Source organism: Juglans regia, chromosome 7 (assembly GCF_001411555.2).
Source record: "Juglans regia cultivar Chandler chromosome 7, Walnut 2.0, whole genome shotgun sequence".
In the NCBI taxonomy this organism is placed as follows: Eukaryota; Viridiplantae; Streptophyta; class Magnoliopsida; order Fagales; family Juglandaceae; genus Juglans; species Juglans regia.
The window spans coordinates 42,675,096-42,731,042 of NC_049907.1; the positions used below are offsets into that span (position 1 = coordinate 42,675,096).

General features: G+C 37.6%; 5 protein-coding genes and 1 pseudogene across 5 annotated transcripts; all 6 read left to right on the forward strand.

Annotated features, from left to right (window-relative positions):
* Positions 1-2,458: 2,458 nt before the first annotated feature.
* Positions 2,459-4,888, forward strand: LOC109019746 (GDSL esterase/lipase 2-like). The gene is made up of 5 exons (XM_019002108.2): positions 2,459-2,949; positions 3,053-3,174; positions 3,771-4,001; positions 4,123-4,369; positions 4,488-4,888. The coding sequence occupies exons 1-5, from the start codon at positions 2,565-2,567 to the stop codon at positions 4,733-4,735; spliced, it is 1,233 nt and encodes a 410-aa protein (XP_018857653.1). The 5' UTR covers positions 2,459-2,564; the 3' UTR covers positions 4,736-4,888.
* Positions 4,889-11,399: 6,511 nt separating this feature from the next.
* Positions 11,400-13,370, forward strand: LOC109019748 (GDSL esterase/lipase 1-like). The gene is made up of 5 exons (XM_019002110.2): positions 11,400-11,719; positions 11,841-11,962; positions 12,246-12,476; positions 12,598-12,844; positions 12,963-13,370. Exons 1-5 carry the CDS (start codon positions 11,440-11,442, stop codon positions 13,208-13,210), a joined length of 1,128 nt encoding a protein of 375 aa, XP_018857655.2. The 5' UTR covers positions 11,400-11,439; the 3' UTR covers positions 13,211-13,370.
* Positions 13,371-15,325: 1,955 nt separating this feature from the next.
* On the forward strand, positions 15,326-17,575 carry LOC109019750 (GDSL esterase/lipase 1-like). Its single transcript, XM_019002111.2, has 5 exons — positions 15,326-15,691; positions 15,813-15,934; positions 16,497-16,727; positions 16,866-17,112; positions 17,231-17,575. The coding sequence occupies exons 1-5, from the start codon at positions 15,409-15,411 to the stop codon at positions 17,470-17,472; spliced, it is 1,125 nt and encodes a 374-aa protein (XP_018857656.2). The 5' UTR covers positions 15,326-15,408; the 3' UTR covers positions 17,473-17,575.
* Positions 17,576-20,287: 2,712 nt separating this feature from the next.
* Positions 20,288-23,021, forward strand: LOC108989069 (annotated as a pseudogene).
* Positions 23,022-27,828: 4,807 nt separating this feature from the next.
* On the forward strand, positions 27,829-30,306 carry LOC108983449 (GDSL esterase/lipase 1-like). The gene is made up of 5 exons (XM_035692091.1): positions 27,829-28,183; positions 28,287-28,408; positions 29,197-29,427; positions 29,548-29,794; positions 29,913-30,306. The coding sequence occupies exons 1-5, from the start codon at positions 27,901-27,903 to the stop codon at positions 30,158-30,160; spliced, it is 1,131 nt and encodes a 376-aa protein (XP_035547984.1). The 5' UTR covers positions 27,829-27,900; the 3' UTR covers positions 30,161-30,306.
* A 16,265-nt stretch (positions 30,307-46,571) lies between these two features.
* LOC108988277 (GDSL esterase/lipase 1-like) lies at positions 46,572-49,192 on the forward strand. The gene is made up of 6 exons (XM_018961497.2): positions 46,572-47,013; positions 47,117-47,238; positions 48,019-48,249; positions 48,370-48,616; positions 48,698-48,932; positions 49,065-49,192. The coding sequence occupies exons 1-6, from the start codon at positions 46,731-46,733 to the stop codon at positions 49,171-49,173; spliced, it is 1,227 nt and encodes a 408-aa protein (XP_018817042.1). The 5' UTR covers positions 46,572-46,730; the 3' UTR covers positions 49,174-49,192.
* Positions 49,193-55,947: the final 6,755 nt, after the last annotated feature.

A 55,947-nucleotide genomic window follows, 5' to 3' on the forward strand; every position in this document is an offset into this window, starting at 1 on the left:
ATTTTTTAAAAATATTTATAATGACTAAAAAAATACATGAAAAAAAGGAAAAATAAAAATAAAAAAATGAAATATTCTATTCGGTAGACTCATTGGAGCTTCTTTTTCGATAGTTGTAGCAGCTCTCTTCCTACTCATAATAAGGATAAATTAAGGTCTCGTTTGAATACATAAATAATTTTATCTCATTATTATTTTTTAAATTCTCACATAAAATATAATAAATAATTTAATTTTTTAAAATTTTTAAATAATAATAATATTAAAACAGCCTATAAATGAAGAACACAACAAATAATAATGACAACTTGACTGAAAGTGAACAAGGTTAATCGTGATGGCAAAACATTTTCTATATTCAAGTTTGTTTAATAAAATTATCACAATTCATCTCATATAATCATTATAATTTTTTAAAATTTATAAATAAAGTACAATCAAAAAAACTCATCCGGCTGGCGAAACGCCTTAACCGGATGCAAAAAATTTTTTTTTTTTCTACCTCTCTCTTCGTTTCGTTCTCTCTCTCTCAATTTTTTCTTACCGTCTTCTTCCTCAAGATTTTAATTGGTATATTGACCAGATTTTGCTCAACTGTGCTGTTTATACATATAACCATTTGAACTTTGCAGCTGGTACGTAGTAGCTGATGATCCAAAAGTGAAATATTCAAGAATGATAACATTTCCTAGACTTCGTTATTCCTAGTTCCCCCATATGTTGCGTGTTTGAACTTCCTGCAAAATCTTGTTCTACTCCTGTGTGTTTTGTTGCTGTACATGACATGCGACTCATTTGAATTGGGCTGGCTTTTGGATTGTCAAGCCTTTTTATAGACTCATTTGAAGCCAAGGGCGCTGGCTTGCCCCCTGAGCAGAAGCCGAGACACTGCGATGACACTTGTGAGAAAGAGCTTGAAAATGTATGGTGAGATTACATGGCTTACCTGCAAGAATATCTTTTCAGCATTTCAAATTTATGGGTTTTGTGTTTGCCAAACCCAGTGCCCTTGCCGAGTTTGCAAAGGCTGGTCTGGTAAACCAGGAGCAGTGGGGAGGACGGAGAGCGAGAAGGAGAAGACGAAGATGAGGCAGAGGTTGAGGCAGAGGAGGGCCATTACCGTTTCTGATCTTGGCTTTAATTTTTTTTTTAATATATCGATTACCCGGCAGTTTTCCACCGCCGGTTGATAACTTAAACAATAAATAATTTAATTTTTTTAAATATTAAAATTAAAATAGAGTAATACTATATACTACACTCTTATCCTATTTTGATCATACTAAGTAGTATGTAGTACATTCATCACCATTAGATGATAAAAAAACATGTAATAAATGATCATTTAATGGTGATAAATGTGCCACATCTTATTTAGTGAGATGAAAGTGGGATGGTAGTATAATATATATAATTTTTTAAATATGTCATATCTTACATAGTGAGATAAAAATAGAACGTGAGTATAGAGTATAATATTACTTGTGCAAACACTTGTGTTCCCTAATATTAGTCCTTTCATCATTGGTAAACAACCCAATGGCCCCAAGATTAGAAACCCAATTATCCTATCTCCTTTCTTATTTATTTCCTGACACATCAACGTGTAATTCAAACCAACTCAATGGAGTAATGCTATACTCCATCTGCACTAGTACTTATAAGCATTCGAGTACTAGTAAGGATTAATTGAGAAGCCTGCTTTATATTCCATTTGCACTGGATCTGTGGAAATGCTTCAAGTTTTTCATTTTTGGTCGATGCAAGCAGTAATGATAAATTCATCACGTTTTTCAATTTGATTTGGAGTCCATGATTGCATGGATGGGCATATGGATCCCATGGATGATGCATGGTGAAATTAAGGCCCATAGGAAAAGGAGTCATGAAGTGTGAATTCATGATATGTTTGTTGCCCATAAAAAAGACCTTTGGGGGGATAAGCATGGAGTACTATTCGTAAGTCCAAAGTCATGTGGACATGGGCCTGGAGGGAAATAGAAAAATTATATTTGTAATTATAAAATGTTTTAGTGTTAAATATTTTTTTAAAAAAATTAAATAAATATAAGATTCATATAAAAAAATTAATTTTTAATAATAAATATTATTATTTTTTAAATAAATGTATGCGCTTATACAATATATATATATATATATATATATATATATGACTGTATTTAATATTAATAGTCGACGCCATGCGAGAAGTCTACATCGAATGGGGATAAGATAGTTGAGAAGTCCAGCTTTGTTGGTGAGCCTATTGATAGGATACTATCTAGCTAGCTTGGTTCGGACAGCACTTGCTGAGTAATTGATATATGGATGAACATTAGTACATGATGACCTCGAAAAAATAATTAGAAGCATCTTATCAGCACCCAGGAATATTCAAAATAAGATAATATCATTTATCCAATATTAAATGTCGAAATAACATCTTGCTGCCCAAGGGTCAGCATTCAGCCATGAAAAGCCTTAATTTGGTCGAATAGTGTTTGAATAGTCGTCGGTCCATGATCTGAAAAAAATGTAAAAACGGACACCTACGTCTAGAAGAAATGCAGACCATATACATTTCCTTCACCCAAAGCACAAAGCAGCCTATAAATAAATCAAAACTGCGACTCATTAAAGAAGTTACCAAACAGAAACTGAACAGCATATTAATGAACATGATGATGAGTTCAAGAATTCATATCTGTTTCTTGGTTTTCATGTTTGCGAGCCTTGGTATTATACCAACCCCAAGCCTTGGTCACAGTCACATATGCCTGCCGGATGACCATGTTGCCCTATTCATCTTCGGAGATTCTCTTTTTGATGCAGGAAACAATAACTACTTCAACACTACGATCCGGTCAAATTTTTATCCGTATGGGGAAACCTTCTTTAACTACCCAACTGGGAGATATTCCGATGGCCGTATAATTCCAGATTTCATCGGTAAGATATGAACGCACACTCATCATGTCATTGTTTTCTTTTCTTTAGAACCTGAATACTGTTTCTGTCGGCTAAGTTTTGAAAGCATGTACTCATGTTGCAGCTGAGTTTGCAAACTTGCCATTGATTCCGGCGTATCTACATCCTGGTTATAAGCGATATGCAGATGGGGCTAACTTTGCATCTGCCGGAGCTGGTGCTCTTGTCGGAACTTATCCAGGATACGTAAGCTTCTACCTGATCATTGGATTTCAATATTAGGCTTCTCGGCATGCAATTGAAATGAAACTAACTGTTGCATTATCTTTCAACTTTGATGCATTACAATTTGTTCTTGGATATGTAACTGAAGAAATTTCTTATCATCCAATCTGATTTCTCGAAAAGATTTGAAATTTATCTTTGATGAAGTTGTAACAAACCAGAGAAATGGAATCCTGGGCAGTAAAAACAGAGAAGCAAATGTCGACGAAGAAGAAGAACCAATCACCAAAATTGTGTACTGTTTATTAAAGAAGAGGTTGAAATATATACAGCTAAGTAATATAACTGCCTAACAACTTGCTCTAATAAACTTACGACATGTGTAAAATGTAAATACAAAGGAAATGCAAATGAAATGTAATTAAATACATGTAGTTGTGTCTAAACTGCAAGTCGTTTGTTCAAATACATGTAGCATGCTTACCGTCATTAATTGTGAAATAGATTGTAAAAGAATCGTAAATGTATCATTACTCTTTTACAAACAGTCATATATGCTGACATGGTTAAGATTTTGCGTTTTGTGCTTTCTTTTCCCCCTCCCTTCTAATTAATAGGTGATAGACCTGCAAACACAACTCAGTAATTTCAAGAGAACGAAGATGCTATTGAAGAAAGAAATCGGTGAAGCAGAAGCCAAGACATTGGTGTCGAGAGCTGTTTACATAACCGCCATTGGAAGCAACGATTACGTATCTGCTTATTTTGCAAACTTTAGCGTCTTTCAATCCTACTCTCCAGAAGAGTATGTGGATATGGTTATTGGCAACTTGACAACTGTGATCAAAGTAACAACACTTACATTCGTACCCAATATTTGAAACAAAAATTGTTTTATATTACTCTCTCTCTCTCTCTTTTTCGATTGTTAACTCGGCCACAAAAATACTTTGATGATTTCTTATATAGGGAATACACAAGGAAGGAGGAAGAAAATTTGCGTTCCTAAACTTAGCGCCATTGGGTTGCATACCATTGTTTAAGGCAATAAACGCAGGTGAATGCGAGGAGGAAATTACAGCACTGGTAAAACTGCACAACAAAGCACTTTCACATGTCCTCCAGGAGCTAGAGAGCCAGCTGAAAGGATTCAAACATTCAATTACAGATTTATACAGTTTAGTCAATGAAGCAGTAAATAATCCTTTAAAATATGGTATGTCATGATGGCTATTCAATTTCATTGTATTGCAGGGTGCAATTATATTTGTTCTAATCGTAGGCTAAACTCACATATATTGCATTTTTACCAATTCTGATTTTATTTTGTGAAGGTTTCAAGGAAGGGGAGACGGCATGCTGTGGATCTGGTCCTTACAGAGGAATAAGCACTTGTGGAGTCACTGGAGTGAATGGATCTGTCCAAGGGTATGAATTATGTGAAAATCCTAGTGACTATGTGACCTTTGACTCTAGCCATCCCACTGAAAGGGCCAACTTGCTATACGCCAAGGCGATGTGGAATGGAAACCAAAGTGTCACACGGCCTTACAATGTAAAAGCACTTGTTGAGCAGAAGTGAAATGAAGATTTTCTCTAGTCATTTGTTCAATTTTCCAAACTCACATCATTCACCAAATGAATGAGTTTGCTATTTCTTCTTTCTAGATGTTAGTGTTTGGAATAATCTACATATGCTAAGAAGTAATAAGGTTGAATTGTTCTTGCTCTGTTTCATTTTCTTACTTATTATCTGCATTTTGGGGAAATGCTTCAAGTTTTGTTGATGCAAGAAGTAGTACTGATATCTAGTTAAGCTTTCAGTTTCTAAAAAATTTAAAGCAAGGATTTCTAATGGATTTGATAGAGAGATCAGATAAGGCACACTAAATTGAGAGGGACCAACAGCCTGTGCAACTCCGGACTGCTAAGCTTGGTTTGGATCCTGTTGAGATAGAGAATGGGGGGCTCGAGGCACCATGGTACCTCCGATGCCTAAGTCAGTCGTAGAGAAATGGTGACAAAGCGAGTGTAAGAGAAAAATGTTCAATCCGAGAAAGAGAGAGAGAGCCTTTAGAGGGCATGTGTGGGTATTTATATACCTTGCCAGTGTGATTTTCTAATGAAGGGATTCGTTTAGGTGTTGTACGTACCTATCCACTTGATCGCCCCCGTCGCGTCGTCTCCCCGCGTTCCGTATTAGCCTTTCGTCAGGTGGTAGTGTCCCACGCTTGACCGTGGCGATCACTGACACCTCGATCAAGGTCGTGCTGTGCTTGGCGTCGTCTCTCATTTAATGCGGCGAGGCCAGAGTCAGGCAAGCTTGCCATTGGTACTTTAGTGCAGGGGTTGTTCCTAACACCTTGCTCCTGAGTTGTCGGCACCTCCATCTACGCTGCTTTTAGTGCTTGGGTGTGTCAGGGTCATTCCTGACACCTTGATTTTGGTGCCTTGATTGTGGGTGGTCAGGAGCAACCCAACTTCTGATCGGGCCCCACGCAAGGCTTGTCTACTATGTTTTCCCACTATGGGCCTTCTTGATTGGCCTGGCCCTCTTCGGCCTAGTCTTGGCCCATGTTAAATGAGTTGCTTGGACCAGACTTGTTCGGTTCAACCTAGGTCAAGGGGATTACTCCCCTCAAATTACTCCATGAATTTTTAGCATATTTGTAGGATAGGAATTGAAAAAAAGAAAGAAAGGTTAAATGAGGAGCTGCTTTATGGACCTTCTCTGCCTGCCGTAGTGCCTGTTCGTCCTTGACTTCTTCATCTAGCTCTGTCAGGTTAGGCAATGGGGGCGGGTCGGTAGCCTCTCGCACTCCTTCGAGGGCTCAGACCTCTTTGGCCTCCTGCTTCAGTTCCTGCGCATAGCACTGCTATGCAAGAACCTGCTCGCCCCAGATCTCGCCCACTCCCGTGGGAGTTGAGAATTTCATCTTTAGGTGGAATGTGGAGGTCACTGCCCTCGGGTTGTTCGGGATTGATCGCCCCAAGATTGTGGTTTAGGACGAGGGAACTTTCACCATGAGGAAATCCACCATGGTAGTTGTGGTTCTTAGGGCCTTCCCTGTTAGGATGGACAAGGTGAGGGGCGTTGGGGTAGGGCGCAACCGGTTAGGCGTGATTTCCATTTAGATGAAGGCTTCCCAGAAAAGGATATTAGCAGAACTGCCGTTGTCGATCAAGACCCTTCTTGTCGTGTAGTTGCCAATCTGTATGGTCACTACCAAAGTGTCGTCGTGAGGGTGGAGGATGCCCTCCTAATCGTTCTCACTGAAGGTTATGATTGTCCACCCCGAGTGGCTCATAGAGCTCGGGATTGCCCTTCCGGTGGTGAATACTTCTTTATACTGGGCCCTTCTAGTGTGGGCCCTTCGTGCTGAGGAGATGGTCCCTCCATCAACGTATCCTCCTGCGATCGTGCATATTTCACCCATAGGGTCATTTCCTCTTGTCGGGTTTCTTCGGCGCAGACTTACTCTGGGTCATCCTCCCGCGCTTCGCCTTGCTGGGCTCTCATTTCTGTGCTAGGGTTAAGAATCGCATGATTCCTCCCTTCTTGTGCCGAACTTCAACTTGGACTGTCTCGCTCCTCTCCATTCTCAGACTCTCTCGCTCCTCTCTCAGCCTCTCAATCAATCCCAGCCGCCGATGAACCCCCACACCACATGGTTGTAGTGTCATGGCCAATGCCTCTATCCTCTCTCAAACTCTCAGTTTCGGCATCTTATGACTGAGCAACGATTGCGAGCACTCTCATCTCTTTCCCTTTCCCCCGTCTCTTCATCTGGTAACCTATTTTCTTTCTAGGTTGATTCTTAATTTTATCATTTAAGCATCTTTGTTGCTTTTTTTTATCCTTGTGACTATTGGTGGATATGATCAAATTGTTGTGCTTTCTCTCTGTTTGAGATTTATACAAAATATGGGAAGATTTGAGACTAATTTAAAATTATTTATTTGTGTATGACTATGTACAGAGTGACAGATATTAAATTTTTAAGCGAATTATTAGACTGTGAAGTGTGAACAGTAATCTGAGAGTTATTCTTAAATCTCCAGTGTGAGTGTTCTTAATATGTTTGATCTAATATTTATTTTGCATGAAAAAATTATTATTGTTAATTTATGATATTCTGATTGTGTTATAAAAATAGTTTGATATAAATTGAGGAAAGATAAGTGAAATAAACCTAGATTAGAGTCTTAGACTTGTGATGTTTGTCATGTTGCAAACTAGCTATTCTGTAATTATAATTTGCGTTATGCACTATGTATAACACACATGTAAGTTGTAACATTTATGTTTTATTTTATAAATTAGATGGATTATTCGTCGACTCCGATTGTTGTTGATTCAAATGAACCAATCAATAACTTGGGAGATGATTTGAGGGAGATCTAAACATCAAAACCCCCTAGTACCCCTACTAGTAGTACTTGTCCATTACCTAAGAAACGGGAAAGGAAAGGATTCTGAGACCATTTTACGAAGGTGAAGGGTTGTCCAGTAGATGATTCGAATGCTAAATATAATTATTGTGGTAAGACGTATGCTTGACACTAAAAGAAGAACGAAGCTTCAACAATGCAAAACTATTTGCCTTCATATCCTAAAAATCCTCATAAATGTGAGCCTTTGGATAGGCACCACAAAACATTAACAGGTGAGACAACACCTATGGGTGGGGTGGGGGAGGGGGGTTAGAGAGACTAATGGTAGTTTATGAAGGATTCTTGTAACCCACAAATATAGTAAATGGGCATGTGAGGTTGGCGATTGTAGAGATGATAATTATTGATGAGATACCATTTATAGTTGTTGATGGACAATGATTTAGGAAAATGTGTTGGTCTCTTGAATCTCGGTTTAAAGTATCATGTCGTGTCACGATTGCAAGAGATTGTATAAAATTGTATGAATTAGAAAAGGAAAAACTTAAAAAAGTGTTTAAAGATGGTGGCATGAGGATTTTGTTGATGACTAATACATAGACATCGGTACAAAATTTGAATTATATGTGTCTAACTACACACTTCATTGATAAGGAGTGGAAATTGCAAAAAAAAAAAAAAATATTAATTTTTGTTTAATCCTTAATCATCGAGGGATACTATTGGAAGATATGTTGAGTCGTGTTTGCTTAATTGAGGCATTGATAGAATATTTATTGTAATTATTGATAATGCAAATCCAAATGATACTACAATTTCATATTTGATATAGTTTTTGGCTGTGAATGTGTTGAGGGTAAGTATATGCATGTGAGATGTGCTCATATATTGAATCTTATTATGAATGAAGGTTTGAAGGAGTCCAATGATGCCATTACAATGGTTAGAAATGCAGTTAGATATGTACGTTCATTCCTTGCAAGATTAGACAAGTTTAAGAGATGTGCAGAAAATGAAAAAATTGATTGTAAGAAAATATTGTATCTTGATATACAGACACAATGGAACTCAACCTATATGATATAGGAGGCGGTTGAGAAGTTTGAGAAGGCTTTTAGGCTGATGAAGAGTGAAGATTCTAATTTTCTCTCTTACTTTGATGATGACCCTGAGTCTGGGTAGATGGGGCCTCTTAAAGCTAGGGAGTGGGAGACAGTGCGAGTGTTTGTTAACTTTTTAAAAATATTTTATGATGTTACTAATACATTTTCTGGGTCTTTATATATGACAGCCAACACTAATTTTCTGGATATTTGTGATCTTCAAAATGAGTTGATTATGTTGAGTGAGAGTACTAATAGTTGTTTGAGAAGTATGATTATAAACATGAGAACAAAATATGATAAATATTGAGGGTCATTAGACATGATGAACTTGTTCATATTAATTGCAGTTGTTCTTGATCCACGAAGCAAGTTAGGGCTTATTACTTTCCACCTAAAGAAAGTTCGTGATGAGTTTTGTGCTGATGAGTTGGTGTCGAGTGTGAGACATGTATTAGCAGATTTGTAAGCGGACTATAATGTTACATTCAATTCCACCACGAGTACCAAAAAACATGAACCTCATTCGACATCTAGAACCATGAATGATAGTGATTGCAAACGTGAGACCAAATAGTTTTACGAGTGGTATAAAACATCTTCTGCCATGGGATCTACTATTGTCAAAACAAAAGTGCTTCGATATTTATTAGATGGTTGTGAGGCACTCAGCCCATCGTTTGACTTATTGACTTGGTAAAAAATTAATGAGCCTAACTATCTTATACTCGTGAGGATTGCACGAGACTTATTCGTCATACATGTTTCCACGATTGCATCCGAGTCAGCATGTAGTACGAGATGTTGTGTACTTGATATTTTTCAGAGTTCGTTGACTTCGAGAACCGTTGAGGCACTTATTTATACTTAAAATTGATTAAGGCATCTGTCAACAACCATTGATATCCGAGAGACTATAATTAATGTGGAGAGCTTCATAGTAGAATCGAGTAAAGTTTTCTTTGTTTTTATTGTAATTTAATTTAAGTATTTTTCATAATCCAAATTCACTAATATTTGATATTTTATTTTTATTATTAATATTTGTGTATAGAGTTGGGCGCACAATCAAACATGACAACTATTGAAGATTGACGGTTGAAGCGACAAATATGAAGACCACTCTCAATTTGTTGTCATTCATCTATGTTATATATATATATATATATATATATATATATATTATATATTACATTGTTTCTATGTTTAAGAAAATTTGTTTTCATTTATTTATGTTATATTTTTTACTTATATTTTGCCATGCTTAAGACTATTTGTCTTTTTCTGTAATATGAATTATGTAATACTAAACATCTAGTATTTTCGCTCAGACTAAAAATGTTGAGAATCTTCGAATTATAAGCATTCAAGTACTAGTAAGGATTAATTGAGAAGCCTGCTTTATATTCCATCTGCACTAGATCTGTGGAAATGCTTCAAGTTTTTCATTTTTGGTTGATGCAAGTAATTGATTAATTCATCACGTTTTTCAATTTGATTTGGAGTCCATGATTGCATGGATGGGCATATGGATTCCATGGATGACTCATGGTGAAATTAAGGCACATAGAAAAAGGAGAGAAGTGTGAATTCTGATATGTTTGTTGCCCGTACGTAACAAAGACCTTTGGGGGGATAAGCATGGAGTACTATTCGTAAGTCCAAAGTCATGTGGGCATGGGGCTGGAGGGGATAGTATTGAAGTAGAGAAATGATATTTATAATTATAAAATATTTAAGTGTTATATATTTAAAAAAAAAAAAAGTAGATACGGGTTTTATATAAAAAATTAATTTTTAATAACAGATGTCACATTTTTTAAAAATAAATATACGATACTTATATAAAATATATAACTATATTTAACATTCCATGCTAAAATACGACGCCAGGCAAGAAGTCTCATCGAACGGGGATAAGAGCATTAGCATTGGGTTCATCATTTTTATCTTTAAAATTTGATGAAAAGTACATATTTTTCATAAATTTAAAACTTCTCTATCTATAACCCCACATTGGATTAGCTATTGGATTCATCAAAATAATAATATAATATTATTTTGTTAATAATAATATTTTAGTTTATTTTTTTTATATTTTACAATTACACTAACTATATGTTAATTAATAATTTAATTTGATATTTAAATTATTGTTTCTCAACTTAAATATATTGTGGCTCAAAATTGAGAAACACTAATTTAAATAAATAAAATAATGATTATAGAGTGTGAATAGTGAGTCTTTAAATTTGAAAATGAAGAGAAATCTACTGTAGTTCAAAACTTGACATTTGAGCATATGATGAATCCAATGCCAGGAGTTTAAAGTTAAAATTATCAAATTTTAAAGATTAAACTCATTTGATGAGTCTAATACCAATGCTCTAAGATACTTGAAAAGTCCAGCTTGGTGAGCCAGGAATATTCAACTGGAGACTATCTAGCTTGATACGGAGAGCTCTTGCTGAGTAATTGATATATCGACCTCGAAATAATAATAAGAAGCATCTTTTAAGACTATCATTTATCCAACATTAAAGGTCGAAATGACATCTTGCTGCCCCAGTGTCAGGATACGGCCAAAAATATCCTTAATTTGGTCGAACAGTGTTTGAATAGTCGTCGGTCCATGATCTGAAAAAAATGTAAAAACCGACACCTACGTCTAGAAGAAATGCAGACCATATACGTTTCCTTCACCCGAAGCACAAAGCAGCCTATAAATAATAAATCAAAACTGTGACTAATTAATGAAGTTAACAAACTGAAAGTGAATAATATATTAATGAACATGATGATGAGTTCAAGGATTTATATCTGTTTCTTGGTTTTGTGTGCGAGCCTTGGTATCATACCAACCCCAAGCCTTGGTCACAGTCACATATGCCTGCCGGATGACCACGTTGCTCTATTCATCTTCGGAGATTCTCTTTTTGATGCAGGAAACAATAACTACATCAACACCACGTACGAGTTCCGGGCAAATTTTTATCCCTTCGGGGAAACCTTCTTTAACTACCCAACTGGGAGATTTTCTGATGGCCGTATAATTCCAGATTTCATTGGTAAGATATGCACGCACACACTCATCATACCATTGTTTTCTTATCTTTAGAACCCGAATACTGTTTTAGCTAAGTTTCGTTTCTGTCGGCTAAGTTTTGAAAGCATGTACTCATGTTGCAGCTGAGTTTGCAAAGTTGCCATTGATTCCGGCGTATCTACATCCCGGTCATAAGCGATATGCAGATGGGGCTAACTTTGCATCTTCCGGAGCTGGTGCTCTTGTGGAAACTTATCCAGAATACGTAAGCTTCTACCTGTTCATTGGACTTCAATATTAGGCATCTCGGCATGCAATTGAAATGCAACTAACTATAACTGTTGCATGATCTGATTTCTCGAAAAGAATTGAAATTTATCTTTGATGAAGTAGCATGCTCACCGTCATTAATTGTGAAATAGATTGTAAAAGAATAGTAAATGTATCATTACTCTTTTACAAACAGTCATATATGCTGACATGGTTAAGATTTTGCGTTTTGTGCTTTCTTTTCCCTTTTTCTTTTCCCCCTCCCTTCTAATTAATAGGTGATAGACCTGCAAACACAATTCAGTAATTTCAAGAGAACGAAGATGCTATTGAAGAAAGAAATAGGTGAAGCAGAAGCCAAGACATTGGTGTCGAGAGCTGTTTACATAACCTACATTGGAAGCAGCGATTACACATCCGCTTATTTTGCAAACTTTAGCGTCTTTCAATCCTACTCTCCAGAAGAGTATGTGGATATGGTTATTGGCAACTTGACAACTGTGATCAAAGTAACAGCACTTACATTCGTACCCAATATTTGAAACAAAAATTGTTTTATATTATTCTCTCTCTCTCTCTTTTTCGATTGTTAACTCGGCCACAAACATACTTTGATGATTTCTTATATAGGGAATACACAAGGAAGGAGGAAGAAAATTTGCGTTCCTAAACATGGCGCCATTGGGTTGCGTACCATTGTTTACGGCAATAAACGCAGGTGAATGCGTGGAGGAAATTACAGCACTGGTAAAACTGCACAACAAAGCACTTTCACATGTCCTCCAAGAGCTAGAGAGCCAGCTGAAAGGATTCAAACATTCAATTACAGATTTATACAGTTTAGTCAATGAAGCAGTTAATAATCCTTTAAAATATGGTATGTCATGATGACTATTCAATTTCATAGTACTGCAGGGTGCAATTATATTTGTTCTAATCGTAGGCTAAACTCACATATATTGCATTTTTATCAATTCTGATTTTATTTTGTGAAGGTTTCAAGGAAGGGGAGACGGCATGCTGTGGATCTGGTCCTTACAGAGGATATCCCACTTGTGGAGTCACTGGAGTGAATGGATCTGTCCAAGGGTATGAATTATGTGAAAATCCCAATGACTATGTGGTCTTTGACGCTAGCCATCCCACTGAAAGGGCCAACTTGCTATACGCCAAGGCGATGTGGAATGGAAACCAAAGTGTCACAGGGCCTTACAATGTAAAAGCACTTGTTGAGCAGAACTGAAATGAAGATTTCCCCAAGCCATTTGTTAAATTTGCCAAACTCACATCGTTCACCAAATAAATGAGTTTGCTATTTCTTCTTTCTAGATGTTAGTGTTTGGAATAATCTACATATGCTCAGAAGTTTCGAAGTTGAATTGAAGTAATAAGGTTGAATCGTTCTTGCTCTGTTTCATTTTCTTACAATTATCTGCATTCTGGAGAAATGCTTCAAGTTTTGTTGATGCAAGAAGCAGTACTGATATCTATTTAAGTTTTCACTTTCTGAAAAATTTAAAGCAAGGGTTTTAAACTGTTTATAAGTAAAACTAATAATATCTCAAAATTTAATACAACAGAAATAGTTACAAGTATATATAATTCAATTATTTCAATCATCTGCAGAGCAGATCAGGGCTGATATATCTCCATTCATCCCTTTCAGAGACATGATGTAGGCCCATTATAATTAATTCCAGAAGGAGATCAGAGAGACTTTTATTGATTGTTTGACAGTACGTTTCTCAACAAGTGGATCTGATAATAGGAAGACCTAGTCTTTCTATACGCAAAGTGTTAAGCAGTAGTTTGGCTAATTGATTCACTATATTATTCATTGAAAATGATTTACAAAATATATAGCTATGTATGGTGATGCTTTACATGGAAAGAAATCAAATAATACCGTTACAAGAAAATCAAATGCTATACAAGGAAATCAAATATTAGGTATCAAAATTGGTGGGATATGCGAGAATCATGGAGATTTTGATGTGTTGTAATACAAAGAACCCTTAAGACGAGACGGAATATCCATAGAAGACCACCATAGGCCGTTACTTTCTTTTTGCTCCCATCCTTGCAAATCTGCAGAAGCATTCCTTCTCTAAAATTATGAAATATTCGGACTGGGACCCCTTGATAATATCGATGGCTTCATTCTAATAGTCCTCTAGATACTAGTTTTCACATCTCTATTCCTTTACCCACTTGACCACCAACCAATATATATAGTCATATAAGGTCTAACGTACAGACTCTTCTTTTAAAGCACTTGATGGCTATAGAGTCTTTTAATTAAAGCTTTACTTAGAAAATAAAAAGACACAGAGATGAGAAACAAAAAAGGCAACAGTCAGAAATTAAAAGGCCACTCATAGAAACCAAAATGCCTTATTAATTGATCTCGAGAAACCCAATAGTCTTCGAACGTTGGATTTGGTTAAAACTCCCAACAAAAACAGCCTATAAATGAAGAACGCAGCAAATAATGACAAGTTAACTGAAAGTGAACAAGGTTGATCGTGATGGCCAAACATTTACAAGTAAGTTAAAGGCAATGATCAAGAGATGTTGTATCCGGTATTTAAAACGTGAAAAATGGTTTATCCATGTAGAGATTTTATAAAATTAAAACTATAAACTAACATAACTTGATGTGGTATGTTAAATCTATTTTATAATAAAAATATTTTTATAATCTATCGTAACACATGATCAAACTATATCAGTTCGTAAGTTCTCTTTGTGGCTGTTGCACTTCTCTTAAAACATTCATGTTTTTCATTTTTTGAGTTGGTTAGAATTACACGTTAATGTGTCAGGAAATACACAAGAAATTAAGGAGGTAGGAAATTTGGGTTTCTAAGCTTGGAGCCATTGTGTTATTTAACGATGATGAAAGCACTATATACCAGGGGAACACGGGCATGGAGGGGATAGTGTTGGAATATCGTGCTGTGCAGGAAGTCGATCTACATCGTCGAATGGGAATCAGGTACTTGAGTACTTGATATATAGATGAACATTAGTACACCTCAAAAAAATAACAAGCATTTTCTCAGCAGCCAGGAATACTCAAAAAAAACAATTGTACTTTTCAAGATTATGATTTATCAAATTTAAAAGGTCAAAATGAAGAAAGAAAAAAAGAAACGTTGTCTACCTTAACCCTGAACAAATTGTTTTAGGTGAAGAAGGATTGAATATGTTGCCATAAAAATCCTTAATTTGGTCCAACAGTTTGAATAATTGTCGGTCCGTGATCTGAAAAAGATTTTAAAAATTGAAAGGTCTTGAAGATTCATGAACAGATAGGGAAATCATGTAAACATATTTCCTTCTTAATTCCTCACCTAAAGCGCAAAGCAGCCGATAAATAAATCAAAACTGAGACTAATTAAAGAAGTTTACAAACAGATCAAAGTGAACAAGATATTAATGAACATGATGATGAGCTCAAGGATTCATATCTGTTTCTTGGCCGTTTTCATGTGTGCGAGCCTTACTATTATTATACCAACCGCAAGCCTTGGTCACAGTCACATATGCCTTTCCAATGACCATGTTGCCCTATTCATCTTCGGAGATTCTCTATTTGATGCAGGAAACAATAACTACTTCAACACCACGATCCGGGCAAATTTTTATCCCTATGGGGAAACCTTCTTTAACTACCCAACTGGGAGATTTTCTGATGGCCGTATAATTCCAGATTTCATTGGTAAGATATGCACGCACGTACTCATCATACCATTGTTTTCTTTTCTTTAGAACCTGAATACTGTTTCAGCTAAGTTTCGTTTCTGTCGGCTATGTTTTGAAAGCATGTACTCATGTTGCAGCTGAGTTTGCAAAGTTGCCATTGATTCCGGCGTATCTACATCTTGGTTATAAGCGATATGTAGATGGGGCTAACTTTGCATCTGCCGGAGCTGGTGCTCTTGTCGGAACTCGTCAAGGATGGGTATGCTTCTTCCAGATCATTGAATTTCAATACCAGGCTTCTCGGCATGCAATTGAAATGCAACTAACTATAGCTAGCATAGATGGTACGTAGTCTAGTACGTACTGAAACACTAGAAAATTCTGTCTCATTAATATCTTTCATGTTTTCCTTCTCTTTCAAATTTGTTGCATTACAATATACAAACTCTCTCAGAAAGACCGTTATACTCCTCGTCTGCTATTGTTTTGTTTATTCTTGGACATGTAGCTTAAGAAATATAAACCGTCACTTCTTATCTTTCAGTCCTATTTTTCGAAGGAAAATTATCAACTTGTTACTCTCTTACGGCTCTTTTGTAACTAAAAAAAATGTAGTTTTTTAAAATGAAATTTATTTTTGAATCTTTGATGAAGTAGCTAGCATGCTTGTAGTCGTTAATTGTGAGCGTAAGTGTATCATTAGTACTCTTTCCTGAAATAGATTGTGTTCCTATGACATAAACATAGCCTTATATGATGACATGGTTGAGATTTTTTTCCGTTTTGTTCTTCTTCTTCTTTTCCTATCCTCTAATTAATAGGTGATAGACCTGCACACACAACTCAGTAATTTCAAGACAATGAAGACGCTATTGAAGAAAGAAATAGGTGAAGCAGAAGCCAAGACATTGGTGTCGAGAGCTGTTTACATGACCAGCATCGGAGGCAACGATTACGCAGCCCCTTATACTGCAAACTCAAGCTTGTTTCAATCCTACTCTCCAGAAGAGTATGTAGATATGGTTATTGGCAACTTGACAACTGTGATCGAAGTAACAACACTTGCATTCGTACCCAATATTTGAAACAAAAATTGTTTTAAATTATTCTCTCTCTCTCTCTCTCTCTCTCTCTCTCTCTTCTCGATTTTTAACTGGGCCACAAACATACTTTGATGATGTCTTATATAGGGAATACACAAGGAAGGAGGAAGAAAATTTGCATTTTTATACTTGGGGCCATTGGGTTGCAGACCAGCGGCTAGAGCAATAAACGCAGGTGAATGCGAGGAGGAAATTACAGCACTGGTAAAACTGCACAACAAAGCACTTTCCCACGTCCTCCAGAAGCTAGAGAGCCAGCTGAAAGGATTCAAATATTCAATTACAGATATATACAGTATAGGCAGTGAAATAACGAATAACCCTTTAAAATATGGTATGTCATGATGGCTATTCAATTTCGTAGTACTGCAGGGAGCAAGTATATTTGTTCTAATCGTTGGCTAAACCCCACATGTATTGCAATTTACCTATTGTGATTTTATTTTGTGAAGGTTTCAAGGAAGGGGAGGCGGCATGCTGTGGATCTGGTCCTTACAGAGGAATCAGCACTTGTGGATCAGTGAATGGATCCGTCCAAGGGTATGAATTATGTGAAAATCCCAGTGACTATGTGACCTTTGACACTAGCCATCCTACTGAAAGGACCAACTTGCTATACGCCAAGGCGATGTGGAATGGAAACCAAAGTGTCACATGGCCTTACAATATAAAAGCACTTGTTGAGCAGAGTTGAAATGAAGATTTTCTCAAGCCATTTGTTCAATTTGCCAAACTCACATCGTTCACCAAATAAATGAGTTTGCTATTTCTTCTTTCTAGATGTTAGTGTTTGGAATAATCTATATATGTTCCGAAGTTTCGAAGTTGAATTGAAGTAATGAGGTTGAATTGTTCTTCATGCTCTGTTTCATTTTCTTACTATTATCTGCAATCTGGGGAAATGCTTCGAGTTTTGTTGATGCAAGAAGCAGTACTGATATAGTTAAGTTTTCACTTTCTGGAAAATTTAACGCAAGGGTTTCGATCATCCGCAGACATGCAAGTCCAGTAGCATGAAAATGACTCGTTATAATTAATTCCAGAAGGGCATCAGTCAAACTTATTGATTGTTTGACACGTTTCTTTCCCAGTGTATACATATTAATATCCCTTCAATCTTACACGTATGTGATTAGCTCACTCTCACAGCCATTTTTCTTTCTAGAAATGATAAACTAATTGACCTGTTTTGAAAGTTCAACCGAATTATGCAATATAACAAGTAAAACGATAAATATACAATTATTTAAAAATTAAGACATTCATGTTTTTCATTGTTTGAGTTGGTTTGAATTACACATTGTCGATGTGTCTTCAGGAAATACAAAAAAAAGACCGGAGGTAGGAAATTTGGGTTTCTAAACTGCATGTTTTCTCATGTCCTTCACATCCTAGCGAGCCAGCTGAAAGGCTTCAAATATTCAAATACCAATTTATGTAGCTTTGTCACGAAAAGAAAAGAAGGAACAACCCTCTAAAATGTGGATTTCCTTCTGAATAAGTGGGAATTCACGTTCTCGCCCTTCTCAAAATATGATAAGTATTAGGGTCATTAGACATGATGAGCTTGTTTATATTAATTGCAGTTGTGCTTGATCCACGAAGTAAGTTAGGACTTCTTACTTATTTTCTCCCTAAAGAAAGTTCATGATGAGTTCTCTGCTGAGGTGTTGGTGTCAAGTGTGAGACAAGTATTAATAGATTTGTAAGCGGAGTATAAAGCTACATTCGATTCCATCACGAGTACTCAAGAATATGAACCCCCTCTGATATCTAGAGCCATGAATGATGGTGATGGCAAACGTGAGACCAAATGCTTCTATGAGTGGTATAAGCCCTGAGATCTACTATTACCAAAACAGAAGTGGATCGATATTTATCAGATGGTTGTGATGCACTCAGCCCATCGTTTGACTTGTTGACTTGATGAAAAATTAATGAACCTAACTATCCTATACTCGCGAAGATTGCACGAGACTTATTGGTCATACATGTTTCTAGGGTTGCGTCCGAGTCAGCATTTAGTACGGGAGGTTATGTGCTTGATCCTTTTCGGAGTTCGTTGACTCCAAGAACCGTCGAGACACTTATTTATACTCAAAATTGGTTAAGGCATCTGTCAACAACCATTGATATCCGAGAGGCTATGGATAATGTGGAGAGTTTCATAGTAGCATCGGGTAGTGTTTTCTTTGTTTTTATTATAATTTAATTTTAGTATTTTTCATAAACTAAATTCACTAATATTTGATGTTTTATTTTTATTATTAATATTTGTATATAGAGTTGGGCGCACAATCAAACATGACAACTATTGAAGATTGAAGGTTAAAACAGCAAACATGAAGATTACTCTCAATTTGTTGTCATGTATCTATGTTATATATATTTTTTACATTGTTTCTATGTTTAAGGCAATTTGTTTTCATTTATTTATGTTATGTTTTTTACTTGCGTTTTGCCATGCTTAAGACAATTTGTATTTTTTTGTAATATATATTATGTAATACTAAACATCAAGTGTTTTCACTCCACTAAAAATGTTGAGAATCTTCGAATAAACATTCAAGTACTAGTAAGGACTAATTGAGAAGCAGTAATGATAAATTCATCTGCACTAGATCTGTGGAAATGCTTAAGACAATTTGTATTTTTTTGTAATATATATTATATTCCATCTGCACTAGATCTGTGGAAATGCTTCAAGTTTTTCATTTTTGGTCGATGCAAGCAGTAATGATAAATTCATCACGTTTTTCAATTTGATTTGGAGTCCATGATTGCAAGGATGGGCATATGGATCCCATGGATGATGCATGGTGAAATTAAGGCCCATAGGAAAAGGAGTCATGAAGTGTGAATTCATGATATGTTGGTTGCCCGTAACAAAGACGTTTGGGGGCATAAGCATGGAGTACTATTCGTAAGTCCAAAGTTATGTGGACATGGGCCTGGAGGGCATAGTGTTGGAATAGAAAAATTATATTTGAAATCATAAAATGTTTAAGTGTTACGTATTATTTTGAAAAAAAAAAATATATATATAAAATTCATATAAAAAAATTATTTTTAATAATAAATCTTATTCTTCTTAAAATAAGTGTGCGCGCTTACACAATATATATATATATATATAAGTGTATTTAATATTACTAGTTGAATATATATATATATATATATAAGTGTATTTAATATTACTAGTTGAAATACGACGCTATCACTATGCAAGAAGTCTACATCGAATGGGGATAAGATAGTTGAAAAGTCCAGCTTTGTTGGTGAGCCTATTGATAGGATACTATCTAGCTAGCTTGGTTCGGACAGCACTTGCTGAGTAATTGATATATAGATGAACATTAGTACATGATGACCTCGTAAAAATAATTAGAAGCATCTTCTCAGCACCCAGGAATATTCAAAATATATAAGATAATATCATTTATCCAATATTAAAGGTCCAAATAACATCTTGCTGCCCAAGGGTCAGGACTCAGCCATAAAAATCCTTAATTTGGTCCAAAAGTTTGAAGAACTGCAGACCATGCATTTCCTTCACCCAAAGCACAAAGCAGCCAATAAATAAATCAAAACTGCGACTCATTAAAGAAGTTAACAAACAGAAAGTGAACAATATATTAATGAACATGATGATGAGTTCAAGAATTCATATCTGTTTCTTGGTTTTCATGTTTGCGAGCCTTAGTATTATACCAACCCCAAGCCTTGGTCACAGTCACATTTGCCTGCCGGATGACCATGTTGCCCTATTCATCTTCGGAGATTCTTTTTTTGATGCAGGAAACAATAACTACTTCAACACTACGATCCGGGCAAATTTTTATCCCTATGGGGAAACCTTCTTTAACTACCCAACTGGGAGATATTCCGATGGCCGTATAATTCCAGATTTCATAGGTAAGATATGCACGCACACTCATCATGTCATTGTTTTCTTTTTCTTTAGAACCTGAATACTGTTTCTGTCGGCTAAGTTTTGAAAGCATGTTCTCATGTTGCAGCTGAGTTTGCAAAGTTGCCATTGATTCCGGCGTATCTACATCCTGGTTATAAGCGATATGTAGATGGGGCTAACTTTGCATCTTCCGGAGCTGGTGCTCTTGTCGGAACTCGTCAAGGATACGTAAGCTTCTACCTTATCATTTGGATTTCAATATTAGGCTTCTCGGCATGCAATTGAAATGAAACTAACTATAGCTAGCATAGATGTCACTCAGTCTAGTACGTACCGAAACACTAGAAAATTCTGTCTCATTAATATCTTTCATGTTTTCCTTCTCTTTCAAATTTGTTGCATTACAATTTACAAACTCTCTCAGAAAGACCGTTATACTCCTCGTCTGCTATTGTTTTGTTTATTCTTGGACATGTAGCTTAAGAAATATAAACCGTCACTTCTTATCTTTCAGTCCTATTTTTCGAAGGAAAATTATCAACTTGTTACTCTCTTACGGCTCTTTTGTAACTAAAAAAAATGTAGTTTTTTAAAATGAAATTTATTTTTGAATCTTTGATGAAGTAGCTAGCATGCTTGTAGTCGTTAATTGTGAGCGTAAGTGTATCATTAGTACTCTTTCCTGAAATAGATTGTGTTCCTATGACATAAACATAGCCTTATATGATGACATGGTTGAGATTTTTTTGCGTTTTGTTCTTCTTCTTCTTTTCCTATCTTCTAATTAATAGGTGATAGACCTGCACACACAACTCAGTAATTTCAAGAGAATGAAGACGCTATTGAAGAAAGAAATAGGTGAAGCAGAAGCCAAGACATTGGTGTCGAGAGCTGTTTACATGACCAGCATCGGAGGCAACGATTACGCAGCCCCTTATACTGCAAACTCAAGCTTGTTTCAATCCTACTCTCCAGAAGAGTATGTAGATATGGTTATTGGCAACTTGACAACTGTGATCAAAGTAACAACACTTACATTCGTACCCAATATTTGAAACAAAAATTGTTTTATATTACTCTCTCTTTCTCTTTCTATTGTTAACTCGGCCACAAACATACTTTGATGATTTCTTATATAGGGAATACACAAGGAAGGAGGAAGAAAATTTGCGTTCCTAAACATGGCGCCATTGGGTTGCATACCATTGTTTACGGCAATAAACGCAGGTGATGCGTGGAGGAAATTACAGCACTGGTAAAACTGCACAACAAAGCACTTTCGCATGTCCTCCAGAAGCTAGAGAGCCAGCTGAAAGGATTCAAATATTCAATTACAGATATATACAGTATAGGCAGTGAAATAACGAATAACCCTTTAAAATATGGTATGTCATGATGGCTATTCAATTTCGTAGTGCTGCAGGGAGCAAGTATATTTGTTCTAATCGTAGGCTAAACTCACATATACTGCATTTTTACCAATTCTGATTTTATTTTGTGAAGGTTTCAAGGAAGGGGAGACGGCATGCTGTGGATCTGGTCCTTACAGAGGAATAAGAACTTGTGGAGTCACTGGAGTGAATGGATCTGTCCAAGGGTATGAATTATGTGAAAATCCCAGTGACTATGTGACCTTTGACTCTAGGGTTAGGGTTACTGTAGCGTTGCACTGTAGCCGCGCACTGTTCATACAGGGGCACTTTTGGAAGATGGGAGTTTATTTTGGCTAGGGTTTCATTAGATTTTGCTTATGAAATTTGATGAATTTGTTCATTGTGAGTTGAGTTTATCTCCTCTTGTTCTTAATTGAAATTTTGAACTTATCAAAGGTAAATCACAACCTTTATGGCGTTCTTCCTTTGTAATCTGGGTTCTTGAGACGGGTTCTTCAACGGGTCTAGATTTTAATATAATCTAGATTCTTGAAACGAGTTCTCATCGGATCAAGATTCTCCATCATTTGACTTGATTTTGACTTTCTTGAAAAAATTTCAAATTGATTGTGGGTTTAAGGGATTCCTTTCCTGCGGGTTCATATCAATAATGTTGAATTGTTCTTGCACTGTTTCCTTTTCTTACTATTCCTTGATAGAGAGATCAGGGAAGGCACATCAAATACAGAAGGACCATCAATTCCTAAATCTCTACCATTAGAATGAGCCTTGAGAATTTTCCTATTTCTTTTGAAGTTGCTTCACCCATTTCTAATTCCTAATTCTCTGCCAGCCTCATTCTACGTTGACAGAGCAAGTTTGAGAAAATCGCAGGATTTAGGTTCTGCTAGTATCATTATTTTGCAAGCACCACCGAAACATCAGTCTATGGAATAGAGCAGTTTTAAGTGACTACAAGATATGGTTAGTCGAAATGAATAAATCTATTTGTAAGTCTCTTTATCAATATACTAAATACATCGGGGATGCCGCAGGCTTAAACATCAGCTTAGACATAAGAATAATTAGTACTTTAATTTTTTTATATTAATATAGTGTCCCATTATACACAACTTGTAAATAATATAATGCAATTGAAAATGTCAGTCAAAAGAAGGAAACTATTAAACAACCTCTGAAATAGTCAAATCCGGGCTCATTCCAAACAGCTTGTAGAGACGTAAAGAATCAAAGATGCCAACCTATTGTCTAAAAACCAGCTTACCATTTTTTTTTTTTCAAAAAACAAATGTTGGTGATTTTGGCAATATCATCAAGTACACCTTCCATTTTGTTTGCCCCGACTTGATTTATATCCAGAATTACAAAAGGATTTAGCCAGCAATCCTGCTTAAGCAAACTCTTAAAAACACAATAATAGTAATAATGATAAAATCAAAAATCATATATTCACATGATACGTCCATCACATGGTGCAAATAACTCTTCGAATTCGAGTAGTGACTAATGAGAGCACATGGTGGTCCTGTGTGATTTTGCATACTGCATCATTTGTTTAAATAGGACCAACTGCTTATAATAAATATTCTCCATTACAATTTACATTTGACCACCCATCAAATATTTTCCATCCTCGTATTTTTTGTTGTGCTATTTATGTTCCAATTGCCCATCCACAATGCACTAAGATGAGTTCTTAATGTAGATTTCGAATTTATGTTGGTTTTGATTCTCCCTCTATCATTAAATACTTCAAACTCTTAACTTGAAACTTTAAGGCTCATTTTGAAGATTGTGTTTTTTATGAAATAGTCTTCCTACTATTAAGGGGAGAAACATTGTCAGAAGCATAAAAGCAAATAACATGAAATACATTGACTCTATCTCATCATGATCCACTTATAAATTAATGTGAACTAGAAGTTTAAAAAATCATTCATTTGCAAACTATAGTAAATTAATTATCAGATATCATTACTAGCAACAAGAAAATAATAAAGTCTCACATTCCAACTGCTAATACTCTAACAAAGATCGATATCCTGGTAGGACGATCAAATAATGCAATAATTAATGAGTCTAAAATAAGCCTAAAGCATGGAAGACCTATTGGGGCAAAATATAACACTTTCTGGAAGAGAAAAACACAAAGAAAAGAAATCGGTACTCCTGAAGAGATTGTACCAACAAAACATGCAACAAGAGCTATAGATCCATCCAGACTTTCTGTTTTTTTGCACAAAATTATCCTATAACATAATCCCTTGAAGTGGAATCTCCTAAAGATGAATCTCTTGAAGAGAAAATATACTTTAAAATAATGAGAGCACAATATATTATATAAGTACAGGAGAATTATTTGATAAAAATAAAATTATTGTCGATAACTATATTCATTTAGAGTTGCTATTGATATCACCAGAAATGATAATGAAAATGAACAAAAAGCCATTGATGAATGTCGACATAGAAATTGATTGGCCAAAAAGTAAAGAATCAATTCATGCCAAATTGATGTTGCTTGCAAATCATGAAGTATTTGGACATGTAGTCCAAATACCTAAGAGTGTGATGTTTGTTAGATATAAGTAGGTATTTGTATGTAAACATAATGAGAAAAATAAAATTGTGAGATACAAAGGCACGATTGTTGCATAAAGTTTCTCGTAGAAACCCAGATTGATTATGAAGAAACATATTCCCCTGTAGTGGATGCAATTATATTAAAATTCTTTATTGGCTTGGTAGTCACATAAAGTTTGGATATGCATTTAATGGATGTTATTACAACATATTTATATGGATCTCTAGATAATGATATTTCTATGAAAATCCCATAATGATATTAAATGCATGAAGCATGTAATTCAAAGTCATGAATTATTTATTCTATCAAGTTACAAAGATTTTTATATGGATTAAAACAATTTAGACGCATGTGGTATAATCATCTAAGTGAATGTTTAATAAAAGAAGGATTTGAGATTAATCCGATTTACCTATGTGTTTTCATAAAAAGTAAATTTTAGATTTACTATTATTACTATATATGTAGATGATTTAAATCTGGTTAAAACTTTAGAAGAGCTAATAAAAGCCATATATTATTTAAAAAAGAGTTTGAAATGGAAGACATTGGAAAAACAAATTGAGCATTTTTCAAATGGAGTTATTGTCCATTAGTCAACATATCCAGAAGATGTCTTGAAGCACTTTTACATGGACAAACATCATCATTTGAGTACTCCAACAGTTTGGATACATAGATAAAACGAGTCGTTCAACTCAGATGAGATGATTTGTGTTTTATTTATGTATCCAAACTAGCCCGTGTTCACATTTCAAGACGTCACTAAATGTGCTAAGAATCTTCCAATAAGCATTTTGTAACACAAAGTAAGAAAAAATAAGGATTCTCTCTTTGAGGGGAGAGACATCCAAAAGAAAGGTAGAAGAAGAAAGTTTTGTAATAATATTCAGGATGAAAATAACACTATATGAGCATTGGTAGTGGTTTCTCAATCTCCATCTTTATCTTTAAATTTAAAGAATATATCTTTAAATTCATCTATATTGACTTATGCATCTCTAAATTTTTGCATAGTTATAAATAGTACTTCTTCAAATTTAAAGAAGCACTATTTATTCTTCAAACATTATTTTACTATTTTTTTCTCTCTCCTACCCATTAAAATCAACTTTGTAGAATTTATATTAAGATTATTTTGATTCATAAAATTTGTATTAAGTTGATAATACAAAATGAATGTTAATTGTAAAATATATATAAAAAAATAATTTTAGGAAACAAATAAAATATAAAAAAATAATAATATTTTATTATTATTTGGTTCAAAGATGCATAAACCAATATGAGAATTTTTTTTCATATGCAAAATCATTCTTTAAAAAAGATGATTTTGCATATGAAGATGCATAAACAACTACCAATTGGATGCATAACAAACAGTAAAACAACTAACCCGTGGGTCCCACTGCAAAATATTTTGATATCCATTAATTATAATATTCGGTAATTAAAATATGCAATAAGGAAATACAATATAAACTTCTATAAGCCCCTTCGTAAGAGCATCCTCATTGGCTTGGCCAAATGAGGAGGTTGGCTAAAATTTGCATAATTGATGTCAAAAACATCCCATATTGAATTAGGCAAATCTAAAATAATTTAGATTTTTGCTACAGTGGTTGGCCAAATATGGAGAACCACAATTGATTCATCAAACATTAAAATACTAATTTCTCACTCCAAATAAACATTAAAATATTAGTTTTTCACTTCAAGAAAAAATATTATTTGGTTTGTAATTAAAAAATTTAGATAGAATTTTAAATGAGTTTAATCAAATATTTTTTTTATTAGCATTAAATAACTTTTGAAAATATGATTTTTTTTAATATTAATTTAATTAGAATATAATTATTATTAACATTTAATTGGTAGAGATACAAAATGTGATAAAAATAAATTAAATAAAAAAAGTTATTAAATTAATAATATTTTATTATTATATAAAGAGTGAATGGATAATCCAATATAAAAGTTGAATTTAAATAAAATAGACAAATATAAAAAAGTGTGATATTAGTTAAATTTTAAAGATGAATTTAATCAAACCAATAAGCATACTCTAACACTCCAACTCTGGCGTTATCTCAGCCCTTGATCCAATAACACTACACGAGAATTGTCCCTTATACGGATGCATAACAAACTGTAAAATGACTATTGACCCGTGGGTCCCACTACAGAATATTTTGATATCAATTAATTAAAATATGCAATAAGGAAATACAATATAAACTCTGGCGTAATACTACAAAAAAAAATAGAAGCCCATTCGTAACACTGCAACTCTGGCGTTATCTCAGCCCTTTATCCAATCGACGGTCCGCATCAAACATTGGTTCTCTCTATCACTCGATCACTTTCCTAGGCTAAAGTCTAGACCAGTAACGCATTCAAAGTAGTAATAAGGATTAATTGAGAACCATATCCTGGATTATACTCTTAGTACATCTGCCCCAGATCTGTGGAAATGCTTTTCAAAGTTTTTCAATTTTGGTTGATGCAAACAGGAATGATAAATGAGAAGTGTTATAGTCAAAAGGATAAAGAGATTTTATAAAAGTAAATTTATAAACTGATATGATTTTATATGATACAATAAAAATAATTTTATAATCTAATATATCATATTAAATCACATCAATTTGTAAGTTTATTTTTATGGAATCTCTTTATTATTAAAACATGATTTCTTACCGTAAATATCTTCATGTGTGGACCTAGAGGGGATAGTACTGTTGGAATGTCACGCTGAAGTCTACATCGAATGGAGATAAGATACTTTGAGTAATTGATATAAAGATGATAAGCATTAGTACACCTTAAAAGAAAAAATAACAAGCATCTGCTCAGCAGCCAGGAATATTCAAAATAAGATAATATATGACCTTGTACCTTTCAAGATTATCAAAATAACATCTTGCTGCCCAAGCATCTACCCAATTAGTAATTGATAATTTAGAAAGAGAGAGAAAGAAACGTCGTTGCCTACCTAACCCCCGGCCCTGAACGCCATAAAAATACTTAATTTGGTCCAATAGTTTGAATAATCGTCGGTCCGAGATCTGAAAAAGATGTCAAAAACCGAAAAGTCTTGAAATTAAACAGACCAAGAAATGCAGAGACCATGCATGATCTCCTTCACCTAAACAAAGCACCCTATAAATAAATCAAAGCTGAGACTAATTAAAGAAGTTAACAAAACACAAGGTGAACAAGATATTTATGAACATGATGATGAGTTCGAGGATTCGTATCTGTTTCTTGGTTTTCATGTGTGCGAGCCTTAGTATCATACCAACCCCAAGCCTTGGTCACAGTCACATATGCCTGCCGAATGACCATGTTGCCCAATTCATCTTCGGAGATTCTCTTTTTGATGCAGGAAACAATAACTACATCAACACCACGTACCAGTTCCGGGCAAATGTTTATCCCTATGGGGAAACCTTCTTTAACTACCCAACTGGGAGATTTTCTGATGGCCGTACAATTCCAGATTTCATAGGTAAAATATACACGCACACTCATCATGCCATTGTTTTCTTTTCTTTAGAACCTGAAGTCTGTTTCTGTCGGCTAAGTTTTGAAAGCATGCACTGACGTTGCAGCTGAGTTTGCGAAGTTGCCATTGATTCCGGCGTACCTACATCCTGGTTATAAGCGATATGCAGATGGGGCTAACTTTGCATCTGCCGGAGCTGGTGCTCTGGTCGGAACTCATCTAGGATCGGTATATATGCTTCTACCTGATCATTGACTTTCAATATTAGGCTTCTCGGTATGCAATTGAAATACTAACTAACTATAGCATAGATAGCAGCCTTGTTTGTTTTCACAAATCTTCTCAACTCAACTCCATTCATTTCATTTCATTTAATCATTATAATTTTTTTAAATTTTCGTATAAAATAAAATAAACATTTCAATTTTTTTAAATCTTAAAATAAAAATAATATTAAAAATATATATTTTATTAATATTTTATTCAATTTTTTAATTTTAATCTCAACTTATGATCTCATTTCATCTATAAAAACAAATGAGTGATCTTGTACGTACCGAACTACTAGAAACTTCTTTTTTGTCTCATTATATTTCATGTTTTCCTTCTCTTTCAATTTTGTTGCATTTACAATTTACGAACTCTTTCAAAAGATCGTAATTATATTCCTCGTATGCTATTGTTTTGTTTGTTCTTGAATATTTAGCTCACGAAATATAAGCAGTACGTCTGATCTTCTTATCATCCATGCATCTTATTTTCCGAAAGGAAATTTTTAACTTGTTACTCTCTAATAACTCTTGTACAACTAAAACTGAAATTTATTTTTGATGAAGTAGCATGCAGCTCGTAGTCGTTAATCGTAAAATTGGTTGTAAAAGAATTGTGGGATGTATCATTATCATTTCTTGAAATAGATTGCGTTCCTATGACATAAACACAGCCTTATATGATGACATTGTTGAGATTTATTTGCGTTTTATTCTTCTTCTTTTTCTCTCCCTGGTAATTAATAGGTTATAGACCTGCACACACAACTCAGTAATTTCAAGAGAATGAAGACGCTATTGAAGAAAGAAATAGGTGAAGCAGAAGCCAAGACATTGGTGTCGAGAGCTGTTTACATGACCAGCATCGGAGGCAACGATTACGCAGCCCCTTATACTGCAAACTCAAGCTTGTTTCAATCCTACTCTCCAGAAGAGTATGTAGATATGGTTATTGGCAACTTGACAACTGTGATCAAAGTAACAACACTTACATTATTCGTACCCGATATTTGAAATAAAAATTGTTTTATATTATTCTCTCTCTCTTTTTCGATTATTAACTCGGCCACAAACATTCTTTGATGATTTCTTATATAGGGAATACACAAGGAAGGGGGAAGGAAATTTGCGTTTGTAAACTTGGCACCATTGGGTTGCTTTCCATTGTTAAAGGCAATAAACGCAGGTGAATGCGTGGATAAAATTACAGCACTGGTAAAACTGCACAACAAAGCACTTCCACATGTCCTCCAGGAGCTAGAGAGCCAGCTGAAAGGATTCAAATACTCAATTACAGATTTCTACAGTATAGTCAGTGAAATAATGAATAACCCTATAAAATATGGTATGTCATGATGGCTATTCAATTTCATAGTACTGCAGGGTGCAAGTATATTTGTTCTAATCGTAGGCTAAACTCACATATATTGCATTTTTACCAATTCTGATTTTATTTTGTGAAGGTTTCAAGGAAGGGGAGACGGCATGCTGTGGATCTGGTCCTTACAGAGGAATAAGAACTTGTGGAGTCACTGGAGTGAATGGATCTGTCCAAGGGTATGAATTATGTGAAAATCCCAGTGACTATGTGACCTTTGACTCTAGCCATCCCACTGAAAGGGCCAACTTGCTATACGCCAAGGCGATGTGGAATGGAAACCAAGGTGTCACAGGGCCTTACAATGTAAAAGCACTTGTTGAGCAAAAGTGAAATGAAGATTTTCTCAAGCCATTTGTTCAATTTCCCAAACTCACATCGTCCACCAAATAAATGAATTTGCTATTTCTTCTTTCTAGATGTTAGTGTTTGGAATAATCTACATATGCTCCGAAGTTTCGAAGTTGAATTGTTCTTCATGCTCTGTTTCATTTTCTTATTATTATCTGCATTCTGGGGAAATGCTTCAAGTTTTGTTGATGCAAGCAGTACTGATATCTATTTAAGTTTTCACTTTCTGAAAAATTTAACGCAAGGGTTTTAAGCTTTTAAGTTAAACTAATAAGATCTCAAAATGTCATAAAACAGCAACAAGTATAATTCAATTATTTCAATCATCCGGAGCGACATGCAAGTCCAGTAGCCTGATAATGACTTGTTATAATCAATTCCAGAAGGGCATCAGTCAAACTTATTGATTGTTTGACACGTTTCTTTCCAAGTGACTACATAATATCCCTCCAATCTTATACGTTAGTGATTAGCTCACTCTCAGCCATTTTTTTTTCTAGAAATAATAAACTAATTGACCTGTTTTGAAAGTTCCACCGAATTAAGCAATATAAAAAGTAAAATGATAAATATACAATTACTTTTATAATTTTTTATATAATTATATTTTAAATGAGAATTTGTTTTTAAAAATAATTTATAAAAATAACATCATTTTATTTATATATTCTCATTTTAAAACGTAATGATATAAAAAATTGTAAAAAATATTGTATGTGTTGATGTCGTGTTTTGCGGGCCTGGACAACTCCACACTGGCAGTACTCAGCCTCTTCCCTACAAGGAGGAGAGTGGGGGAGTTCATGGGCCGTGATACCTCAAACGCTCAAGTTAGGTCAAGATTCAAGATGAAGAGAGAGAGAGAGAGCTTAGAATGAATAATCAGAGAAGTGTTCAAGAATGAGTGTAACCCCTTCTTAGAAGAAAGAGGGGTACTTATACCTAGTCGGGGTGGGTCTCGAGGTGATGTGATTGGTGTGCGGGTCATATTGGGATCGCATATCCTTGCCAACCTCCTGCTTTCTGCCAGTCCTACCAAGCCTGGTCATGGTTGTTGTTGACACCCAGGAGGGCATTTGCATTGAGTGTCGACCCCAAGATTCATTAAATGCGGCGTGGCCCAGCCATGCGTGCTTGCACTTGCACCAATAAATGCAGCGTGGTCTCAGACAGACTCGTCTCTGCTCCATTAAATGCAGCGTGGCTCTGGATGAGCTCACATTTCCTTCTATGCCATTCGGATGGCTGTGTCATAGTCTGGGATGTTCTTGACGGTCGGCTAGTTCAGATGTCAGGCTATCCTGTTGTGTCAGGATCGGTGGCACATCGGTCAGTGGTGTCAGGTCACTCCATCTCCCGTCCTCTTGTCTGGGCTCTTGCCTTGCGTTCTCCCTTCTGGGCCATCCTGGCTCTCGAATGCGATCCTGGGCTCGGGCCTTATCTTGGGCCTGGCCTCTGGGGGTTTTCCTCCTCATAGTACCCTGCAAATTCCTATCACACATGTGTGGTGGGAATTTCCAGAAGATTTTCTCCTCCTGTGTGTCTTCCTCAGTTTGTCCCCATCGCTCGCCTGCTCTGAGTCATTTAGGTTTCCCTAGGCCACATGTTGCTTCCTCAATTTCTGTGTCACTTTGTCTCCTGACTATTGGGAGGGCCGGTGCACATTGGTCTACACACCGGGCTTATCATTGATGTTGATGTCTTTTACTTAGTGTTCCTACGTACCGTGTCGTTCCCTGCCATTTGGGCTTCTTGAGGAAATTCGTCCCTGTTATTAACTCCTAGGTTCCCTACCGTTTGAGTTCCCGATGCTCCCTTGTCTCTGACGGTTATGTCGTGTAGGTCACGTTCGCCCACACCCTGAGCCCCTATTGGTCCGTGCTCTTCACGCTACCATCGCCATGCTCCCATGCATCTGCAACCATGTGCTGTTTGGCCTTCCCGAGGTCCCCAACCCATAACATCAAGCGGCCCCTCGGTTAGTGCACAAGCCTATATAAGGCCTTGTCCTTCCTCATCCTTTGTCATTTGCTTCCTCCTCCATTGTTGCCTTCACTAGCTTTCTTCTTCCTTGTTCCATTTCCCGCCGTTTAGTCCCTTCACTATCTTCAGCTGCATCCTTAGTTCTTGTTCCTATTGCTCTGATGGCCCCACGTGGTTCTTCCTCCTCGAAATCGTTGTACTTCGTCGGAAAGAATTGAGTTTTGTCGGTTACTAAAGATGACCTCCGAGCATTTAGGGTAAAGTACAATATCCCCGCTTCGGTAGTTTTGGAAGTTCCTGACTGTCGTGAGTCCGCCGTTGATGTTCATAGGATGGCAGGCCGCATGGCCCTTTACCCTCTCATGTTCGCAAATGGGCTTTGGCTTCCCTTATGCCGCCCTATCCACAACGTCCTCCACTTTTTGGGGTTGGCTCCTGTCCAACTTCATCCGAATGCCTGGTGTCTCTTGGCAAGCAACTGCATTATCTACCGGTGAGTACTTAGCGCCAGTGGGGAGGAGTACCCCAACCTGACAGCCAGGGAGTTTCTGTCTGTATATCGGGCGCTGCACCTGGATGGGAGCCTGTGTATCTTCCAATCCTGTACGCTTGGGAGGAGCATCGCCAGCCTTGAGTTGCGCCACTCGCACATCACAAACTGGTCTCGGAAGTTCTTTTTCGTCTCGGGTCTGGGGTGGGAGTACCCCAAGGGGGACCAGGATCATCAAGAGTTTGTCGTCCAAGTCGTCTGGTCCTACGTTCTTCTGTCCAAGAGTTTGGTCATCGACCTGTCCAGGAGGGAAAAAGCCAGGCTTGCGGCCTTGCTATCCTCGGTGTCGGCCCACCTTTACGACTCGAAGACTGACGTCGTGCTATCAGACATCAATATTAGGAGCTTCCTTACTTCTTCCCAGCCCCCCATCACCCCAGTAATCGGCTGGGAATTCCTGGAGGACCCCCCATCACCCCAGTGTCAAAAACGGTCTTCGAGCTTTCCCATTGGTCGCGATAGGGGCAAGCATGCGAAGGTGGTGCACGATGGAGAAGGCAGCGCCCCCAAGGGCAAGTCAGGCATGACTTCCTGAGGTGCTACCAGGGGGTCTCGAAGCAGAGAAGGCCTTCGCCTAGAGTCCAGGTCGTCCCTTCCTCTCAAGGTTCCAAGAGGCGAAGCGGGGAGTTCTCAGCGATCTCGCCTTGAGATTCTGGCTTCTTCCCAGCATATGCGTTGCCCAAATACTCCAAGGGGGGGAATAGGGGACCCCAACATGCACCTCGCCTTGATTCTCAAGCTTCTCCTACACAAGGAGCACCTCCAGTGCGCCCAACGGCCCCCACCACTTCCACATGGAGCACAATTTCTTTCCCACCGCCAAAGTCTCCTACGTCTGCCTCAACGTCAGTTTTGCCAGTGCTCGCCATCCCAACTTTTGTTGCCAAAGATGAGGGAGGCGGTGAAACCTTTCAGGTTGTTCTGGATGCTTTTTCAGAACCCACACTCTGCAGAGGTGTTTCCATGGACACCCACCTTTCTTTTGAATAGTCGGTCGCCTGGGAGATCACTCAGCCCGTGCTGCCCTGGGTTGATTCTTTGAAAGGTGCCACCCCATTAGTCCTTCCGGATGTTAGGGCCCCTTCTTGCTCGGGGGTCCCGAATATTGATGATGAGGAGGAACTAGGCCCGAGCTCCCCTTTCGTCGTGGAGCTCAGCGATAGTTGCGTATCGATTATGTCCTTACCCTCACAATCCCCTCCGGAGCCGGAGATGGATTTTTACTTGGCCACGCTTGAGGCGACCTCTCCACTTGAAGGGGAATTCGCCGATGCCGAAAGGCCTTCCTTGCAAGCAAGGGTTCCCTCGCCCGTTGTGCCTGTTTATGAAGAAGCCTCTGGGGCTGGCCCTTTGCAGGAGAATATCGAAGACGTCCCACCTTCTGTGTTGCCCTTGGTTGGTGGTGCCTCTTATTCCCATGCTGGTCTGGGGCCCAGTTAGTCCCCTGGCCCGGGCATTGTTCAAGCTCGAGCCTAGGCAATCAAGCGTGAGGCAAAAAAGCTGAGGCCTCTTTTTGCACAGGTATGACTCTTTCCCTTACTTGACCTTTTTTGCTTTTGCTCCCGTTCTTAACATCTTCCCCCTTGCAGGCAACGTATTAGTTGGCGAGTATCATCGTGGAAGAGCGCAGGGAGCTCAAGGAGGAGGCTCGGGCGCTATGGTCTCTTGCCATCATTGCCTGCCATGAGGTTCAGAAAGCACAGAAGGAGATGGAAGTTATCTCGACAGAGTGTGACATGCTCCAGGAGAGAATGGAAAAATTGCAGGAGTGCCACCAAAAGTTGTGGGACAAGGTTCGGCAGGTGAAGAGGAAGAAGTCTGGGCTAAAGGAAGAGTTGGCTAGCCTCAAGGTGGACGATGTCTATGCTTCCGGGATGGCTCGTCGCCTCAAGCCTTTCGAGACACTGCCTGGGGGTATGGCTACAAAGAGGGCCTCGAGCGATTCTGGGACCTTATGCACAAAAATCCAGACATGGACCTCGACACCTTGGATCTGAAGTCCTTGGAACCAGACCCTCTCTCTCACCTTCAAGCTCGTCAAAGAACTCGGGAAGCCAAGTAAACCACCATACTTCCCGGGAGACCCACCCTCGTCTTCTTAGGCTCTTCCTTTCTATTTGCATGGCCTACGGGCCTTTGTAATTTGAACTCTTGTAATTTGGGCTTACTTATGCATGCAAAGGATGAATTCATTTTTGTCTTTGAGTTTGTGTTTGCATCTTCTTTGTATTTTCTTTCTTCGTTGTTTTGCTTGGAACCCTTGTTTTAGCACATAGAGCCTGACCTCGCGTCCCTACTGTTACTCTATTGTCAGTTTGGTGGTGCACGAAGGTTAGTAAATCAAGGGACTTGTCTCTGACTGGCTGTGAAGCAGAAAACTTGGGAGGCTTTGGCCCTTAGCCAATGCATTGAGCGAAAGTTGGCAAACCAAGTGACTCGAGCTCGACTGGCTGTGAAGGGGTAGTGCTCAGGAGGCTCTAGCCCCTAGGCAATGCATCGCGATCAGTCAAAGGACTGGGCTTGTGGTGCGTGAAGTTCGGCAAGTCAAGGGACTTGTGCCCGACTGGCTGTGAAGGGGCAGAGCTTGGGAGGCTCTGGTCCTTAGCCAATGCATCTTAGCCAATGCATTGCATAACCAATGCATTGCATAAAGATCGACGAGCCAAGTGACTCATGCCTGATTGGCTGTGAAAGGACAGAGCTCGAGAGGCTCTGGCCCTAAGCCAATGCATCGCGGCCAGTTAATGGACTAGGCTTGTGGTGCACGAAGGTCGGCAAGTCAATGGATATGTGTTCGACTGGCTGTGAAGGGGAAAACTCGGGAGGCCTTGGCCCTTAGCCAATGTATCGAGACCATGCATTGCGTGAAGGTCGGTGAGCCAAGTGACTCGTATTAGACTGGCTATGAAGCGATAGAGCTTGGGAGGCTCTGACCTTGAGCCAATGCATCGTGGCCAGTCAAAGGACTGAGCTTGTGGTGCACGAAGGTTGGCAAGTCAAGGGACTTGTGTCCGACTAGTTGTGAAAGAGAAAGCTCAGGAGGCCTTGGCCCTTAGCCAATGCATCGCGACCATGCATTGCGTAAAAGTCGGCAAGCCAAGTGACTCATGCTTGACTATCTGTGAAGGGATAGAGCTCGAAAGGCTCTGGCGCTTAGCCAATGCATTGCAGCCAGTCAAGGGACTGAGCTTGTGGTGCACGAAGGTCGACAAGTCAAAGGACTTGTGCCCGATTGGCTGTTTAGGGGAAAGCTCGGGAGGCCTTGTCCCTTAGCCAACGCATCGCAACCATGCATTACACGAAGGTCAGCAAGCCAAGTGACTCGTAACCTACTGGTTATGAAGGGGCAGAGCTTGGGAGGCTCAGGTCCTGAGCCAATGCATCGCGGCCAGTCAAGGGATTAGGCTTGTAGTGCACGAAGGTCGGCAAGTCAAGGGACTTGTGTCCGACTGGCTGTGAAGGGGAAAGCTCTAGAGGCCTTGGCCCTTAGCAAATCATCGCGACCATGCATTGCGCGAAGGCCGACGGGCCAAGTGACTCGTGCCCGACTGGCTGTGAAGGAGCAGAGCTCGGGAGGCTCTGCCCCTTAGCCAATGCATCATGGCCAGTCAAGGGATTGGTTTGTGGTGTCGATACTTTTAGACAAAATCAAATAGAGGCGAAATCATACTTTCATTGAAGTGGTTGTTGATTACATGATTGGGCTAACCCAAGTTTTTCAAACAAAATGTTCCCTCACGTGTTCGGTGTTCCCTAGATGGGGTTGCCTACGGCCTTCGTGATCCTTCATTCTGCAGGGGCCTGGGGCGGGCCTGCTGTTTCGTGCCCCCCCTTAAGGGTCCAAACTTTGACGGCCTCGGGCTTCAGCTCCCGAGCGTATCACTCCCACGCCAGGTTTTGTTTGCCATGTATTCCTCCCACTCCCATAGGGGTTGGAAACTTCATTTTTAAGTGATAGGTGGATGTCACTGCCCTGAGACGGTTCAAGGTTGGTCACCCTAAGATCGCGTTGTAGGAGGAGGGGGCCTTTAATATGAGGAAATCCATCATGGCTGCCACCATTATCGGGACCATTCCTGCCAGAATAGATAAGGTGATGGCTCCAATCGGTTGAATCATGTCCCCGGTGAAACCTTTGAGGGGGGATGGAGTCGAGCGCAATTGGTCGGGCATAATCCATATCTAGATGAACGCTTCCCAATACAGAATGTTTGTCGAGCTATCGTTATCTATTAGGACCTTTCTTGTCAAGTAGTTGGCAATCTGCACGGTTATGGCGGCGTAGAACTCCTTCTTCGTCCTTCTCGCTGAAAGTTATGGCAGGTTCCTTCATGTAGCTCCTCTCGCTCGGGGCTGCCCTATAGGTGGTGAACATTTCCTCATACCTAGCCCTTATGGCGTGGGCCCTCCTTGCCAACAAGGTGGCTCCTCCTCTTGCGTATCCTCCTGCTATCATGTGTATCTTGCCCATCGGACCTTTTTCTCTGACTGGGCTTGTTCTGTTACACCCGTCGAGCCTTCTCCTGTTGGGGCTTTTGCTTCTCCGTGGTTGTACACAGCCGTCATATCGTTGGTCGCACCTCTCTTCACCTCGCTAGTCTATTAGGGCTCCCATATCCTCCAACTTTCGCTTCCTTGTGATGCAATCCTCCGTTCGGTGGTTGTTGGTTTTGTGATAGGTACAATATTTGGGGTTGGCGGAGTCTCGTCACCGCTCGCCCTGCGGGCTAGGATCTCTTTCGGTCTCTACAGCCAAGTTGATGTGGATGCGCTGTCCGACCTTCACATGTGCGGGCTACGCTTCTTTGCACTTTGTATCACGCGCCTTCTTCTTACCGTCTTCCCGACTTCCCTCGCTGTTCAGGCCGGTAGCCTTCCTATCTGCTCTGTCCAACTCAGTCCACCGCGGGGCCATCCAGGCCCGGAGCGTGTCCTCAACATTGATGAAGTTGTCAACGCAGTCCATGAACTCCCTTAACGAGGTTGGGGTCTTTTGTGCAATCTCCGTCATGAAGGGGTTGCGGGGCCAGATTCCCCTCAGTAGTGCTGCCAGAGTATTTTTTCATCGTGGTCATTTGTCGTCATGTGTTCTTTATTGAGACGAGAGAGGTAAGACTTCAGGCTCTTGTCGTCTCTTTGCTTCACGGTTAGGAGATAGGCAATGGGTCTTCTCCTCTTCCAGCTTGCCATGAATTGTTTCAATAAGAGCAGAGCCAACTCGGTGAAGCTAGTAATGGTCCAGGGCAACAGGGCCCTGAACCATGCTCTCGTTGCTCCCTTCAACGTGAGGGGGAATGCCCTGCATGCGACCTTGCTTGGGAACCCATGTGGGTCATGTATGCCTTGAAGGTTTCCAGGTGCTCTAAAGGATCCTTGGACCCATTGTACAAGTCTATCAGCGGGACTTTGAACCTCGGGGGTAGGGGTATCGTTGCAGCTTCTTGACGAAAGGTCGTCGTTCTTCTTCGAAGGCTTGAGAGCACGTTGTTGTCGGCATACGAAGGACACTTTACTTGTAGGAAAATAGATCCCACAGATGGTGCCAATGTTGATGTCGTGTTTCACGGGCCTGGTTAACTCCACACTGGCAGCACTCGGCCTCTTCCCTGGAAGGAGGAGAATGGGGGAGCTCGGAGGCCATGATACCTCTAACGCTCAAGTTAGGCCAAGGTTGAAGATGAAGAGAGAGAGAGAGAGAGCTTAGAATGAATAATCAGAGAAGTGTTCAAGAATGTGAGTGTAACCCTTTCTTGGAAGAGAAAGGGGTACTTATACCTGGTCGAGGTGGGTCTCGAGGTGATGGTGACCGGTGTGCAGCTTCGTACTGGGATCGCATGTCCCTGCCAACCTCTTACTTTTTGCCAATACTGCTAGTCTTGCTAGGCCTGGCCAGGGTTGTTGTTGACACCCAGGAGGGCATTCGTGTTACGTGCCAACCCTAGGATGCATTGAATGTGGCGTGGTCTGCCATGCGCGCTTACTCCTACACCATTAAATGTGGCATGGTCTCGGACAAGCTCATCCCTGCTCCATTAAATGAGGCATGGCTTTGGATGGGCTCCAATGTTCTTCTGCATTATTCGGACGGTTGTGCCAGAGTCTGGGATGTTCCTGACGGTCGGCCAGTTCAGTTGTCAGGCTATCCTGTTGTGTCAAGGTCGGTGGCACCTTGGTCAGTGGTGTCAAGTCACACCATCTCTCGTCCCTCTTGTCAGGGCTCTTGCCCTGCGTTCTCCCTTCTGGGCCTTCCAGGCCATCCCGATTCTCATACACTGGCTTGGGCATGGACCTTATCCTGGGCTTGGGTTTTCCCCCTCACAACGTGCACATCATTATTCGTATAAAAAATTTCAATGTTTTTCACGTCCAGGACACAAAGTTAAAGGGATAAATCTTTCTATACATTCACCGAGATAAAATAAGATCAGATAAAGAAAATTGAAGATATTTTTCCGTTGGTAGAAAACGTCAATCCGTTTAACTTACGGACTTTTCTTTCAAAGAACTTGATAACTATAAAGTTTTTTTAATTAAAGCTTTACTTTAGAGAGAATAAAAAGACACAACAATGAAAAACAAAAAGGCATTGTTCAGAAATTAAAAGACTACTAGTCTTAGAAACCAAAAAGCCTTATTAATTGATCTTTAGAATGCTCAATAGTCTTCGAAAGTTGGATTTGGCTAAACTTCCAACAAAAACAGCCTATAAATGAAGAACACAGCAAATAATGACAACTTTACTGAAAGTGAACAAGGTTGATCGTGATGGCCCACATTTACTACTCACAAGAAGAGTAAATTAAAAAGTAATGACATTTACTACTGTTGTATCCAATATTTAAAATATGAGTAATGATACGGAGAATTATAGAGTGCGTAAATATTACGTAATCGTTTTAAAAAGAATAGAGTCTATTATTAAAAAATTAATTTTTCTGTAAATTCTATATTTATTCATTTTTTATAAAAAAAAATTACGTAATATTTACACATTACACGATTGTAAATATCATTTCTTTTAAAATATTCATGTTTTTCATTGTCTGAATTGATTTGAAGTACACATTGATGTGTCAGGAAATACGTAGGAAATTTGGGTTTCTAAATTGCACAATAAAGCAGTCCTTCACATGCTAGCGAGCCAGTTGAAAGGATTCAAATATTCAAATACTAATTTCTGCAGCTTTGTCACGAAAAGAATGAACAACCCATCTAAAATATGGCATGTTACATATTGCCCTTCTCATGGTATAGAATATATTTGATTATTCCGTTTGGATGGATTTAAGGGGAGCGAATCTAAATTGTCAAGGAAATTTGGAATCCCATCACAACCCCCTTTTTAAGATAATGTGGATTTCCTTCCAAATAAGTGGGAATCCACATTCTTGCCGTTCTCGAAATGTCTCTGACTTCTTTTTTTTTTTTTTTTCTTTTTCAATGGATAAAAGTAACTTTCTTTCGCTATTATATAAATAATTAGGTCAAGGCAACGTGAGCCTAGCTAGATGAAATGATTATTTTTAAAAAATAATATATTTTTTATAAAAAAAAATTGATTTGAATCAATAATGTAATGCATAGAAAAAAAAATGTAAATTCTAGCAAATATTTTTGGATAATGATAGTTAAGTACATGCTTGCATAAATTAGAAGATAAAAACATTAGTACAAAGACAAATAAGTTAAAATAGGCCATAGGTTGATCCAAGTTTGGGGGAAATGAAATAACAGTTTTTTTCTTAACAGATTAGTAAAAAATTTCTTAAAAATTTTCATATGATCACAATTTTGATATAGCATTAAAAATTTCTTAAAAATTTTCACATGATCACAATTTTGATATAGCATTAAAATTTTCTTTTCTTAAATTTTTGCACGCTATATTAGATCAGATAGGATGTGTTGAGAAAAAAAAGGGCTTTAGCATAGGACTTCTCAAGTTGATATTCGCATACCATACAAGAGAACATGAACAAACCCCCTTTAGTGAGACCTGGCTTAACATATACATAAGTTCCTTTCAAAATCCAATACACAACCTAAATTTCTTGTAGCAACCACTCCAACAAAAACATTCTAATACAGACCAAAGCTTGTATTGATTATGAATTCTATCATAGTCCGTGCTAAAATTAAATGCATGTCCAAAATAGCATATATGCTCTAAAGATATCAGTAATAACTTACTTATCAAAACAGATTTTAGTACTAATATTAGGATGGAAGACAAACATTACTTCCATACTATGGGAATTAATCTGTATTGACATGATAAATAACCTTGGGCCCTGTTAATTTTATCCATCTTTGCAGCTTCAGATTGTAAGATTATAGAACTCTTCTTTCCATCAGCAACATTGATGTTGGCTTGTCTTTCTCCTGTAAATTATAAAGAGACATTAATTTCTAAGAATGCATAAGGCTACCTACTTGAGTGTTGAAAAGTGGTACACTAAAAACTTGGCATATCAAACTGACGTTATTACCTTCAGGGTCAAGAACATGAGCTCTCTTTTTGCGTTCTGCTTCTACTTGCATCTCTATACAAAATCTATTGCTCAAGCCAAAGCTTCAGACAACATAGTCATTATTAACTCGAGAGGGAATGCTATTTGTATACCCTTTCCAAGGAGGCAAGATAGAGTAGATTTGACCTTTCCCATTTTGCAGGTGATACAATCTCAACCTTAAATCGAATTGCAGCCTTAAATAATAAAGGTAAAGTACTGCATCCAAATAAAGTACCATCACTCAAAAGCATCATTCAGACCCAAACTTGTCTTTCAAAAAACATTAGACAAAGATAAGCAAAGCCATCAAGGCCAAACATCAAAGCAAGCTTCAAAGACCCTACCTCTTTGGAACAAAAGATAGTTAAAGAAGAAAAAGATCATACACCAAAGCTTCAAAGACCCTACCTCCATAGATTGTTTACAGTTTTCTTCAAACTTCTTAGCTGTAGAAGGGTCTGCTCAACCTTTTCTTCCTCTAGGATTCCCCATTACAGAAAACAAAATCATCCCAAACATAATATTTACTATCATTGTCAAATCCATAAAAGTTAGGAATTTAAAAATACTGCTTATCAAATAACAATCAAAATCATAATCATAACAGTAATAAGAAATCATGCAAGCCGTAGTACTCATGCATGATATATATATTTTAATTACTTTTTTCAGTACAATTACTGCTTGGGTGGGGCTTGTGCCAATTTATTGTGTTTGACCCAATTTTGAACTTTTGTTTGTTATGGTTTGGAAGGGAGTAGTAGGAATGCATGCATGGAAGAACAATCTTCAATTCCACAAAAGTGATAAGGCATTGAGCCCCAACAAGCTTTAGAAGTAGAAGGTCCCCCCACTCCTGCATGTCATCAAAAGCTACATTCACATACCAAATCTTTTTTTGCTATCATCTTCTATTTCTAAAGTATTACCACAGACCCTAAAGTAATTACTTCCATATTTATCTTTTTGTTTTCTAGTGCTACCACCTACCTCCACACCACAGTTTTCCCCTGGGACCCCCTTCGTCTGGTTGTTGATCTCACAACAATCATCCATCACGACAGCAACGACCTCCTTCGCCATCAAAACATTCATGTAATCTCCCATCATTCATTCAATACATTGAACTTTTTCCGCATCTACACTAATCATAGATTGTACTTGTTCCATTTCAACCAGACTATTGACCAGTTCATTCTGCGATATGTCTTCATCGAAAGGTTTTTCACATTCCTTCAGCTTCATCTCTCCCATTTTACTACTCTCTCCTTTCTGAAAGCCATCATTAGGTTGTTCAAATTCTTTCTCTTTCGGAACCCAGGTCTGATCTCCCTTCCCATTTTGTTTCCTTGTGGACTGGTCCACCTCCCATTTCTTTCTTTCTCACTTACAAGTCCTAACATTATGACCTTGCACATGGCTTCGCATGCAATACACCGGCAACGTTTCAAACTCGATCACTTGATAAAAACTCTGGGGATTCTTGGGAGTACCTATCCATAATGCTTGCAAAGGATCCTTCGTTTCGTCCATCTCTACACAAACTCTCGCACCATCCGTGCGTGTAGCAAATCTCGTAGGGTTGTATCTCTTAAGGAACCTACCTATCGGAGCAGTGCTACTACGCAAAAAAGATTCATGATAGAAAAAGATCCACGCCGGAACACGCACAGGTTCTTGGTCCTCTTGAAAATCTATAGTTCAATGGAACACTTTGTACTGTATATCATTAATCTCACAATTTTCCCGAGCGAAAGCCTTCATGAAATCCTCTTCTGAAGTCAAGCGAATAAACACGTTTCTCGGCCTACTCATCGAAGAAACAATCGGTTGTTTAAGCAGCCCCCATCTTGTTTGGATAAAATGATCGAATGGAATCCAATGAAGGCCTTTGACGCAGGAATTTCAATTCCAAAGAGAATTGAAATGGCAACGCAGACCGATCAATTTCATCCTTTGAAAAAACCACACTAACCTCTCCATCAACCATTTTATGAGCACGAAAAGGCACTGCAACCTCAGGAAGAGGCTGCTGGGAGTCTAGAACCATATCAACGAAGGTTCTTTGACGAGGGGTGGTCACCAAATTGGCATGGGGGCCATCGGCGGCAGCCATGCAAACCTAGTCGCCCTATGCCAAAGAGAAAAAAAACCTAGAGCCACGTCAACAGTATACTATACATGACAAGTAGCTTCTCATAAGACTCGAAATCTCATGATATTCTCTAAGCGTGAGATAAATCACATTCACAGGAACGAGCCATTTGAGACAACACATTTCTAGAAATATAGATGCCGAAGGGAACCATACGCCTAGTAGGCCTTATTTTGTTATGTGAAATCGCCATTTATTTCAAAAGGTTAAGCTGATGGAAATATATAGATTTTATTATTTATTTTATATCTTAACACTCTCTCTCACGCGTGGACCAGACTCTCCTTCAATGGATAGCTTAACGCGTGAAATATTTAATTAAAGAGTTTTGCTACATATAGTCACTTTTGTGTACTCCTTGCACACTCCATTAATATGATTGGTCAAAACAGTTATTTTATATTAAAAAGGTGACGCAATCAATCACAATAATAGAGTACACAAGAAGTACGCAAAAGGGACTGCACATAGAGTTTTTGTTAATTAAATAGGATGAAGTGTAGAGTCAGAGTTTTTTTTTTTTTTTTTGAGTTGGGGGGAGAGAGTGTAGAGTCAGGATTCGAACTCAATACCTCTGCTCTGATACCGTGTGAAATCATCACTTGTCTTAAAAACTTAAACTAAAGGAAAGAAATAGATTTTATTATTTATTTTATATTTTAGCAGGTTACGCAGTTCAGATGAAATGAGATGATATATTTTGAATAGTAGTGAGATTTTTGAGTTAAAATGAGATGAGATAGTTTTAGCTTTTTGGGGATTTGATAAAGTGGTAGGTCCAACCAATTATTGAAAAGTATTTTTAATTATTGGGTGGAAAATATTATTATGAATATATTAAAAATAAGTATTATCTATTGGGAGCAGCTACAGGCCAGTAGGGTGAAGTTCTTATTTTTACACTTACCAATAAAAATTTGCCATGTAAGAGTTGCAGGAAACAAACATCTACACCCGCACACAAAAAATTACGGCTTGTACACTTTAGAATTCAAACCCTCCCCCCTTCGAATAGCAGTTCCTCTCCCCCCTCCCTCGCACAGTCGATGTTCCCACCCCCTCCCCTCCCTCTCGGGCAGCGTCAATTTCACCACCCCCTCCCTCACGCAAGCCATTCAGCGTTGATTTCCTCTCCCTTACTCAGCGTCGATATCCTTGCACAATCGTGAGTAAGTTTTTGATTTATGCATTTCACACGCCATTTTTTTTTCGATTTTAAGGTTTGATTTTTGCATTTCATACGTTTCTAGAGTTCGATTTATGCATTTTCTTGTGGGGATCTCTTTCTTGTACTGTTTGAAGATTTTGTCTTTTGATTTATGCATTTTCTTGTTCTGAATAGGTTCATTGTATATTATTTCATCTTTCTTCATTGGTTCTCTGTATAGATTAGTTGTTCTAATCAATCATGTGAAGCAATTTTTATTTATGCAGAATTATTGTACATATATCATTTGGCTTCTTTAAACTGCCAGGAGGTTATATGCCAACCAATAAATTCTGATGAACTACTTCTTTGTCCATGCTACCAGAAAATGGAATGTCTCAAAATCATAAGCATCTTTCATACTGACTATGTTCGTGTTAATTTCAACATTTATTCTAGTAAATCAAATGGTGCATATATATGGTGCATCTTTCATACCGAGGGGGAAGAGGAAATGGCCTGCACGAGGAAGGGGGGAGAGGAACCGTTATGCGAGGAAGGGCGGTTCTGAACTCTGAAGTGTACAAGCTAGAATTTCCTGCGTGCGGGTGTAGATGTTTGTTTCCTGCAACTTCTACGTGGCAAATTTTGATTGATGACTATAAAAATAAGAACCTCATTCGACTAGCCTTAAGTTTTTCTCTTATCTATTATTAATTTAAAAACTCCTAAATATTTTGACTTTTTCAAATTATGTTTTTTGTAGTAGGTGATTGAATTACCTTTGACTTTTTCAAAAGTTTGTAGTTGGAAGTGGGAGTGGAGGCGTGAAGGATAACAATGGGCTGTTAGAAGGGAGTCAAAAGTTTCTCTGGATAAATCAATGTACAGTGTAGATATATATAGATGAGTTAAAAATTTACGTTTAAGCGTTTGGATACACAGATAAAACAAGTCGTACAACTCAGATGAGATGGTTTGTGTTTTATTTATGTATCCAAACCAGCCCGTGTTCACATTTCAAGACGTCACTAAATGTGCTAAGAATCTTCTAATAAGCATTTTATAACATAAAGTAAGAAAAAATAAAGATTCTCACTTGGAGGGAAGAGACATCCAAAAGAAAGGTAGAAGAAGAAAGTTTTGTAATAATAGTCGGGATGAAAATAACACTACACAAGTACTGTCCCTTATAAGGGATGCATAACAAACTGTAAAACAACCACTAACCCGTGGGTCCCGCTGCAAAATATTTTGATATCCATTAATTATAATATTCGGTAATTAAAATATGCAATAAGGAAATACAATATAAACTTCTAGAAGCCAATTCGTAACACTGCAACTTTGGCGTTATCTCAGCCCTTTATCCAATCGACGGTCCGCATCAAACATTGGTTCTTTCTATCACTCGATCACTTTCCTAGGGTAAAGTCTAGAACTGTAACGCATTCAAAGTAGTAATAAGGATTAATTGAGAACCATATCTAGGATCATATTCTTAGTACATCTGCACAAATACGTGGAAATGCTTTTCAAGTTTTTCAATTTTGGTTGATGCAAGCAGGAATGATAAATGAGAAATGTTATAGTCATAAAAAATTTTATAAAAATAAATCTATAAACTGATATGATTTCATATAATACAATAATAATAACTTTATAATATAATGTATCACGTTAAATCATGTCAGTTTGTGAATTTCTTCTTATAGAATTTCTTTTATTATTAAAACATAATTTCTTACTGTAAATATCTTCATGTGTGGACATGGAGCGGATAGTGTTGGAATATTACGCTGAAGTCTACATCGAATGGAGATAAGATACTTTGAGTAATTGATATAAAGATGATAAGCATTAGTACACCACAAAAAAAAAAAGAAAAAAATTGACAAGCATCTGCTCAGCAGCCAGGAATATTCAAAATAAGATAATATAGTAACATCTGGCTGCCCAAGCATCAGCCCAATTAGTAATTGATAATTTAGAAAGAAAGAAAAAACGTCTTTGAAATTCAATAGTTTGAATAATCGTCGGTCCAAGATCTGAAGAAGATGTTAAAAACCGAAACGTCTTTGAAATTCAACAGATCAAGAAATGCAGACCATGCATCTCCTTCACCTAAACAAAGCACCCTATAAATAAATCAAAACTGAAACTAATTAAAGAAGTTAACAAAACACAAGGTGAACAAGATATTTATGAACATGATGATGAGCTCGAGGATTCGTATCTGTTTCTTGGTTTTCATGTGTGCGAGCCTTAGTATCATACCAACCCCAAGCCTTGGTCACAGTCACATATGCCTGCCGAATGACCATGTTGCCCAATTCATCTTCGGAGATTCTCTTTTCGATGCAGGAAACAATAACTACATCAACACCACGTACCAGTACCGGGCAAATGTTTATCCCTACGGGGAAACCTTCTTTAACTACCCAACTGGGAGATTTTCTGATGGCCGTATAATTCCAGATTTCATAGGTAAGATATACACGCACACTCATCATGCCATTGTTTTATTTTCTTTAGAACCTGAAGTCTGTTTCTGTCGGCTAAGTTTTGAAAGCATGCACTGACGTTGCAGCTGAGTTTGCGAAGTTGCCATTGATTCCGGCGTACCTACATCCTGGTTATAAGCGATATGCAGATGGGGCTAACTTTGCATCTGCCGGAGCTGGTGCTCTGGTCGGAACTCATCTAGGATCGGTATATATGCTTCTACCTGATCATTGAATTTCAATATTAGGCTTCTCGGTATGCAATTGAAATACAACTAACTATAGCATAGATAGCAGCCTCTTTTGTTTTCACAAATCTTCTCAACTCAACTCCATTCATTTCATTTCATTTAATCATTATAATTTTTTTAAATTCTCGTACAAAATAAAATAAACATTTCAATTTTTTTAAATCTCAAAATAAAAATAATATTAAAAATATATATTTTTTTAATATTTTTTTTAATTTTTTAATTTTAATCTCAACTTATAATCTCATTTCATCTCATCTATAAAAACAAACGAGTGATCTTGTACGTACCGAACCACTAGAAACTTATTTTTTGTCTCATTATATTTCATGTTTTCCTTCTCTTTCAATTTTGTTGCATTTACAATTTACAAACTCTTTCAAAAGATCGTAATTATAGTCCTCGTATGCTATTGTTTTGTTTGTTCTTGAATATTTAGCTCACGAAATATAAGCCGTACGTCTGATCTTCTTATCATCCCTGCATCTTATTTTCCGAAAGGAAATTAGTATCTAATAACTCTTGTACAACTAAAACTGAAATTTATTTTTGATGAAGTAGCATGCAGCTCGTAGTCGTTAATTGTAAAATTGGTTGTAAAAATTTTTGGGATGTATCATTATCATTTCTTGAAATAGATTGCGTTCCTATGACATAAACACAGCCTTATATGATGACATTGTTGAGATTTATTTGCGTTTTATTCTTCTTCTTTTTCTCTCCCTTCTAATTAATAGGTTATAGACCTGCACACACAACTCAGTAATTTCAAGAGAATGAAAACGCTATTGAAGAAAGAGATAGGTGAAGCAGAAGCCAAGACATTGGTGTCAAGAGCTGTTTACATAACCAGCGTCGGAAGCAACGATTACATAGCCCCTTATACTGCAAACTCAAGCTTGTTTCAATCCTACTCTCCAGAAGAGTATGTAGATATGGTTATTGGCAACTTGACAACTGTGATCAAAGTAACAACACTTACATTATTCGTACCCGATATTTGAAATAAAAATTGTTTTATATTATTCTCTCTCTCTTTTTTGATTATTAACTCGGCCACAAACATTCTTTGATGATTTCTTATATAGGGAATACACAAGGAAGGAGGAAGGAAATTTGCGTTTGTAAATTTGGCGCCATTGGGTTGCTTACCATTGTTAAAGGTAATAAACGCAGGTGAATGCGTGGATAAAATTACAGCACTGGTAAAACTGCACAACAAAGCACTTCCACATGTCCTCCAGGAGCTAGAGAGCCAGCTGAAAGGATTCAAATACTCAATTACAGATTTCTACAGTATAGTCAGTGAAATAATGAATAACCCTATAAAATATGGTATGTCATGATGGCTATTCAATTTCATAGTACTGCAGGGTGCAATTTATTATTTACCAATTCTGGTTTTATTTTGTGAAGGTTTCAAGGAAGGGCAGGCGGCATGCTGTGGATCTGGTCCATACAGAGGAGTTAACAGTTGTGGAGGGAAGAGATCTGTCAAAGTGTATGAATTATGTGAAAAAGCCAGTGACTATGTGTTCTTTGACACTGGCCATCCTACTGAAAGGGCCAACTTGCTAATAGCCAAGTCGATGTGGAGTGGAAACCTAAGTGTTACATGGCCTTACAATGTAAAAGCACTTGTTGAGCAGAGGTGAAATGAAGATTTCTCTAGCCATCTGTTCAATTTGCCAAACTCACATTGTTCACCAAATAAACGAGTTTTCATTTTCTTCTTTCTAGATGTTAGTGCTTGCGATAATCTAAATATATATATGCTCATCAGGGTTTTCGAAGTTGAATTGAAGATCATGGAGACAATGCAAGGATTGATGCAATCCACTTGTGACGAGTTTAGCAAGAGCCCAACATTCAAGATGGAGCTTGAAGGATGAAGATCCAATTTTGATTCATTTGATCAGCTATGGAAGAGGGCAACAACAAGACTTAAAGGCTTTGGGCTCTTGAAGGGTTTCAACTTATTTAATTCATTTAAAGAAATTATTTTATTAGTTTAGAATAATTGAATTTATTATGGGAAGCACTTAAGGGGGCCTATGCAAGGGCATGTTGGGAAAGTTATTATTTTATTGAACTAGGATTAGGGTTACTGTAGCCGAGTTAGTGTAGTGTTGCACTGTAGCCGCGCACTGTCCATACAGGGGCACTTTTGGAAGATGGGGGTTTATTTTGGTTAGAGTTTCATTAGGTTTTGCTTTAAATACTCTATGTAACCTCACTACAAGAAATCAGGCATTTTCCAGCGCTCAAAATCATCGCAAATACATATATTAATCGCTGCATTTGATCATTTTCGACGATTATAAATCGCTGGAGGTTCGCCGAAATCCTAAAGCCATTTTTGATCAATTTCGGCGATTTTTAAAAATCGTCAGAAAAAACTAATATTTCCAGTGATTTTAGTTTGTCGCAAATGTTAAAAAATCGACAGAAATGGTCTTGTCGTTTACCATTAAAATCGCTGGAAAAAGTTATTTGCGGCGATATTAACCGTTACAAAAAGTTAATAAATCGCAGCAAATAATCATTATTTTTCGCAGCGATTTTAAATTATCGTCGTTATTAAGTATTTTCAGCGGGTAGTTTTCGCCGTAAAATATTATTTCCGGCGATTTAATATTTCCGGCGAATTTTACTCGCCGGAAAAAGTGTTTCAGAAAATTAAAAAAAAAAATTCACAAAACAGTATAGAGAAAAAATATTATACACATCCAAGTTTTGCAGGCTTTACAATTTTACATTACACTATGGATTGCACTAATATTCTTTTCACATACTAAAAAAAGATCCAAAGTCGATAGTAACTTCAATAAAGAACCCAAAATCTAGAGTAACTACACTAAGAACTGCACCAACAAAAAATGAGTCCTGTCCTTGTCCAGAGTTTGGACCTCATCCAAAAATCCATCAGGATTGGATGGATTCTAACAACTGTAATTCCATCAGGATTAGATGAATTCTAACAATTGTAAATCCATCATTCTGTCGCTTGATAAAAATTTAAACCCAACCTACTCTGCAATGAAAGAGGCTAAAAACTTTAATGGCTATGTGGAAAGACCCATACAAAAAATCTTTAAAGAAGATCATGCAACTATCTGATACCTGAGGCGTCATATATTGTCCACCTCTCTTCAAAATAGCATCAAACTTCCTTTATTGGCAATTCAAGGTCCTGTAAATTGAAGAAGAAAAAAATAAAAAATCATTCTTTGTCCCCAAGTTCAAATGAAATCACTAGCTGGAGTAGTCAACAGTGCAGAAGATCATAATGCACAAATATACAGTGTGCAATCTCCAATGTTTGTCCCCAAGGTCCTGTATAAACTGACTTTTATACCGTGCAAGTTCATAATGCACAAATAAAGAATATTACTGATTTTTTATACTCTCTCTCTCAATGCTCCAATTGTTGATGAAGCAATCCATGTTCAGAAAAACATAGAAAAAGTGTGCACCGATTCAAAGAACTTTAGCAATGCATGATACCAAGATCAAGCAGCAGGTACCCAAGCAGCAACTATCTCATACCTGAATGTGAAAGCTTCTTACAGTCAACAACCCAAAGAGAGTTTATCAGCCAAATTATACCAAAAGTACTAAAACTTCTCCAGATGCTTTGTACACAATAAAGTAGTTGCATCCTTTAATAAAAGTAAGAAGTTGTGAGCAGATGCAATGAAAAAGGCATTAGGGAAGTAGCTAGTAGCAAATGATAGAAAAGCTCAAGACTTAATTAAAAGATCTTGCAACAAATAACTTTAAAAAAGGATGCACCACATCCTTTAATCTCAAGCTTCTGGATCATTTTATGTAAAATGAAAATATGGTACATCCTCATGAAGGAATCTCAAAGATAACTAAAGCCTATTAATGCAAAACTTCAACTACTAATGATGTTGAAGAAAACAGTTGATACTATAGGGGTGGACTTTTGCTAGCATCAGCGACATGCAACACCCCATGAAAAATCAATTTTTATGTAAAGATAAAGGCGGCATACAACTTATTATTAAGGAAAACTTGGACTGATGGACCGTTAGTTTCTTTCCTATAACAGTATTAAGTGCTCATCTAGTGTAGTCTGCAAAGAAATTTACACTGAGCAACACAGTAGTTCCCAGGGCATAAGCATCTTTAAATGTCACATATGCAGTACAAGCAAATTCACCATATCTGTTTTTCAACAAAAAAAAAAAAGCAACTCTCCAAGTCAGACACAAATAATGATAACTATTTAGGTTACAAATATCCATCCGATAAGCACTACAGAACTTATGACTTGTAGATATGATGGAGCCTTCATAATCAATCCTATTTGGAGCACTAGAATAATCGCTTATTAGGATGCCAATTACTGATTCTATTTGGAGGTTTTTTGTTAATTCTGATAGGAGGTTCTTGGCGGCTTTTTCATTTCACTTTGCACGTGGCACTAATAATACGGCTAAAAGCTATTCTAGATGGGTTAAGGTTATACATCAAGCTTCATTTCCAGGAGGTAGAACTCAAGTCTGACTCCTTAGGGGTGGTTAACGGGTTGTTGAGGAAAGGATGCATACATTGCCCTTGATTGATCTGGTGGAGCAGAATTTCTCTTGTTCTCAAGCATTACATGTTGAGATAAAAAAACATCTATAGAGAAACTAACCAAATTGCTGATATCTTAGCTAAACTGGGTGCTAGGGTACCTCCAAAAACTTCTTGCTGTTTCATGACATCCCAAATGAGGTCAGAGGCTGCCTAGTGGTCGATCCATCGGGCATGCCATACTTGACTTGTAAATGGCTGGGTTCTTTGTTGTATAGTTTTGATTTTCTAAAATTGTTTCTCCTTTGTAGCTTTTGGTGTTGTGTTGTAATGTGGTGATTACTCCCACCATAACGTGAGTGGCTTAATGGAAGTATAGACATTCTCCCAAAAAAAAAACAAACAGTAAATAAGTTCATGTCTTCACTTATATGTAGAAAAATAGTCTAAGCTTGCATTACTGTAAAGACACAGACCAAAGCTTGCACAAAAGCACATAGGAGGAGAACGTAGAAAAGGAAGAAATATGAAAAACTTAATAAGCAAATTAAGAAGTATAAATAACTATTTAACTGCCACATTCACGTGAGGAAGTAGTTGCTAGGAATTGAGGGAACTAGTAATTATGGTTGCCATATAGATCTCTAGCAAATTTTTCTAAGAGTTGCAAGAAACTGGGTATGTTGAGCATAACCACTTTTCTTGTTGAAATGGGCCTTTCAAGGAAGATATTATATATTTAGGGCATATTTTGTCATCAACCAGAGGACATATCATCATCATGGTTACAAGTCTATCAATGTGAATGATGGGGTAATCAAGAAAAATGGTATAGAAAAAGAGATCCGGAAGCCATAGATAGAATCGATTCAATCCCCAAAATCTTAAAAAAAAGTATAATCCTCCATATTTACACATCTTTTACTAGAATTTTTCCATATAATTTCCCAATAATGAGTCAAGTTTCACACAAACCTAATATGGCCACTTCAATTTGAATGGTCAATAAGAGATGGCATAACAGGTAGACCATCATCAGAAGGCACCCTATACTCCACTCCCTCCACCGCCCCTTTCTTTTGGAAATAATATTCCACCCAACCTAGAAAGTAGCTCCAATTTGGGACGCTAAGCATGGATGCTGTTAAACTCATCTCCTGAGCCAAGCATATGAACCAATGTTTAATGGCTTGAGTTTAGCTCGATAGCCCCTCTATTAAAAACCCTCATCATCTAAATTCTCTTTTTTTAGAAGAAGAAAAATAATAAATGTTATTTTTTTATTTTATTCTTACAATAGATCATACAACATTCACAAAATGGAAAGAAAATTACAACAAATAGAAAATCATCAAAAACCTACAAGATGAAACAGGAAATTTACTTTTTAAAATTATATACTTTAATAAATCAATAAGCTGAAATCATGATTAACTTGAAGATTAACTTGAAAACCCATACCAGGGGTGGTCATGGTGGTAGCTTGGCGTGGAGTGGTGGCTCGGGAGGAGCACGGCGGCGCTAAGGAGAGCTGGTGGTCGTGGGTTGCGAACAGAGCAAGGGAGAGAGGGAGGGCCTCGGGCTGCTCGGCTAGGCGTGGATGAGAAGGGGGCTCCGACGGAGGACTGTCGACGGCGCCGAGATGTGGGTGGTGGCGAATAGCGCCCCCAGCGGCGGCGATATAAAGAAATCCGAGAGAGAGAGGTGAGGCTAGATTTGGGGAAAAGGCAAGAGATCGGCGCGGGGGCTGGGGGAAAAGGAGGGGTTGGCTGTCAAGGTGAGGTGGCAGTGCCGTGGTGGGGTCGTCGGCGACGACTGTGCGTGGCGGAGGCTTGAAGGAGAAGAACGTGGGGAGAGGGGGGCAGGGGGGTGGGGAGAGTTTGGCGAGGGAAACAAATGAAGAAAAACTTAACCTGCGGCTTTTAAATTTTATGTTCTTTTTCCGGCAATTTTTATTCGCCGCTAATAAGTTCTACTTGCAGCATATTTTGTTACGGCGACAATTTTTGTCGCAAAATCCATTAATTACAGCGATTTTTCATTTCGACGGAAAATTAACACGCTACAACGCAAAATTATTTGTTGCGGCGAAAAAAGTCGCTGCAAAAGATGCAAAAGTCGCTGCAAAATGTCAAGCCAAAATTATATTTCTCCATTTCCCAACTTCACATAGGAAATTGAGCAGCGACTTGAAAATCGCCGAAAATAACATCTATTTGCAGCGATTTTTTTTGCGACGATTTTAAAATCGCTGGAAAATGCCTGATTTCTTGTAGTGTCATTTTAATCAGTTTATGAAATTTGATGAATTTATTCATTGTGAGTTGAGTTTTACTCCTCTGTTCTTGATTGAACTTTTGAACTTATCAAAGGTAAATCACAACCTTTGTGGCGTTCCTTCTTTGTAATCTGGGTTCTTTGGACGGGTTCTTTAACGGGTCTAGATTTTAATATAATCTAGGTTCTTGAAACGGGTTCTCATCGGGTCTAGATTCTCCATCCATTGACTTGATTATGGCTTTCTTGGGGAGTTTTCAAATTGATTGTGGGTTCAAAGGATTCCCTTCCCGCGGGTTCATATCATTTGGCATTCAGAGCAAGGTTTCCAATCAGGTCTGATTCTATCTTTTTAATTCTAGCATCCTTTAATTTAATTCTAGGGATTTATTATTCTAGGGTTGCCAAAAAGAAACAAAAAGTAGGCTACCGAAATTCTTAGAGTTTTGGGTTTGGCTGAAATTTGCATCACCTAGGGTTTCAAAATTCTAGGGTTTCCTGCATCTCTAAGTTTGTGAATTGCTTGGAGTGTCATTCCATTGATTCTCTTCTACTTCATTGTCCATGCTTGTGTGTTTGAATTCAATTGCTTGGTTTTCACAATTGAATATTGTTGTTTGTGGTTGAATTAGAGAAAAGAAAAGAAAGGAAAGGAAAAGAAAAGAAAAGAAAAGAAAATTCAAAAAAAAAAAAAAAAGGAAGAAGAAGAAGAAGGAGAAAAGAGAAAGTGGCGTATTCAAAGTTGCTACATAGTTACAACAAAAAGAAAGAAAGTATTTGTTGATTGAGCTTTTATCATCATCGGAGTTGAATACATCTTTCTAGTTCGTATCTTATTTTATAATTACTCTTTCCCTCGTATAAATTCCTTGAGTCTCGTGTCATTGTATTCATTCCTTGTTTCTTTGATCTATATTACTAGTTGGAATAATACAAGGTTGTATTGTCTTAATTTAGTTCAACTAATTCTTAAAGAACTTGAGCGAGAAAACTATTGAGGTAAAATGCAAGAGAGTATGAGACTATTATCGAAAAAAATCTATTAAGAGTAAAACACGAGTGGAGTGTCATTATTTGAGTGTAAACACGTAAGGGAGTGTATGAGGTTTTCCACTAACATTGTTTTTGTGCAGCATATTATGATGTCTCGTAGAAGTGACTTTTCACCAAAGGGGATGACAGATAACTCATCCTTTGTGTTGCAAGCCATGCAACAACAGTTTGAGCGGTTGAATTTGGTGTTGGGTGAAGTGAGGGATAGTATGGATAATCAAGAAGCAGTGATTAGAAATCTGCAATGTGAGAGAGATAGGAGGCCACGTGAGCCTAGAATTGAGAATGGGTATAAGAATGGAGAGTTTGGTGAGGATGAGGAAGGCTTAACATCTGAAGTTGGATTGGGTGGACATAGATGAGTTAAGCATGGAAGAGGCCTTAGGGCAAACTCAGGGGGTCGAGATGGAGTAGATAAGAACCTTGGGAGTATCAAAATGAAAATACCATCATTCCAAGGTAGAACTGACCCTGAAATTTATTTAGAGTGGGAGAAAAAAATCGAGTTGGTGTTTGATTGTCATAATTACTCTGAGGAGAAGAAGGTGAAGTTGGTTGTAATTGAGTTCACTGATTATGCGATTGTTTGGTGGGATCAATTAGTGACCAATAGGAGGAGGAATCTTGAGAGGCCTGTAGAAACATGGAGAGACTTGAAAGCTATCATGAGGCGAGATTTGTACCTAGCCACTACTATAGAGACCTCTACCAAAAATTACAAAATCTTATACAGGGGTCTAGGAGTGTAGAGGACTACCATAAGGAGATGGAGGTGGCTATGATTCGGG

What these genes read in the sequence shown, in the direction of transcription:
- LOC109019746 (XM_019002108.2), top strand. Translation starts at nt 2,565, where the DNA reads ATGCAGACCATATACATTTCCTTCACCCAAAGCACAAAGCAGCCTATA. An exon ending in TATAATTCCAGATTTCATCG is followed by an intron (nt 2,950 to 3,052) that starts GTAAGATATGAA and finishes CTCATGTTGCAG; the next exon opens with CTGAGTTTGCAAACTTGCCA. An exon ending in ACTTGACAACTGTGATCAAA is followed by an intron (nt 4,002 to 4,122) that starts GTAACAACACTT and finishes TTTCTTATATAG; the next exon opens with GGAATACACAAGGAAGGAGG.
- LOC109019748 (XM_019002110.2), top strand. Translation starts at nt 11,440, where the DNA reads ATGAACATGATGATGAGTTCAAGGATTTATATCTGTTTCTTGGTTTTG. An exon ending in TATAATTCCAGATTTCATTG is followed by an intron (nt 11,720 to 11,840) that starts GTAAGATATGCA and finishes CTCATGTTGCAG; the next exon opens with CTGAGTTTGCAAAGTTGCCA. An exon ending in ACTTGACAACTGTGATCAAA is followed by an intron (nt 12,477 to 12,597) that starts GTAACAGCACTT and finishes TTTCTTATATAG; the next exon opens with GGAATACACAAGGAAGGAGG.
- LOC109019750 (XM_019002111.2), top strand. Translation starts at nt 15,409, where the DNA reads ATGAACATGATGATGAGCTCAAGGATTCATATCTGTTTCTTGGCCGTT. An exon ending in TATAATTCCAGATTTCATTG is followed by an intron (nt 15,692 to 15,812) that starts GTAAGATATGCA and finishes CTCATGTTGCAG; the next exon opens with CTGAGTTTGCAAAGTTGCCA. An exon ending in TCGGAACTCGTCAAGGATGG is followed by an intron (nt 15,935 to 16,496) that starts GTATGCTTCTTC and finishes TCTAATTAATAG; the next exon opens with GTGATAGACCTGCACACACA.
- LOC108983449 (XM_035692091.1), top strand. Translation starts at nt 27,901, where the DNA reads ATGAACATGATGATGAGTTCGAGGATTCGTATCTGTTTCTTGGTTTTC. An exon ending in ACTTGACAACTGTGATCAAA is followed by an intron (nt 29,428 to 29,547) that starts GTAACAACACTT and finishes TTTCTTATATAG; the next exon opens with GGAATACACAAGGAAGGGGG. An exon ending in GAATAACCCTATAAAATATG is followed by an intron (nt 29,795 to 29,912) that starts GTATGTCATGAT and finishes TATTTTGTGAAG; the next exon opens with GTTTCAAGGAAGGGGAGACG.
- LOC108988277 (XM_018961497.2), top strand. Translation starts at nt 46,731, where the DNA reads ATGAACATGATGATGAGCTCGAGGATTCGTATCTGTTTCTTGGTTTTC. An exon ending in TCGGAACTCATCTAGGATCG is followed by an intron (nt 47,239 to 48,018) that starts GTATATATGCTT and finishes TCTAATTAATAG; the next exon opens with GTTATAGACCTGCACACACA. An exon ending in GAATAACCCTATAAAATATG is followed by an intron (nt 48,617 to 48,697) that starts GTATGTCATGAT and finishes TATTTTGTGAAG; the next exon opens with GTTTCAAGGAAGGGCAGGCG.